A 71560-nucleotide genomic window follows, 5' to 3' on the forward strand; every position below is an offset into this window, starting at 1 on the left:
GTTTGCAAGTGGGGAAACCACTCAGCCCCTTGCTCTCTAGCAGAAGTATGGATGAGCCCTCTGTTGGGGAACTTACTCCCAGTTAAGCATGCAAAGGATTGCAGCCCCAAACAGCGCTGGACGTATAATTTTTGCTATAGGTGGCAAAAGTCTACACTGCCACTCTTCCCTGGCCGTGAATTCCCCCTTTGTGAGCATTTCAGCCTCCAGTCTCCTGATTGTCTACCAAGACACCCCCTGCCCCAGTAATGGGCTTCCTTCCTAACTGGCACATGAAGATGTTTGCCTTCACCATGAGCCCCCCACCAACTTCAGGACAGGTGTTACTGCTTGCTGATCTGGACTGGATTCTCTTAAACAAGGCCAAGCTGATGTGGCAGGAAAGAGGAAATGACACTGTAGGAAATGGGGTCAGGTCGTGATCCCCACCCCTGCAATTTTCCCCAAGCTCTGTTTCCATATGCCGCCTTAAGTGTGGTGCTAGAGACGTTGACATTAGTTAAATACCCACCCACCCAGATGTTATATAGCAGCTGGAGGCTCAACCCCTTCCTGGTCCTGGCAGGTGATTCCATGCACTTCCCTCTTCCTCCTGGGTAACCTCATGGTAGCTAGCTGGGCACCTTGGTGGCATCTCTGAAACTCTAGCCTGGCTTAGCATCTTCACAGCTATTGTGGTCCTGAGAGAGATAGGAGGGTTGTGTGTGAGAGCCCAACAGGAATCCAGGCAGCTGGTATGGGGACCTTCAGTTCTGGTGCAGAGATGTCTAAGTCAGATGATTTTTCAGGATCAGTGGGGATCTGTTGAAGGGACCTTCTGAAGAACCCTTAGGTTCAAAGTCTGGGCAGGGCTATATCCTGATGCAGAGTCAGGAGTCTTCAAGGGTTGGCCATTGTCCTCCTGCAGGGGTGTGGGCCTTGGCAAGTGCCCAAGAAAACCTACCCCTGACACCAGCCCTGCTGTTAAATAATAAATAATCTGAAGGCACGGGGAGAGGAGATCATTTGGAAATCAGCTCACCAAGCTTGAAAAGCATGACAGAACAAGGAAGATGAAACACCAAGAGGGTAATATTTGTTATATCTCTGGGTGGATACAGTGAGGGGATGAGATGAAAAACAGATGCTGGGTGCAGCTGTGAAAAGCAAACACTGGTCAGGCCACGAGCAGAAAGAAGAGATGATAAAGTAATGCCATATGCTTTCTGTCTTCACAGGATTGTTTAAGGTGTTCCCTCAAAGTGAAAATTATGGACAAGGCTATAGCATACTCTTGCTGGGGAAGAGGATGTAAAATAAACACAAACAGAAAAGAATTACACGTTAATTTAATAACTCCGCAACCACATAACCCAAATGGATCAAATTATGCATGAATGAACGCATCTGCTTATGTTGGATAGTTCAGTTTGCATCTGCTTATTATGAGAAAGAGATAAAGAAAAGAACTCATTTTATACTATTTGTCCGTTTCTGACTATAAGAGCTGAGCCTTGATGACAGTATGCAAGCATAGGTTCAGCTTGCAAAAATTTATAGCTTGCAAAAATCTATCATCTGCCCAATAATAAATGTTGGAAATGTAAAGAGACCGAAGGTACATTCTTTCACCTTTGGTGGACGTGCCCAAGGATTAAGACCTTCTGGGAGATGATCTATAATGAAATGAAAAAGGTATTTAAATATACCTTTCTGAAGAAACCAGAGGCCTTTCTCCTGGGCATGGTCAGCCAATTGGTGCCAAAGAAGGACAGAACTTTCTTTATGTATGCTACAAGCAAGAATACTTATTGCAAAGTATTGGAAGACACAAGATCTACCCACCCGGGAAGAATGGCAGATGAAGGTGATGGACTATATGGAATTGGCGGAAATGACTGGCAGAATTTGAGACCAGGGAGAAGAGACGGTGGAGGAAGACTGGAGGAAATTTAAAGACTATCTACAGAAACATTGTAAAATTAATATTTGTTAGAAAGATGTTGGAATAATAATATATGATGTTAGCAGGAATGATATAAAGGATTTGGGAATAACTGACTGTTAATTGGTGAAAGGAGGAAAAGTAAAATTACATTATATTAAGACAATTTACAGGACAAAAATTTTTAAAGAGGGAAAGGATTTGCTGAAATAGATAATCGACCTAGAATACAAAAAAGGGAGGTGTGAGGAGGTCAAGGAAACAAGCTAATGAAAGAATAGAAAGGAGATTTGATGCTTTTTCTTTTTTTCTAATTTTGTTTTGGTTTAATGGGTTTTATTTTTCTGGCCCCCCCCCCCTTTTTCATATTGTGGTGTGTTGCTTGGTTTTTGTTTAACGTGGTATGTTCATTTTTTCTTTTTGTAATTCTTGAAACTTTAATAAATATCATTAAAAAAAAAAAGTATGCAAGCATAGGTTCCTTGCCCCACCCTCTACTCCGCAAACTCTTGATCCCAGGTTTTGGGTATGCATTTCTGAACACTCTGTTCCTGGAGCCACCACTGGATGCTGAAAGACAGACATCTGTAGGTTGAATAGTAAGCCCACTGTGAATCCAAATATGAGCAGGGACAAACCTGCTAACTGAACCTGTCTGCAGAGCAACTCGTTTCTCTTGCCTCCCAGAGAAGTTTGCTATGCAGAGAACTGATTTTCTGGTCCATGTGATGCGTAGTGATTATAAAACTAGGTCCCTCCTACTACCCTATCTGTCTGTTCTGTGCTGGTTAGCTGGCTGTTGTGGCAGCCCCAAAGCCACTCACCCATACCTCACCCAGAGCCATGCTGCAAGTTTATTTTCAAATGAATTGGCTTAAAAAGAGAAGCCACCAAACAGACATTTTAGATGAAAAGGGGCGACAAACTGGAGCATATCTAGAGGAAGATAATGAGAATGGCAGTGGAGTTTGGTAACCGAACCCTGTAAGGATTGACTGAACAAGCTGGGGTATGTTTAGCCTAGAAAAGAGAGGGGGGAGGTGAGATATGATAGTGACTGTCACTATCTAAAGAGATGTCATGGAGATGATGGGGACAAAGTTGTTCTCTGTTGCTCCAGGGGGAGAACTAGAACTGAATTTGTATAAACTGCAAACATGTAGATTTTGGCTAATCCAGGGATAGTCTCTAGCCTAGGAGGTGATTTTGGCCCTCCAAGCCCCTCTATCTGGCTCACGGGGCTCTCCCCACACCCTAACCACAGCCTTGCCAGCTCTACTTTGCACCCCCCAAAATGTTTATTTGCCTAGTTTGAACGTGTCCATGAAATCAACCTCTTGCTTGTCAGGATAGAGGATACACAAGGGCGTTTGAAGATACTAGCATAATGTACAAAAGCTAGACAGGACTGATACAGCCCCAGATTGCTCCAGGTTGGCTAGCACTCCCAGACTGAATCCAGGATTGTCAAAATATGGGGCAGTGTCAGGAAGGAAGGAAGAAGAAGAGGCAGGCAGGCAGGTAGGCAGCTGCCACAGGGCTTACGTCTCCAGTGCCGCTCTACAGAAAATGTGCTGGGGACTGATCTCTCTGCCCATGCTGATGAGCTGATTTTTCAGTCCTGCTTGTTTCCACCTTTCTCTTGCCTCCGCCCTCACTGACATCCTCTTTAGTCTCTAGAGAGGGTCTCTCCAGCTCTCTTCTGCCATTGCCTGATATGATTCTATTTATTTATTTATTTCCTGGCACCATGCATATACACAGTCATGTGCTGGCAGATTGTATGTAATAAACTTTCTTTTGTCTGGCTAAGTGACAAGAACCATATAACGTTTACAGTGACAAGCCGCCACTCAGCCCTGAAGCTCACTGGGTGACCTTGGGCCAGTCACTGCATCTCAGCCTAACTTACCTCACAGAGTAGTTGTGGGGATAAATTGCACCTTGAGCTCCTTGGGGGAGAAGTGGGATATACACATACCACACTCACAACTTATGCACATTTAACTTATGTGATATCAACTTTATGCAGTTGATGGCTGGCTGATTATTTCTACGCAGTGTCTTCCTGGCACAGAAAGAGCTTTTAAGTTCTTTGCCATGCTTACTGGGCTCTGGGAATCTCTCGCAAGATCTCAGGTAGCTCCACAAGATGTCGCGAGAGCCTTCCAGTGCCCATGTGAAAGCCTCCAGAGTTCTTTGCCTTGCAAGTAGAGGTAATATCCATTCAGTGTGCGAGCTTGTGTAGCGGTGGTTCCAATGGGTCATTCTGACAACAGCCAAATCTCCATTTATGTGGGTGTTGTGTTCTGAGCATAGCTGTCAATGTGTCCCCTTTTTTTTAAGGTAAATTCCCTTATTCCGAATAGGATTCCTCACAAGAAAAGGGAAAATTTGACAGCATGCATAAGCCCGCCCTGTTCCACCCCCACCCTGCTTCTTTGCAGTGCAGAAAATGGCATATATGTCAACAGTTGTGTGCCTGCCAATCACATACAAATGGGGAGTTCCCTGTACAGTCATACCTCGGGTTACAGATGCTTCAAGGTGCACGTTTTTGGCTTGTGCACCGCACTGAACCCGGAAGTACTGGAACTGGTTACTTCTGGGTTCCGGCACTCAAGGGAAAACAAATAGAAGGATTAGTGCTTTGCCCCTTCAGACACTAGCACAACCGCAAGTTATTAAAGAGGAATGTATAAATCTGTTACAAAGAATACGAAGCTCTTGCAGAAAAACGAAAACCCAGACATCCATCCTCCCAACCAACCCCCCCCAAATGATAACTTAAAATCGATTGTCACAGTGTTTCTGGAAACAATCCGGCATTTCACTCTGCCACAGATTGGAGACTTGTGGATGGCAGCCATTTGACCTGTAAATGTTGGAGCTTTGACTTAGTGTGCACTTGTGTCTTGCTCATCAATCCTTTCCTCCAGGATATAATGAAGTCTGGCAGCAACAGCTAACAGGTTTTGTTCTGTTGCTCAAGGAGGAGTTCAAGCAGATATGACAACACATCTGGATGCGCTCTGCTTCTAACAGCTCTCTGCGACACAGCACAGCATCCCGAGCAATCTTTGGCTAATGGCTCTGGAAGAGCGCATGGAGACGTCTGTAGATAATTTAATCGGAAATGACAAAGATCTTGAAATATGAGACAGCAGAGGTTAAGTAAAGCACCTTTCTAGGAGGGAGAACAAGGGATATTTCTGTAGCGGCATCAATCAGTTTAAAGGCCGTGACACCACCATGTGAAAACATATTGTCAGAGCTGCCTCTAGGTCCCAGCTCACAGAGGACCAACGCTAGGCTGTAGTAATGTACAAAAGTCTTTATTGAAGTTCAGTTTCCATTTCCAAGCCACAGCGTGTAGCCCTACGTCTTAAACCCTAGATCGGCGAAGTCCTGTCTGAGTCTCCTCCCCTATGACACCAGTTTAAGATCCTAGCCCTGCTCCACCTTTTACGCTGCTCTCTCCTCCTCTGGGTCCTCCTGCCCGCTGGGGCATTGCCCTTTCTGGACTCTTCCGACGCTGAGTCGCTTAGCTCCTCCCCCTCCCTCCGGCGGGCTTTAGGACCCGGTTCCCAATCCTTATTCTCTGCTGTCCCGCGCTCCTGTACATTTGAACTTGCCTCTCGCGCCAGCCCAGTGACCTTTCTCCTAACCGTTACACTACTTCGGTCACTGCTTCCCTCTTCCGGGACACTGGCCGGATCTGACCTCTCCTCCGTTGTCCGACTTTCTGATGGAGGCGTGGTCAGCCCTGCCTTATCTTCTCTCCCTGGTGGGGAATGCACTGGCCCCGATCCTTGGGACTCTTCCCCCCCACTCTGCTCTGGTGGGGAAGCTGGTCCTGATTTCCAGCTACTGCTCTGGGAGTCCCTGCTGCCCCCTTGCTCCTGGGGCGTTCCCCTTGGGAACCCCCTACCCCTGGCCACTGGCGCCCCCTTCTGTGAATCTTCCGATTCGCTGGATAGGCTCATGGAATCCCTCGGTCCACTGTCCTCTTCTCCTACGCTCCCCTCGGATTCTTCCCCTTCGCTCTCCATCTCCTCTCTTCCCTGTGCCTCTGCTCCTGAGCCCCTGACACATATGCAGTGGTAAACACTGAGTCAGACCAAAGGCCCATCTCATTCAGCATATTGATTTGACAAGGGCTGGACAGGAGCTCAGCGGGGTATGAAGGCAAGGCTTTTGGGCAGACGCCTAGAGCCCCATTCAGCAGGATGAGCAGGAAGCCCCCAAGCACAGCAATGCTGATTTATCACAGTTTGAAGCAAGTGACATAATACACATGGCCATAGGAGCCAAGGTCCCTTTGCCCCCCCCATAAAATATGTGAGGGGGCTGCTCCCCACAAAGTTACTGAGCATTGCCACTCAAATGGAGTGTGCGCACTGGTCATGTGATCAATTGTGCAGGGTGGGGCCTCCCTGAAATGTTTTATTTAATTTGGCACCCCTGCACATTGTCATCTAAAGAGGACTCTCCCCCAAAAAATCTGTTAAGTCGAGAGGAGGGCGGTCCAGCTTTTCATATCAATTGGGATGCAAGAGTACTTTGACATGGAATCTGTGGGACGCATACTGTCTTAGTGTATGTTTGTGTGGTGATGCCAAAATTTGACACACACCCCAGCCCTCTTGCTGCCTTCATAATAATAATAATAATAATAATAATAATAATAATAATAATAGTAATAATAAGGCCCGAGTGCTGCATGTTGGACCACCCTGGTCTAGATTCTAAAATCACCTGATTGCACCTGGGGGAGTCTGATCCAGTAGGGCAGAGCTTTCCAAACTGTGTGTCATGATACGTCAGTGTGTTGGCTGCAGTGTGTAGGTGTGTCATGCGAACGCTCCCTGTGCTCCTCCTGGGGCTGGAAACCGGTTAGTTTAACCTCCAGTTTGCTGCTAAAACTGAATTATCATGTGGCGAAATGGTGCATATCTAAAAAGTGTGCCATCAACAGGGAAAGTTTGGAAAGCTCTGCATTAGGGTCTATGGGGCACTGTTCCAGCAAGCTCAGTCTGCCCTCAGCCAGCTTCCCTACCTCCCTTCTTTCTTGGGGCCAGACTAGAGAGTGGCACTGCCTGTCATGTCAGCTTCCTCTTCTTTAGTCTCAGTGTTGAATTTGTAGAACTCAGCAGAGAGGACAGGGAAAAAGCTAGAATTAGCTGACTCTTCCTGTTATTGGTGCTGACACCAGCAACCATCGGTCATTCTGCCTTCCACCCTACCACTCCCGATAGGCATCAGCTATCACAGACTGCACCACAGCAGATGCCATCAGAAAACAGATAAGCTAATAAATTCATGCCCAATTTTTCATCCCCACTATCAGGCGACTCATATTCTATTCTTTTACTTGTATCCATTAAAAAAAAAAAAGATTTCATTTATGTGTAAAAGTTCTGTCTCACCTTTCAGTGTCTAGTGATTTCATGGCAGATTGCAACAAGAAATGCACAAAACAGTAAGAAAGTCTGAAAACAGCAATCTCATACCGTCCAACATTTCTCCAATGAAAATAGGGACATCCCATTCCATAATGATAATTTACTATTTATACCCCACACATCTTGCTGGGTTGCCCCAGCACTCTGGGCAGCTTCCAACATATATAAAAAATAACAAAGCATTAAACATTTTTTAAAATTCCCTATACAGGATTGCCTTCAGATGGCTCAGGGGTCAGATAACTCCATACCCTAAAGAATTTCTCCAATGAAAACAGGGACATCCTAAGGAAATTGGGAAATGGGACACTGGTGGCGCTGTGGGTTAAACCACTGAGCCTAGGGCTTGGCGATCAGAAGGTTGGTGGTTCGAATCCCTGTGACGGGGTGAGCGCCCATTGCTCGGTTCCTGCTCCTGCCAACCTATCAGTTTGAAAGCACATCGAAGTGCAAGTAGATAAATAGGTTCCGCTTCAGCGGGAAGGTAAATGGCGTTTCTGTGCGCTGCTCTGGTTCGCCAGAAGCGGCTTAGTCATGCTGGCCACATGACCCGGAAGCTGTATGCCGGCTCCCTCAGCCAATAAAGCGAGATGAGCACTGCAACCCCAGAGTCGGTCACGACTGGACCTAATGGTCAGGGGTCCCTTTACCTTTACCTTTAAGGAAATTGGGACATTCCAGGATCAAATCAGAAACCAGGATGGCTTCTCTAAATTAGGGACATCCCTGGTAAACAGGAACACTTGGAGGGTCTGCAATCCATATACAATGGTACCTCGGGTTAAGAACTTAATTCGTACTGGTGGTCCATTCTTAACCTGAAACTGTTCTTAACTTGAGGTACCATTTTAGCTAATGTGGCCTCCCGCTGCTGCCACACCACCACTGCGCGATTTCTGTTCTCATCCTGAAGCAAAGTTCTTAACCCGAGGTACTATTTCTGGGTTAGCGGAGTCTGTAACCTGAAGCGTCTGTGACCTGAAGCGTCTGTAACCTGAGGTACCACTGTATCAATTCAAACCTACAATCGCATTCTTCTAACAGCAGGCCGTGTCTCTAGATAACTAAATCCCCCCCCCCCCAAAAAAAAGCTGGCGAAGAGCAGATTTTTCCATTGCTTCTAAGTTTTCTCCAATGTAGTCAATTTTATCTAAGAAATATTAACATGATATTTACTAGAGACTTGGTGAATAACTTTAACATCTCAAGCAGGCATGGCTGGAATGCTGAGCAGGAACAACATTTTATTGTGGGGGCACCTTACAATAAATGACATCACAACTATTCATGAATGTGGCCTAATCCTAGACATATGACCTTCAAGAAAGAAGAAGTAGAAGAAGGTTTTCTGATATTCCCATTGTGCAATCATGTATGCTTCCTCTTCGTTGGGGCAAGTAAAGAAATGTAGCCAGACTGGCAGGGCCCTTAACCATTGTTTGGCATAATCTTTTTATTTCAGGCTGGATGCTGTTTTTAGTAACCCAGAATTTCTTACAGAAGAGATGACAATATGTGTAACATTGAATGTCCTCTTCTGTATTGCCTTTTAAAATGGTTCAGAAACTGCAGCTGGTGTAGAATTCAGAGGCCAAGGTGCCCATTATTGTTAGGCACTGGGCAAAAACTTTCCTTTTTAATCTGGCCTTTGGCTGTTAACTACCTGTGGCCTTTTTACATGGGTGGGATGTTTTAACATAGGTTTTATTTTAATGCTGGTTTTAATGTATGTAATTATGTGTTTGTTTGTTTTTCAAATATTGTAAGTTACGGTACTTTGAGTTGCCATGGCAAAAAAATGTGACTACTACATTTTAATAATAGTAATAGTAATGACAACAACAACAATTTATTTTTGTATCCCACCCATCTGACTGGGTTGCCCCAGCCACTCTGGCATAGTAAAACATTAAACCTTAAAGAGCTTCCCTATACAGGGCTGCCTTCATATGTCTCCTGAAGGTAATATACGGTAGCTGCTCATCTCCTTGATATCTGATGGGGGGGCATTGCACAGGGTGGGCACCACTACTGAGAAGGCCCTGTACCTGGTTTCCTGTAGTTTCACTTCATGCAGTAAGGGAACCGCCCAAAGGCCCTCAGTGCTGGATCTGTGTCCAGGCTGGATGACGATGTATTTGTAACCCTCTTCATAGAATCATAGAATTATAGAGCTGGAAGGGACTGCAAGGGCAATGCAGGAATCCTGTTCATAGCCATCCCTAGTTGGGCTTGAACCACCAACCTTCTGGTTAACAGCAGGATGCATTGACCCATTGCACCACAGAGGGTCCCAGACACATCACCTATTCCCTCTCACATGATTGTAACTCCATGTGGCTGGAGAACAGGTATGTATGATCTGTAGAGATGGATGAATCCATCAATTTCAGCTGCAGTCTGTTTCTCATTCCTCCAGTCTTAAATTCAATTCTCCACATTTCCATATAAGTTTGCATTAAAAAAAAAATCCTCCTGAAAATTAAGCAGAATTTTAGTGCAAATTTCTCCTAATATATGCATTGCTGCATGCAACATTCCTTTGCAAACATGCATCATTGCTTTGCAAACATGCATATCCTAGGCAATTTCCCTTAATTTGCTTAATTTCCCTTAATTTCATTTTTTATATGCTGCTTTCACTAATATATTGCTATGCACACTTTACCCTTGCATATGCATTTTTGTGGACATTATTTGATTGGAGAACCATATTGCAAAACTTGGAAAAGTGCAAATTTCAAAGGGTGGCAGTGTTTCACCTTGTATATTGTTTTGGAAAGTGTCGATTGGGTGAGTTCATCTTGAAAGGCAAACTGAATTGAGTTTTTAATCCATCTCTAGCACTGTTCAGGGGCTCTGCTGCCTCATTCACATTCCTGACAGCCTATCCCTGGAGCTGTCCATAAATGTGAGCAATACTTATGCGACAGGAACCTGCTCTACCTGTGTTGATTCCCCACACAATTAAAATCTTGAGCATGTATACTTCCTTCACCATTAAAGCACAATGCTTTCTTTTATTTTCTTTCTTTCTTTCTTCCTTCCTTCCTTCCTTCCTTCCTTCCTTTGCTCCCTATGCCCTTACAATACTATACCTGTACTGCACCAACATTACCATTCCTCCAACTTCCCCCTTGCATTCTTACAGTGATTACATGCTACTGATACAGTGTGAGAGCTAACACCAAAGAATCACTATGGGGAAATCCCATTGCCCACCCCACCCATGTAATCTTATGCCCGCCGCCTTCCAATGGTCTGTGTAAGCCTTCAGACACTGTTAACTATCTAGACTTTCCTTTCAGTGGAATTTGGGAGGTATATTGTTTATCACAGTAGGCTCAGTTCCACAGGAATTCCCCTAAACCGGTCAGATTGACATGGTCAAAGTAAAAATGAAGTTTTTCACATCTTCAGCCCTTGTGCTTCTTCTTAGAGGTTGCTAGGAATCACATGTGGAGAGAGTGCTGTGGAACTCAGTTTCTCCTTGTGGGGAAAGGCTGTAGCTTTGGACTGGCTGTCCAAACTGAAGCAGGATCTCTCTGGAGCACCCTAAATCAAAGCAGGGACCTTCAAAGTGATTCTGGGCAGCAACCAATCAGTCATGTTAGGTGTTATGTACTGAAGTTCTCACCCTGGGCCAGCAGAGGGATACTGTAGATAGTTATGCAAATAAGGGATTGAAAGTGAAGTTCAGTGATTGGATAGTTTTAGAAAATTGTTACAGTTACATTGTACTGGAGCTCTATATAAGTAGGCTGACTGAACCCTTCAGTTCAGTTCTGTTCTGGCCTGTGAATAAACAAGAGCTGTTCGAAAAATCGCTGTGTCGTCTGATATGTTCACCCACAACTTAACATTAGGAAGCAAGATTTATAGAATGTCTCCTCACATGGAGGGGAGGAGGGGCTCCAGTCAGGTTTTTCTGTAACATAGTGTGAAAATAATGAAGAGCCTTGCAGTGCGTTAGAAAGAGTAACAAATTTTATAATGGCATACATATTTTTGTGGATGAGAGCCCATTTCATCAGATGCAGCAGTGAGATTATAGCAAGACTGGGGGACTTGTGGCCTCCAGATATTGGACTTCAGCATCTGTCAGCTCCAGCTAGCTTGGCCAGTGATCAAGGATGATGGGAAATGTTGTTCAGCCTAATCTGGAAAGCTCCCCCAGCTCTGACTAAACTGAAGAATTAAACTTTAAAAAACAAAAACTAAAAAAACCTACTGATGGAGATCACAGATGCTCAAAAAGTATAGGGGCTTGTTTATTTATTTTCATTGATACCTTTGTTTCAAGTAAATAAGCAGTTTATCTGTTACTTGAAGAAGATGGGGAAACAAAATCAAGAGCAGCTTTAAAGGATCAGTAAGACCTATGCCTTTTCTTTTTCACTTCTTTGCATCTAAAATGACAAACTACCAGACAATAAACTTATCTGGAAGTTTATCAATGGAAGGAAATGAAACAAGAAAAACAAAACTCTTATCTTTCAAAGTTTTGGGACAAAAAGACAGAGAGAAATAAATAAATATAAGTACATTCTCTTGAATTGCTTTGATATCAAAGCATTCTGAGTACCCAAAGTCTTTGGAGCAAGCATGAGGTTTTGCTATCTTCAGATGCAACCCTCCACAAATACCATGACAGAACTGATCACGGTTCCCCTGATGGTTATGAAAACAGTATAATTGAATGAAGTTTTCTTAGGCTGGCAAGTCCACTTATGTAAGAACTGCTGAAGACATTGGCTGCAGTGCTTTTAAAAAGAAGCACATGTTAGAGAGTGCACAAACAACAGGGAATGGCTATGCGCTATTGAGCTAATAGGTTCCATGTGCTTATCATTAGGCTACGGGAGAGTTGGAAGGGACAAAGCTGACCAACCAGAAGACCATGATTGCAATCCTGTGCATGTCTACTCAGGAGCAATTCCTAGAGGTCAATGGGGCTTTATCACAGGTAAGAGGAAGTCCCATCTGAGCCACTGAACAGGGTCACTGTGCAATGGAGACTGGCTCATTAGGGGAAATGGCGTGTTGCCCCATCAAGCTCAGTCTGCCCTCAGCCAGCCCCTACCTGTTTATCCCCTACTTATGGTCAGTCCAGGGGGTGGCTCTGGCTGTCAGCCTCTTCCTTAAGCTCAGTGGTGCCTTTGAAGAACTTGGGAAAGGAGACAGGAGCAAAACGAGAATGAGTTGGTTCTGCCTGATATTGGCTCTGTCTCTGTTGACCTCATTGGTTTCTGCTCTGACAGTCCTAATGGGCAAGAACCTCCATAAGCCATGTCCATATACTCCTCATTGGATTATTTTGGGGTGTTCCCCCCAATAAATAGATATTCCTTTGGGAAAGTTTGGGAATCGCTCAAACATTCTGATACCATCCTCTTGTTTCTTGGTAACCCATTTGGTTCCAGTTCTGTTGGCACTTATCACCTGACTTTGCTATTAGAAAGAGTGCTATAAACTATAAGGATTATTGCTATTGGTTAGGCCAATAGTAATAATTAGACCAAATGGCACACTAGTCCAGCATCCTGTTTGCTAAAGTGGTCAAACAGATAGATGCCTTTGTGAAGTCTACAAGTAAGGCACAAGGGCAATAGCCTTGCTCTCCCTGTGGCCCCCTCAGCAACTGGCAATTCAGAGGAACTAGCAATTCAAAGGAAAATAGTTCCATTCCAGTCTCTGGTCCAAAAGATTGTTATCGATCACAAGCCAGGCAGGAGGTATGCAAGTGTAGCCCTATATATATATAGGGTCCCAGCCACACACAAACATGAATGCAATTAGATTGGATAACAGAAAACATTTTACGGAATTGCTGAAGCTGAGCAGCTCACTCTTTAAAACAGAAAACAGCCCCCCAGAGGTTTTCATATAGATGAAACTCTTCCAGGAATGCAGCTGCATGTTTGGCTACCCACTTCTAACTAAACATTTGTGTTTCCACTCTCCTACAAGAGGATTCTTAGGGATATTGTGAAGATATACATCCCTGCGTTTAAAGAGATAATTTATGGCCCCTCAACAGCTGCAACAGATTTGGACTGTCCAAGGGTAGTAAATCTAGAAATATTTAGAACAAGATGCAAAATATTGCTTCTGTCAACTAAGGCCTTTTCCCTGATAATAGCTTTGGTTTAGTTAATAAAATAAAATAAAAAACACCAGGAGATAAAATGGAGCAACTTTCCTACTACCTCAGACACTCCTGTGTAATTTTTACATTGCAACTACTCTTCACATGGTTAATTAGTAAGTCTTTGGTTTGCTTCACATTAAAATCAGCCAACAGGTAAGCAGAATTATTCCATTTTGTCCTTGATGGGAACTGTTTGAAAACCAGAAACACAAGAAACACCCTAAAGCCAAAACAGAACCATGTGAATAGAAATTTGTGAATGCACCATGTTGGTTCAGTTACTCAACTTCAGCCTCTGGTTGATCTGGAAATAAACACTGCAGTGCTGTACATGTCGATTCAGAAATAAGTCTCAAAAATTAACAAATAAATTTTCATTTCTTATGAAACACATGCACATCTTTTGAGGCTCACTGAATAGCCTAGAGCAGTATATTATGGTTTGCTGTAGGTCTTGGTAGTCATCTTTCTGAGCTGAGGTCTATTGAATTTTGTTGGGTTCTTTTCTCTTTGAGGAAGATTGAATGGGATTGCAGCATGACATTTCCGTGGAGCTGAGGAGAATGAAATGGAATAGTTGGTGTCTAGAGTGCATGTGGCAGAACACTCAGGATGAAAATGACCAAGCACAGGTTAGAGCCAATTTTAGGGCCTACTCTGTGATGGTGGCAAAAGTAATAAGCTTATTTCTCCACCACCATTGTATTTGTCAGTGTTGGCAACAAGATTAAATAAGTGCTCTACATCAGCTTTTCTCAACCATGGGTGATATGGCCCACTGCCCCTCACCAATATTCTAAGGGGGCCACAGGTGAAAATCACGTAAATGGAGGGCCATGGCACTAGACTAGGGAACGCTTCCTCAAACAAAATGGCATCTGTGAGCGACCAGCTATTATTGCTATGCACAAGATTTGGCTGAATACTGAATCTTGAATGGAATCAGGCCAAATAATATCAACCTGGGATTTAGCCATATCAGGTTGAGGCAGCTCTGGATTGCCCTGGATTGGGCTGGGTCCACCTGGAATTATCTGACATTGTCAAAGTGGGGGCAGAAGGAGACATGCAGGTATCCTGTGTATGTCCCTTTTCCTTCCTCAAACACATGTTAATCGGAGGTGTAAATGCACATCTCCCTCTCCCAATAACATGTTTAATTGTGCAAGGCTTCCAGATTGGTTCAGAGCCCAGATGTGAATCGGGTTAGCACCAAATCATCCTGGATCAGGTCAGAAAGAGCCGTGAACTGGTTCAGGGGGCTTGTGCTTTCCTCTAATAGTTGCTGAGGGGAATTATGGACTGCCTAAGTTACACACACACACACACACACACACACACACACACACACTTATGAATGAATACAAATGGAGTAAGGGGGGGGAAATCCCATTCCTACACATTCATTAATGAACATGATACCACTCATTTAGTTCAATTTTCTGGTTGTTATGAAACAAATGAAGCTCATTGAAGGATCTGAACAGCCTAGAGTTGTGGCTTGCTGTAGTTCTCAGTAGGTATCTTCCTGACCTGATGCCTACTGCACTGCATTGTTGTGGTTTTTTCTTCTTCTATTGGGGCATCAGCCAAGTCCAAAGGGATGAATAAAGGAAAGAACAGATGAATTAAGGAATGAATGATTGGTCCAATGAGCCCTAAGAAATGGCTTGTTTTGTGGCTTGTGGTCTTTGCCAATCTGTTTGTGTTCCACAGCAGGGAATGGATGGTTCCCCTCTCCAGGCATTTTGTGACAGCAAGCATGCTTGTCAATAGTCTTGGGAGATATCAAATATTACTTTCCGGGTTTTAAAATTAGCAACAGATGACATGGTGCTATGTTTGTTCCAGTGTTTACATTGAGTTTTACTCTCCAGTTTTCGTTTTTGATTTTAAAAGAATGATAGTGAAAATATGTGAGCTATTCTACAGTAGTAAACATATTGTATACCCTTTTTTGTTATCATTATCAGACTGTAAACGATCCTTGTTTTCCAACAGGCTTCCAATTCTGCAAGGAACACCAAGTTAACCATCTGCTAAATTTATGTGAATTCAGGAACTTATAGTTACAATAAGGGACAAGATTCAGGGATTTACAGTTGGCAAGGGACAAGATGGGGCTCATCCCATTCCACTTATAGAAACGGACCAGTTGAATTGTACTTCCAACACTGGTGATAGAATAGTATTTTCCACTGTAAAATACAGGCTTGCTTAGGATGCACAGGGCAGGCCACTCTGTACACATAGCTGAGTCCTTCCATAGAGTGGGACTCAGAAGAAAGATTGTCACCATTGTCCCAAACACTGTTCAGCAACTACTAGCCCATCTTGCCTAATAGTAGAGCTGGCCCTGAGGTACATATACTTCTCAGACTTATATTTGCAACCTTCAGGCTAGAAATGTCCTCTTTTTCTTCCTTCTCTGAAAGTGGATTGTCACTGGGCTAAATAAGCTGGGATGTTTCTGCACTTTTATATAAGATCTCAGAATCTGCTCACAGACTTGTCTTACCCATTGAGGCTAGTGGCGTGGGGCACCGGGGTGCCAAGTTCTGGAAGGCGCCAGGTGAAAGTCTGGGGAACACCGAACAAGCACGCTGAGTGAGCGAGGGTGCGTGCACTGCTCCTGCCAAGCGTCGGCTCAGTTTTTTCCCTTTTAGCCTGCAGGTGCTGAATTCTGCGAGGCGCCAGAAGGCTAAAAGGGAAAAACCCGAGCCGATGCTTGGCAGGAGCAGCGCACGCACCCTCGCTCACTCGGCACAGGCCCGCTCACTCGGTGTGCTGCCTGCCATGGCCACCGCGGCATGAAGCGGCCAGCTGAGCCAGGAGGCGCAGCTTCCAGCCTCCGCCTCTTCCCTGCCAGAGGCGTTGCCCTCCAGCCACTGCCCGCCTCCTCCAGCCCTAAAAAAGGTCAACTCTGGGAAAGGGGGTGGGGCACTGGAGGGTTATTTGCACCACGGCACAGGATATGCTTAGGACGGCCCTGTCTGCTCATTTAAGCCTTGGTGTGGGGATTTGGGTGGGGGAAGGCAGGAAATGTGCATGTTTTGGGTTTGTGTGCAAGAGAGATCTTCCTGCCCTCTTGACATTTCTCATGGAGTGATTCAGACGTGTAGCCCTGTACACACATTTCCTTAGGAGTAAGTGTCACTTAGAGGGACTTACTTTTAAGTATATATGCAAAGAATTTCACTTCCAATTAAAGAAAGGTAGGCTTGTCCAATTTTTTATTTTTTAAAAGCTCAGAACCAAATCCTTCTGATCTATTACAAATGTTGTTGACTTGCAGCTCAGCTCTTCTGTGGGGTGGGTTGGGGAGATATCTTAAATGCTGTCAGTTTTAAAATGTCCTGCCTAGTTCTCACTGGGCCTAATGGGGGCCTGTTGACATTGGGTATTTATACAGATGTGTGGCCAAACAGGACTCAGTGGAGTCTCAGTTCTGAATATAGCAACCTCCACCTGGAAATCCCTGTGCACCCAAAATAAACTCTATTCAGGAAGAACCTCCCATGTGTATTTCAGAAGGAAAGAACCATAGAAGCGTCCAGGCTACATCACCGACTGCAGAGCAACCCTCATTCGTGTGGCATGGCAGAAGAAGATTCATGTTGTCACTATTTAGGCTGCTGTTTAGGTAGACAGAAACAGCAGTTACTCAGCCTCTAGTATCCTTGGGAAAATACTTTGAAGTACTGAGCTGAAATTTCTCAGAAAAGAGTTTTCTGTCAAATTTCTGAACTTCTTTTTCAAACCCTTCCTAAGCTGTCTGTTATTTTGGAGGCAGGGCAGGGAATAAATCAGATTTTATTTTTTTAAAACTGTTTAAGAATTTCAGTCCTCTGGGGGAATATTTCTCTCAGAGGAGTGATCCTCCTCCTTTAAAAGGGTTTTGGAGTTTGGGGGAGCTGTCCAGGGAAGGGCTTGGGGCACACTGTTAGAAGACCAGGAAGGGATGGGTGAGGTGTAACTGGCAGAGGGTTTAGTTAGGTGCAAAAGGAGGATGTGCTGGCCTGGTATGGGGAGCAAGGTGGTTGGCAAAAGGGCTGGTCAATATAGGGTTGGTGGGTAGGTGGGGCTGGCAAGTGAAGCAAGCAGGGCCATCACCCCCTAGTAATTAAAACAGACATGCAAAGCATCTCACCATAGTAGGAAAGACTGAGACCAGGTGACCAGATCTGCTGTTCAGCTGCTAAATGTTGGCAGGCAATGCCCTGATCTCCCCCCTTTCAGTTCTTTATCTTTAGGCAGGATTTGGACCAGGCCAACTTTCAAATACAGGACTCCTTCAAATAGAGGACTGGCCTCCGACAGTCCTTTGAATTGGAGGGATGTCCTTTGTAAAATAGGACGCATGGCCACCCTGGATGCTTTGCGTGTGAATGGCCCCAAGTCTTGTCCCTGAGATCTCAAGTTCAAAAGGATCAGGTATTGGCTGGTGTGTGGCTAAGTCTTTGGCGGAAGAGCTGCTGCTTGTAAGAGCCAGCAACAGTGTGTTGGATGGATCATTCTATTTCAACCTTCTCTATAGGAACTTGCTATGCTCAGCTGTAGTCTGTAGTCTGGCAAACCTAAGTAAAAACCTAAGTAGAAAGGAGTGAGATTGACTTTCAAATTGGGTGCCTTCTCCATTGATCTGTTAAACATAGTAAGCCTCTGAATACCAGTTGCTGGGAATCGCAAGTATGGAAAGTGCTATGGCTGCTGTGAGGATAGGGTCTGGACTAGATGGGACTTAGACCTGATCCAGCAGGACCCTTCCTGTGTTCTTAGAATATTAGACCAATTCATAGAGGTTAAGGCTGTCAATATCTGTTGGTTACAATACCTATGTTCTACCTCCATTGTTGGAGGTAATATGCCTCTGAATGCTAGTTGAATCACAAGTGATGACAGTGCTCAGGTCATGTTTTTAGGTTTCCCACAGGCATCTGTTTGGCCACTGTGAAAACAGGATGGTGGGTTAGATAGATCATTGGCTTGATCCAGCATGGCTCTTCTGACATTCCTATAACCCATGCTGCCACAATTTCCTGATATAACAGTTTGGCTTGTGTGTGGCCAACACCTTTTCTTATTGGAACAGGCTGCTACATGTCCCAGCAAAGGCCTCAGTTTGGCCAGAGCTCTGTTATTTAGCATACAAAGAATACTGGTTCCTTCAGCCTCATTGATGCACAGGCCTCCTGTTTATCTTGCTCTCTCTGTTCCTCTGTAGGTCTTGGATACTTCCCAGGTCTTTTTGGGATGAATGAGATGGCAGGCAGCATGTGTTTTCCCCAAGGTTCTGGATGAGTCTGTAGTGGTTTAGTAATTTGACAGTAAGATCTTTTCCTCCCTCTGCCCTTGCTGCTAATTTCACCTCATTGTATGCGAAGCTCTCTGCCAACCGTCTGCAGCTGTAATTTTGATATTTTACTAGAGAAAACACTTAACATTCTTTGGTGTAGGGTTTATGGAAAATCCTTGTCTTGGGTTATAAACAGCCCTAATGTTTTCCAGCTGTTGTTCTTCCATATCTCCAAACTCCCAGTGTTGACTACTCACTAGTGTATATTCACCTCCAGGGAAGCCTTAGGCAGTACACCATCAGTCAGGAATCTAGGCAAGAACTTTGATTCATTCTCTTTGTCTCTCCCTGAAACAACAGCAAAGAACAGCAATAGGAAACTCCTGATTCCATCTGGATACAACTAAGTTCAGTGCCACCCAGCGACTAAGCTGTAAAATGACACTACTCTCTCACACACACCAAACACAACTGGTGGATAAGCAAATGCACAGGAAGAGCAATATGTGCTTTTCCCTATCTTAGTATAAAAGGGGTTCAAAAATCCATGTGTGGGTGTAGCCAGACGTGAAATCATTTTAGCTGTAAGCTCACTTTGCAAATGAGCTCACCATATCTTGGTCAGATGTTCTGGTGTTCTTCTCCAGACAGAGCTCCTGTTGGCTGCATTAGCTGGCTCTGCACAGCACTGATTGGCTGGGAACCAACAAGGTCACTAACCCCACTTCCCTCTCCTCTCCAAAACAGTTTCTTAACACACACACACAAACTGGTTCTGAATTTTTCTTTCCTTTTTTAAAGAGAGAGGCCATTAATGTGGATAATAACGCTTAAAAGCTTTTGAAAGACAGACACCACACTTGATGAATAGAGAAAGGAGTGCAGTAGGCTATTAAATGCATGATCAAACTACTGTCTGGTAATCTGTCTAACGGATTGCAAAAGTGGAAACTGCAAAAAAAACTGAGTTTGGGCAAATACTATTACCACCCAAAGAACTCCCATTGTAAAGCCATTCTGTACAGAGTTTAAAATTACATAACTGCACCTCTGCTCTAACTAAGGTTGACTTCACACATTAGGTAGGTGGATATATACTGTACAGGGAATCACCCATCTCATTCCACACTTCCACCCAGAGACTCTTGTGATGAGTGAATTCATGCTTCTTCTCCATAGGTAAAGGATTTTAAGTACAGGATCTCAGATTCCCTGGTCAGGAACCATGACATCACTGGAACTTTATACAACAGCCTTGTGTTAACAGGCGTCATTGCGGTAGTTTCCACAGGAGAAAAGTTATGTGCATGTGTGGGTCCAAACCAAACAATTCAAAAGGGAAAAGGAGACTAAGAAACCCTCTATTGCTTCTTCTCTATAATGTCGCAATCACCCTTATCATAAACTGTTAAGGAAATCCAGGAAGACAGAGTCACCAACAGGAACAAGGTAGAGTTAACATCTCCCTGCCCAGGAACACAGCAGCGGGTTAAACAAGGCAATAATTTCTTAATTACCAAAGAGGAAACATCAATAAACACTGGCAACCAGCAGCTGGAAAACCTATGCCCAGGAAAACAAATATAACCACGGGTTTTGATTGTGAACATTCACAGCAGAGGTTACTTATTTTGGCAGGCACAGATTTAAGCCTTACAACTAGCAACTCTTTTAGCTGGTGCCTAAGCAGAACCATGTGTCCCCTTGAAAACAAGGAGAAATTTAAACCCAACCCCACTTGTGGAAAAGAGGGAGGTAAGAGAGCTGGGGCTAAGGGCAGAACTTGACACTTCATAGAAGCACATGTAAGAAAAGCCATGGGAAAAACAGGTCTGGTGAGGGGGCAGTTTTTGTGGAGAAATGGCAGAAATGCTTCAATCAGGGAGAGAGGGGCCACATGTGGCCATCAGGATTCTTCCCCTGACCACATTCCCTTCGCAGCCCTGCAATGCACCCTCTTTGAGGGTGGCTGGAATGTGGCCTTTGTTGTACAGTTACTGACTCACATTTGCATGCATGAAAGGGTTGACCTGAGTTCATGCTGCAAGTGTGGCTCAGCAGCCTCTGCTCTCCGCTTCTGTTTTCTCTCTTTATGCTTACTGGAAGAAGTAAAAAAGGAGCCATGTGCCTTGGCTCCCAACTCAGCAAATGCCGCAAGTAAACTGAGTCTCCCTAAAATGAGCTGTTAAAGCCTGCATCTTTGCCAACTTGCAAATTGCACTATCCTTTTTGTAAGAAAACCAAGTACTTTTCTTTTTTGAGTTGTTCATAACCTTTCTCATCTTTATTTTATTCCCATCCAATGGAGACTTATTTGGTGTAACTCTGTGAGTAAAATATTCACCTATCTACAAAGCTAAGTGTCTGTGATTTATTCTAGCCAAGGTGTTTTTGTGGGGAATGTTTGCTTAAAGGTGGATGAGGCCAGATGTAAAATCTAACCAGGTTTTAATGTGTGTGGAGCAATCACCACTGTACTTAGCTCTGTTACTAGAGAGTAGGATTTCTCTTCCAAACCCTTTCCTCAACAGTCTTGAACTCCAATAATGGCTCTTGCTTGCCTGGAAGGAGGATAGGGAGGGGTGTGTAAACATGCATAGAAACTGTACAAAAGTAAACTTTACATTCATTTCTCCATCAACTTTTTTCTCTGGCTCTGCCTGCCACTGGTATGTAGCCCCATGAAGCTTACCCATAAGGGCAGGAAAAAGCCCCCCCCCCCCCGTGCTTTAATACTTACTCCATTTATCATCTATTTGCTCCAAACTGCCTCCCTCAATATGGTTTGCCTCCACAAAAAACAGTAGGTGTGTGTGTGTGTTACTCTTGGAAACATGCTTTAATGTGAAATCCTTATGTTCAGATACAGGAGCATGGCCGACCCCCACCACAGCTTTTCAACAGATGTCAATAATTTCTATTTTTATACTTTTCTTCCACTTGATGTGTCCTCTTTATAGTGGATCCCTGTACTCTATAATGGAAAGAAATAGAAAAGTTAACTTAAAATACTGAAAATACATTTGAAATAATATTCACCTGTAAAGATCCCAAAGTACATATCCTCTTCTATTTGTACCCAGTGTAGTCTTCTTCTTTTTTGTATTTTGTTGGAAGGTTTAATTGTGTCTCATCTATTTTTATTCTGTTTTCTTCTGTGTAAGAAATGTAATAAGATTAAAATGATAAAAAGGTAATACCTAAATTTTCTGAAGGTCAATCTGCAAATTGTAATGCTCACTTATTTGTTATTACGCAAGGTCTGAGGCAACTGAGAGATGACCAGGAGAGGTGGCAACTTGAGAAATGGAAAATCAGAAACTGAAATTAACAGATTCATCCAGCCACATTCTCTGCCACCACCTACAATTTTGACAGAGATGGGGAGGGAAGCAGCGGGTTAAGGAAAGCGGTTGCTTAACTCTTTTCACTCCTTTTTCTCTGTTCCTAAGTCCTCTGTTTCCCCAATCTGAAACAGGGCTTCAAACGGGGGTACAGGGTCCTCTGTTTCCCCAATCTGAAACAGGGCTTCTGACAGTTAAGTCCAGTCGGGAATGACTCTGGGGTTGTGGCGCTCATCTCGCTTTACAGGCCGAGGGAGCCGGCGTTTGTCCGCTCCGCAGACAGTTTTCCCGGGTCATGTGGCCAGCATGACTAAGCCGCTTCTGGAGCAACAGAACACCAACACCAGAGCAGTGCACGGAAACGCCGTTTACCTTCCCGCTGGAGCGGTAACTATTAATCTACTTGCACTTTTTGTCGTGCTTTCGAACTACATTTTCAAACCTTGGGGTATGGGGAAGCTTCTAGGGGGTATTTCGGCATGGAGGAATGGAGACTGCTGTTGCAGTTGCTTTGGAAGTCCTTCTGTGTGCTCATGAGGATGGCGTGAGAAGAAGACTGGCAACAGGCTCTCCATGAATAATTGAAAAAGGAGCAAGAGCACCAAAGGAGATGTTTATGTATGGAGAAGGAGGAAAGGAGGGGGGAGGATAGCTGGCTAATATTGCAGTCCAAATCCTTAGTCACATGTTTGTTCTAGAAAACATTCACTTGGATCAAATAACATTTTTAGGAGGGTTTTCTTGTTCCTTTCCAATTGTGTTACTTCTCTCAGAACTCTTTCACAAAAAAACACTGCTTTAAATCCTGCTGTTGTCACTGAAAACACAGCATCTGCTCATAAAGGGGCAGTAGTGTGGCTTAAACTCTTCAATGTGCTAATCACTTATTTGAATATAAGCCCTGGAACCCCATCGCAAGCAAAATTGAAAACTCGGAAAAGGAGTTTAAGGGAAAAGGAACCTAAACTATGCACCAAAATTCTCTCTTGAGAAAAACTGCATTCCAAAGCCTGTCTTTAGATGTCAGTTTGCAAAAATGTGCTTGATTTGCATAATTTATTCTGCTTGTCCCACTTAGGGGGAGTGGCAAGGAGTTGCAGTGCAGTCCCTGACCACTTTCCCCCAATGGTTTCGAAGAAGAGTAATACAGTCTTTGAAAATGGCAATTCTACTTCTAATTACAGTTTCTGATTTAACAAAACAATGTATTTATGGGAAATAAAAGGTCACATAATAAAAAAAATGTATCGCAGGATTTAAATAATATATGTGCTTTGCAATCTTCCTCTGAGTAGCACTAGAGCACCCAAATATAATTTAGGGGGCAATAAATAATTGGAACATTAAAATGTTGCCAACATTGACTGCTATAGGCACATACTGGATTCGTAAACTACAACTAATCCAGAATGCAATAGCTAGACTGGTGACTGGAAGCGGCCCCCAGGACCATATAACACTGGTCTTAAAGGATCTACATTGGCTCCCAGTACATTTCTGAACAGAATTAAAGGTGTTGGTGCTGACCTTTAAAGCCCTAAACAGCCTCGGCCCTGAAGGAGCATCTTCACCCACATTGTTCAACCCAGACACTGAGGTCCAGCTCTGGGGTGGTGGTGCTTCTGACAGTTCCCTTATCGTGAGAAGTAACGTTACAGGGAACCAGGCAGAAGGCCTTCTTGGAAGTGAAAAGCCTGGCGTTTCCATGCGCTCTGGCACTTGTCACAGTGTCCTGTTGCGCCAGAAGTGGTTTTGTCATGCTGGTCACATGTCCCACAAAGCTGTCTGTGAACAAACACTGGCTCCCTCACCCTGAATCAAGATGGGTGCTGCACTACATAGTCAAGTTTGACTGGACTTAACCATCCTGGGGGTCCTTTACCTTTACCTTCATAAATTATCATTATCATCATCAACAACATCTTCTATTTGGAACAGTTTTACTTATTTTCTCATTGGAATGGCTTTATTATAACTGAAACAAAATAATTTTTTTTTTTCCAGTAGCACCTTAAAGACCAACTAGGTTAGTACTTGGTATGAGCTTTCGTGTGCATGCACACTTCTTCAGATACACTGTGTATCTGATATACTTCAGTGTATCTGAAGAAGTGTGCATGCACACGAAAGCTCATACCAAGTACTAACCTAGTTGGTCTTTAAGGTGCTACTGGGAAAAAAAAAAATTATTTTGTTTTGACTATGGCAGACCAACACGGCTACCTATCTGTAACTTTATTATAACTGGATATTCTATTGCTGTAATCTGCCCTGGGACCTTATGGTGAAAGGCAGGTAAGAAATCTTATAAATAAATAAATAAGCAAGCAAGCAAGCAAGCAAGCAAGCAAGCTGCCATATAAAGAATCAATCCATTTAGCTCAGCATTATCTATACTGATTCACAGTGGATCTTCAGCCCAACCCTATGTTTGGTGCTTTGGAAGCACTTAGCACAGGACTTGCAAATCAACTTCGCACAGCGCTTCCCAACCACCTGCAAACCAGCTAGTTCCTGGGCACTTGGGGAGCACAGCACACCTTGAAAGGGGCCATCACCCGACATCATTCTGATGTGCATTGTCCAACTAACCTGTCAAAGTTGGCCTATGGGGGTGAGGTGAGAGAAGGAATGGGTCCGCTGGGCCAAAAAAGGTTCCTAACCTCAGGATTACAGGAAAGAGCTTCCAGTCAGGTAGGCTACCTTCCAAGCAGTATGTTAGTTGCAATATCTCTTAACTTCTTTTATTTAAAGAAAGCACTGTGCAAATCAGTTTACAACTGGCACTCAAATATGAATAAGCTGTGAAGTTCCCAATTTGCAATTGTGTCTTTCTAACTGTAGTCTTTGCATTTTCGCTTTCCCCATCCTTGTGTAATGACCTAATGCATGATGAATGGATTATTGGATGAGTAGTGAATCTCCCTCACATTTTGTACTGAGAGTTAGGAATTCCCAGAAAATTGTTTCAACCTTAGATGGCAAATAAGAAACAGAAAACTCAGGCCAAACAATTTGATTTATCTGATGGGGCCAGTGTCAGCACCTCATATCCTTGAGCAGCTTCCTGTCGTATGACTCTGTTAAGGTTCCTCGTGGATTAAAAGGAGACTCCAGCTATATTAGGAATTGAAAGTAAAGATTGATGCTAAAGATGTTCCAAAACACATTGAATTGCAATACATCTTCTTGGCTAGCATTTTGTAGCACATTTTCTCCTTTTTACATGATTTCTGAGCCTGTTTCCAATGTCCTTGTACTCATATCAAAGTGGACAGTTGAAACCACCAAATAAAGTTCTGTGGGGAGTTGGTAACCATTTGTGTGCTGAAACCTGTCCTCACATTTGCCCCCTCCACAAAAATTCATTCCACTGCAAGAGCAGAATCTGTTTTTCTGTCTCATTTATTTATTTAGATGATATATGCACTACTTAATTGCAATGGTGCTGCAGAAATGTGGGGAACTGATTTTAAGCTCAGAAAAATGAGGAATGGGCATGGCAGAAATTGGCAGTTCCTCCCATCGTTTTTCCAAGGGATGATCCTTGCAATAGATTGTGTTGCTAAACTAAAGTAGTATTTACATATAATAGTGTGGGACACAGAGATAGAAATGCAAATAAGAAAAAAAATTATTGAAAAGGTTTTTTTGGGAGGATCCTAGAACTACTTAGTATTCTATGGGGGAAAGAGGCAGTATTTATCAAATAAATATACATTCTAAACTGATCAATGTTTGTAAATACGATTTCATAAATTCCAAGTCTTGCTCGGAATTAAAAGAAGTGGTTTTGAATAGGCTTGGACATTCTGTAGCCTGTAATGTTTTCTATGGAACAAGTTACTGGCTTAAGTTTTTCCATTGTTTCGTTTCCTATTAATTGTTCAGCTGCTTGGTGTAATTATCTAATAACCTTCAGGAATCTGGCATCACGATTACAGAGTTTGTTCCAATTTCACCTTGTAATTAGCTACTTAATTCAAAGTAAGGGGCATGCTAGTTCATGAAATTCAAGATACTGTCATATTGTAGTCAAATCAGTTTTTGGTTTCTTTCCGCCCCAATTTTTTTCTTTTCACTTTCTTACATTTCCATCCCCCCCCCCTCTTTTTTGTACTTTTTTACTCCTCTTTGTCTTGACATGGAGGCACTGGAACCTTCAGAATTATGACTCTTTTCATAATTATACTGGCTTCATTCTCTTCCTAGAAACTGTAGCCCTGTGGATAGGTGCAGCCAGTAAGTAGCAAAGGCAGGTATCTGAGCAGTCAGGACTGGTCCCAACATTGTTGGCCTTTAAAGCATACATAGCCCTATAGATGCACTCATGAAAGTGGTAGTAGAACAAGCTGCAAGCGTGTATGCAGATGCAAATGAGCCACTCAGTTCCATACACAGCAAGACAACTTAGTGGGGAAGGCAGCAAGGTCAGCAGTGGAACAAGCTGATCGGGCACCTGGGGCGGCGCTCGTACCCTGCACCCACGGGGGCACCACGAGGCCTCTGGAGTCTGCCTGCCTCCTCCCACTCAGCCACCCTACAGCTGAGGAGGAGGTGGTGGGAGGACTGCTTGGGGCCAGTATGGAGCCTGCAGGCACTTAAGCCACTGCGTCACTCCCAGGAGAGACGCGTGGCTTGGGCGTGCTGCAGGCCCGCAGTGAGTGCCGCCCACAATTTTGTCACACCTCCCCCCAGTGGGGACACCTGGGGCAAACTGCACCTACCGCACCCCCCTTGCTACGCTCCTGAGCAAGGTGCCTTCGGTTTCTGGATGCCAGACATCAGAAATAGAATGTTTAGAACACTGAAAGAAGGCTATTCGAAAACAAAACAATCACTGCAGCAAAGGCCATTTTGATTTATTTCTTCGGCTTTTTAGCATGTTTCTCAGATTTCTGATATTGCACACAGAGTTTCTTGGTGACAAAGCAATAAAATTCCAAGATGCTGGACGGAAAAATGCCGAAATTAGCAGCAGCAGCGACCCAGTCAAGTGAGTAGATGCAATTCTTTGTCCATGCAACATGTGTTGTTATCTCATCTCCTTAGCTTTCTGAACAGAAGGGTTAGATGACCCCAGCAGGCAGGACAGAATCCAGACACAGTTGCAAAAGGTGATGGGACAGAGCTTTGTCCTGAACCTCCTGTCCACTGGTGGGTACATGATGGCCAAATATCAGTCCCCGCTCATGCTCTGATTCATCCCTCAACATGTTTCAGAACACATAATTATCCCGTTTACATTAAAAGGCGGAACAAACTAACTCCACAGATGCTTTTTAAAAAAACACATTTTTGGTTCTGAAAGTATGCAAGAGAGGTTTCTGTTGTGAAACTTACTCTCCTCCACCCCCTGAAATTTCTTTGCTTCCCTGCCTCCACACACTTAAACCTGAAATAGTGTTCCTGAATTTGATGGTTACGCTTGCATGTACTAATACCCCAGGCTTCCCAGCTTATTGTGGTTTATTTGAAGGAGCAGCATGCTGAGTCATGCTGCCAGTTCGCTCCTGCTTAGCTCCTCCCTTGGGATGAGCAGGATAAACAGACCAGGAAACCTTGGCTTCCCATTATGTCTGAGCTGGAGATTTCAGCTTGTGAGGGAGCAACAGATCTGGGAACACAGGAAGCTGCTATATACCAAGTCATACCACTGGTTCATCTATGTCAGAATTGTTGATACTGACTGACTCTCCAGGGTTTCAGGCAGGGGAAGTTCCCAGCTCCAGCTGAACATGCTGGGTATTGAATCTGGGACCTTTTCCATGCAAAGCAAGTCCTGTACTGTTCAGCTATGGCCCTTTCCAACTATGGATCCCCGATTTGGGCATAATCGGAAATTAAGGCTTCCTGGTTTGTTTATCCTCACATTATGTGAAGAGAAAAGTGGGAGTAATCATAACAAACCATTATAAAACAAGTAAGCCCATCTTACCATTATGTGCAAACTCAGCCACTGTGTAGTACCTGCAAGTTAGCTAGAAAGATAGGACTAGGACTGTATACAACATTCTGTCTGCTAGCATAAGGGAGAGCTTTAAATGATGTATTTACAGAGGAATCCAGTGCAACAATTGTGCTTGTGGAAAGTCATTGACCAACAGATTATTCTATCTTTTGTGCAGCAAAGGTACCAGCAACCTGCTTATGTATTCTTTTAAGCAACAACAGTGTCCTGGCCCAAAGCATTTCACCAGCAGAACAAGTACACAGCTAAGTGGCTGTAACTTAGCACTACATAGGATGCAACCCATAGATATTAGCCTGAGTATGGACATTGTTATGTGGTGGCTCAGACCCCCTGTCTTTTTGTGCTGGACCCCAGATCTCCTGCCCCCTTCCTTTTAAAAACCTTCTTAAAAATTTGCATATAGGGTGACTAAGCTCACTGCAAACTATAGTCCTGATGAGATCCCAGTCACTGATCATCTTAATTTGCCCAGAGACAGCTATACTTATAAATTAGCACATACAGGTCTTATGCAAATGTGGGTATGAGGCAGTGCCCCAAGTCATTTAAGAAATTAATTACACTCCTGCGCTCCTGAGAATTAATTACATGTAAAATGAAGCAAGGGTATGGGGAAGATTCCTTCCTGCTCCTCTGAAATGGTGCCCCTGAAAATGAAGACCAAGTCATCTGTGAATCGTGCCTGCATTAAATTGAATTGTGAAGCAAGGATCCAGTTGCATTTTCAACAATGGGCAATCTCTCTCAAAATCTCTCTTGTCCTATGTGCTGGGTAACCATTTGAAATCAATACACCTCGAGATTATTCACGGAGCTTATAAGAGACAACAGAGATTGGCCCATATAATACATGATGCAGTGCAATCATATTCATTGCCAGAGAAGAATTAGTGTCCCCTTGTGGGAAGTGAAACACACAATGTCTACTTTGTTGATGAATACCATTCTATTATATCTTGTATTATAAACAAAGATTTCTGGAATCTGCCTATACAATAGTACTCTTGAGGATGGAGAGCCCTTGGGGAGCCACTGTGATCCTCATGATTAGACAGCCATCGTTCATATTATGGGGGTCACGTTCCCTGCTTTGGATTAGCAATTACTCTCTGGAACATATGGCCAATTACTTTGTCTAGCATCTTTTAGCTTACATTGGTACCTTGGGTTAAGAATTTAATTTGTTCTGGAGGTCCTTTCTTAACCTGAAACTGTTCTTAAACTGAGGTACCACTTTAGCTAATGGGGCCTCCTGCTGCCACCGCACCGCTGCCGTGCGATTTCTGTTCTCATCCTGAAGCAAAGTTCTTAACCCGAGGTATTATTTCTGGGTTAGCGGGGTCTGCAACTTGAAGCATCTGTAACCCGAGGTACCACTGTACTCATGTTCTGCTGCTCTCACTACTTCCTGGGGAGGGGGCAGCGGGGGATTATTTCAGCTAAGAAGACGCCTTGTCACAAAAGACTTTTTGAGTCCTTTGCTCCTTGTTTCCCAAATGTGTTTATTTATCTTTGTCTTATTTACCATAGAACTGCATTCTACCAAGCATCAATTTTAACCTCATTCTGCACACTTCATTCTGCACACCACACTAGTGAGCCCCCCTTCTTCCACTGTGCCAGGGTCAGAAAAACAAGTTTTCGTTTCCCAGAATTGTGTGCTTTGTTTTTTAATTGCCACCTATATTATTGTAGTATTTTCATATGCTAGAGTAATTTCTTGAAAAGGTCAACCTGTAGACCCATTTTGCATTTTCATATATAGTTAACATGTTCTAATCATGTTAAGATAATTTCCCTAAGTTTCATTATCTAGCAACAATTTTTCAAAGTGGTATTTTATAATTGCATAAAACAACTAGAAAAAGTGACATGCAAGGTGTATCAGAATTTCCCTATTTTTTTCTGGAGTTCCATTTAGAGACATTTCCAAGAAAATAAAAATAAGTTAGTGATCCTTTATTGCATTGATAGTTTTGCTTTTCCATTTGTTGAACTGGCAAAAAATAATAATAATCAGGAAGGAAGAAGAAGAAGAAGAGTTTGATATCCCACTTTATCACTACCCAAAGGAGTCTCAAAGCAGCTAACATTCTCCTTTCCCTTCCTCCCCCACAACAAACACTCTGTGAGGTGAGTGGGGCTGAGAGACTTCAAAGAAGTGTGACTGGCCCAAGGTCACCCAGCAGCTGCATGTGGAGGAGCAGAGACGCGAACCCGGTTCACCAGATTACGAGACTACAGCTCTTAACCACTTCACTACACTGGTTCTCTCACTGGAAGGAACAAAATTAGATGAGCTTAGTACAATAAAAACTTGGTTGAGCACCTTACATTGATCACAACCAGAGCTTTTTTTCAGCTGGAACTCGCCGGAACTCTGTTCCAGCACCTCTCAAGTGGGCGCCATTCCCATTATAAGAGAGCAAGGGAGGCGTTCATGGTGAGTTCCAGCCCCTCTTTTTATAGAAAAAATAGCCGTGGTCACAACACACTTTTTTCCCCCACCTCAGCAAAGGAAAAGTAAAATTTAAATGTTTTAGATCTATTCTCTTATTTGAGGTTCTTAGTATTTTTTAAAAAATCACAAGATCGTAACTGAAATGTGTTTAACATGCAACATTTCTTGTGACCAATGTAACACCACAATGGTGCAGCTCACATAGCATAAATTGGTTGTCCTGAACCTCGTTTTGGGACTGTTTGGATTTCGATTTGCTATCCCGCCTTATCACTACCCAAAGGAGTCTCAAAGCAGCTAACAATCTCCTTTCCCTTCCTCCCCCACAACAAACACTCTGTGAGGTGAGTGGGGCTGAGAGACTTCAAAGAAGTGTGAATAGCCCAAGGTCACCCAGCAGCTGCATGTGGAGGAGCGGAGATGCAAACCCGGTTCACCAGATTATGAGTCCATCGCTCTTAATCACTACACCACACTGATAATTTAATAATTATTAGGGGAGCAATCCTATGCACAAGAAACTGGTGTAAAGCAAGCCAGTGTAAATTAAGAGTCAAGTTATACCATGCAGATCTAAAAAGAAATTAAAGCCCTACAGGTTCAATATTCGCAGTTAGTAAATCAAGAAATTGAATGGAAGATAAGAAGGATGAGACAAAGAAACTTTGAACCTGCAAATAAATGTGGTAAATTACTAGCCTGGCAACTAAAAAAGAGACAAAAACAAAGTTCTATTACAAACATTGTTACAGAAGGAAAATCGGTAGAGAAACCTGCAGACATTAGAAAATGTTTTTATAAATATTATAAGCAACTGTATAAAAAAGAAAAAGAAGATCTAGGGAAAATCGAGAAATTTATAAAGAACAACGGATTGCAACGGGTTCCGAAACATAAAGAGAATCTACTAAATGGCGTAATTACAAGTCAGGAAGTGGAACATGCAATAAATTCAATGCAACTGATGGTCTATCAGTGAAATATTACAAGACATTGAAAGATTGGCTGATACAACCTCTGCTAGAAATATCTAATTCAATTTTACGGGGGGGGTGGGAAGCACCTGAAACCTGGAAACCAGCTTACATTACTCTGATTCCAGGGTCAGGATAGATTCAGCATTAAAAACTACAGACCAATCTCCCTACTTAATGTGGAGTATAAAATTTTTGCAAATATACTGGGTAATAGGCCAGTGGACACCCTTGGTATTACAGTAGGTTCGAAACAATACAAATTAAAAGCCTTTGCTGATGATTTAGTTCTGACATTACAAGATCCAGACTCCAGTGCAGTTAAAGCACTGGAGCTAATACATGAGTTTGGTCAGGTAGCAGGATTTAAATTAAACAAGAGCAAGACCAAAGTAATAGAGAAAAATCTGGATAATGAAGAAAGGAAAATATTACAAGAAAAAACGGGCCTAGATTTTGTGAAAAAAGTTAAATACTTGGGGGTGAACCTGTCTGGGAAAAATTTGAATTTGTAGAAGGATAACTATGAGAAAATATGGAATGAAATTAAAAGAGATTTAGAGGTGTGGTCTAACTTAAAATTGTCATTAATGGGCCGGATTTCTGTGATTAAGATGAATGTGCTGCCAAAGATGCTTTTTTTGTTTCAAGCCCTCCCAATTATAGACAATGTGAAATGTTTTAAAGAATGGCAAAAAGCTCTTTCTAGATTTATCTGGCAGGGGAGGAAACCCAGAATTAAATACAAATTACTTACGGATTCTAAAGAAAGAGGGGGATTCCCTCTGCCAGATTAAAAAATCTATTTTGAAGCTGCTGCACTTTGTTGAATTAAAGAATGGATGAAATTAGAAGATACAGATTTACTAGATTTGGAAGGATTTGATAATGTGTTTGGTTGGCATGCATATTTGTGGTATGATAAAGTAAAAGCCCATAAAGCACTTAAAAATCATATAATTAGGAAATCATTGTATAATGTTTGGATAAAATACAAAGATCTTTTAGAAAGAAAGACGCCCAGATGGCTTTCACCAATGGAGGCAAAGGCCCAGAAAAAATTAAATATGGATACCAAATGGTTGAGATATTATGACTTATTAATAGAGGAAGAGGAAGGTTATAAATTAAGACCATTTGAGCAAATTAAAGATAAGTTAAATTGGTTACATTACCACCAGATTAACGAACTGTATAAACTGGATAAGAAAAATGGTTTTGCCTGGGGAAAATCCAAGTTGGAGATGGAGTTGTTAGATACTGAAGGTAAAAACTTATCTAAAATGTACAAGCTTTTGCTGGAGTGGCATACGAAAGATGAACAAGTTAAATCGGTGATGATAGATTGGGCAAGAGATTTAGGACATAATATAATGTTTGAGGACTGGGAAAGATTGTGGAAGAAAGGGGTGAAGTTCACCGCATGTACTTTGTTAAAGGAAAATATTATCAAGATGATGTATAGATGGTATTTGACTCCTGTAAAATTAGCAAAGATGTATCATAACTGTGATAATACATGTTGGAAATGCAAAGAAAAGGAAGGAACATTCTTTCATATGTGGTGGACCTGCCCCAAGGTGAAAGACTTCTGGGAAAAGATTTATGAATTGAAAAAAATGTCAAAATATACATTTACAAAGAAACCAGAGGCCTTTCTTCTTGGAATAATAGGTTCGGAATTGCCCAAGAAAGATGTTAATCTATTTTTGTATGCCACAACTGCAGCTCGTATTCTGTTAGCTAAAAAGTGGAAAACTCAAGAATTACCAACAGTAGAAGAATGGCAGATGAAGATGATGGATTTTATGGAGCTAGCCGATCTAACCGGAAGAGTCCGCGACCAGAAGGAGGAGGAACACCATGAAGAATGGAAGAAATTTAATGATTATTTAGCTAAATTTGTTAAGCTAAAATAACTGGAAATAGTGTCCAGATACTCAATGGGCTTAGGATTGTATTTATGTTAACTGACAAAATAATACGTTTAATACAAGAAGGAAAAGATTTAAAGATGTTAACGTTTAATTTAAAGGGTATTAAAATTGGGATTTGGAAAACCGTTATAAGGAAATTCAACTAAGGGGAAACGAGGAAGTCATTTTACAAAGTAAATAACTGCTATTTTCAATAAGGTTAGGATTTATGTTTGTTATGTTTTGTTTGTTTTATGTTTTTGTTTGTTGTTGATATTGTAAAAACTAATAATTTTTTTGCAAAAAAAAAAAGAAAAAAGAGTCAAGTTATACCAGATCCAAACTCTGTTCAGAAGTGAGGCTACTGCTGCTGCTCTTCCTTAGCTTGGCAGGGGGAAAACAAGCCTTAAATAGATGTTCTGTGCTGCGTTGCCAGGTTACATGAGTGAGCTCATGACCTGCCTCTCTGGCCCTAACCCTGCAAGACCTCCAGAATACCCTCAGAAAACAACCCAGGATGAGCAAGTTATGCCAACGTATCTTTGGCTAAGCCAGGCTCTTAATGGGCCACTTCTGGATTGTGGCGATGCCCGTGTGCACAGTCGCACACATATTGGACAAGTGCAAAATGGTCGTTGCCTGTATTCACCCATTCCTACCCACACAACTGTAGTTTGCTATCCTTCAAAGAGACCCCACCATGGAGTTCATCCTCCCCCCCCCCCAATTTTTTTATTAGTTTTCCAATTTTATAATAAACACAAAAGAAAAACATTACAATATTAAATAGACAAACAAACAAACATATATCCTAACTGTTAAAATCCCAGTTTAAATATCATTGTTAAGTGACTTCCTCAAATCCCCCCTAACTGTGTTTCTCTAATACTCATTTTAGCAGTTTTCCAATATCCACTTTCAAATACAATTAACTTATTCCATTAACATCTTTCGTACTGTTCTCAATCCATAATGTTATACAATTCAACCTATTTTACTCCTAGACCAATTTGGTACCATGGAGCTCATCCTGTTTGGCCTCAGGGAAAAGTCTAAGTTATGTCTTGTCATTGCCCCCCAACTTTCCTTCCAGGCTTTGGAAATATGACACAGGAGAGGGGACTAAGGTTGCCTTTTCCTTCCACCCCAAGCCAGCTCCCATTTGCTTGTGTTTCCCTGCCTTAAAAGGAACAGAATGCCATCCAGGATGTTATCTCATTTAGCAGGATATATTAGTAAGCTCAGCAAAAATAAGTAGACACTGGCTTGCTTTGAAATCTCTTCTGAATTGTGCGTGTCTTTTGTAAACAGGCTTCCTTCTCCTCTGCAAAGAACAATGGACAACATTTGAGCATCTCCTAGGTGAATGGAGGACAATGTGTACACAAGCATAGCACAACAGAACCAGTGCCGAGTGTTAGGATCAAGCTACTAGCTTACTTGCCAAGGTTAACAGCAACTCTCAAGCACAGCTTTGCAGGAAAATACCTGCTCTGTTTATCCAAAGAATGGGGCCTCTTTATCATAACCGTGGTATGCGCTACACAGACTTGTTCAAGGATGATTTCGGAAAAGCATGTTATCTTTTTTTATATAAAAAAACCCCACTGCATGGGAAAGGATATCACTGCACGTTACAATGCAAACATGTGCGATAAAACTCTTGGTTATATCTCTTGTTCATTTAAAATTATTCCTGAAATTTTATTTTTAATAATTAGACATGCATGAAAAAGCCTACAACATGTAAGTATATTTACCATATTAAAAACTATCACACACACACGCCTTAGTATCTTTGTACCTGACATTGCTTGTGCATTCTGAGAAATGAAAGTTTTGTTCTATTTTTGAAATAAGTGACTAAAATCTATTTTGAAGCTCCAGCCCACCATGCTTGATTCAAAAAGCAACACAACTGTACTACGACTACTACTACTCTTTATTAAATTTGTATGCTGTATCCAAACATAGTCTTATGAACCATTGTGCAAAATTTGGTTAGTGGTATCTGAAGAAGTATCCAAATGCAGAGCAAAAAGTCAACTTTTCAAAATATATAGTACTTTATGTTCCTTCAGTTTTATACACATACATTTTATGATAAATCTGCAACAAATCACTTTAAACAAATAAATATTGAAAACCCTTTCTAAAACCTATATAAATATAATTTGTATTAATGATGTATTGTCTTAGCAGCTATAATATGTGAATTTCAAATCAAATCTTTTCCTCATATTACCATTCTTTTTTCAGTCTTCTGTCTCTAGGGCCGACCCAAGACATTTTAGCACCGGAGGTGAACTACAAAGTGGGACCTCCTTACCTGAAGGGGAAAGTGAAGACCTACATGAGGATCTGCTGCCCCTGTGGATCTTGTTGCCTGAAGTAGTTGCCTCATCTTGCCTCAAGGGTGGGCCGGCCCTGACAGTCTCCTCTAAGTGTATTAGCTCTGTAAGTTTTGCCATCTTCACAACAAGCAGCAGGTAGGGGGTGTTGAATTGTGGGTTGACATAGCAGACGACACAGCGATTTCTCCAAGCAGCTCTTTATTTTGTAAGCTGGAATAGAACTGAACTGCAAACAGCTCAGCCGGCCTGCTTTTATAGGCAGCTGGCAGTCAACATTGTAGCAAGAACAACCCAGGGTTCCCGCCTAAAATAACTGACGTGGACCTGAGTGAAAACTACATACACAATACTCCTGGTGGCCTGAGTGAGAACTTCAATACATAACACCCCTCCCCACCGAGATAAGGCGTTAGTTACAATCGTAATGGTTTCCTTATATACAGCACTACACATAATGGTTCAATTAGGCACAAAGCATATTGGTTACATTTCACATTACTTCCATTAGACCAACAGTGTTACATGTCCAACAACATAGTCCTTTTAATACGGTCTACTGGCCTTGTGGATTTCCTGGGCGGAGAGTTCAACAGCTTCTGAGGCCACGGCCTCCTCAGTGGCTTTCTGCAGCGTGAGGTCTGGCATGGCGAGGAGATGCCGTTGCAGACCGATGTCCCGGACCCCACAGATGATTTGATCCATCAGGGCATCATCTAAGTCTTGGAACTCGCAGTGCATTGCAGCCTGTCAGAGGGTGGTGGTGTAGTTGTTGATTGACTCCCCCTCTGCCTGGTTCCAGTGGTAGAACGCATGGCGGGCAGCAATCTTGGACGGCTTTGGTGCGTAGTGGTTGCGGAGCTTCTCTTGAATCGTGTCTCAAGGTGCTGCCTGGACTGCTAGAGGCGCAACCAATGCTTGGGCCGTCGCGAACACTTCGGGGCCACAAAGGCTGAGGAGAGGCCCCGCTTCTGCTCTACAGACCCTCTTGTCAGCTCATTTGCTTGGAGGTAGCAGTCAAACCGAGCGAGGTAGGAGTCCCAGGATTCAGAGGCTGGGGCAAACGGCGGTAGAGGCGCGAGTGAAGCCATGGTTCCGATGCCGACGTGGAGGCGATGGATGGTACACTGTGCTCTAGCCAGAACGGTCAGCTCTGAATTGGTTCTGCTCTGTGATTTCGCTCAGTGTTTCAGCTCTGTGATTCAGCACATCTCAGAGGGTGGCCGCGTCTGGCTGTGCTCTGATGTCCATCGATCCCATCCTCGTCGCCAGTGTTGAATTGTGGGTTGACATAGCAGACGACACAGCGATTTCTCCAAGCAGCTCTTTATTTTGTAAGCTGGAATAGAAACTGAACAGCAAACAGCTCAGCCGGCCTGCTTTTATAGGCAGCTGGCTGTCAAACATTGTAGCAAGAACAACCCAGGGTTTCCCGCCTAAAATAACTGACGTGGACCTGAGTGAAAACTACATACACAATACTCCTGGTGGCCTGAGTGAGAACTTCAATACATAACAGGGGGTTTGCTGTTTGACCTTTCTCTGCTGTCGCCCTCACACTCATTCTTTTCACCGAATGTCCTAGGGCCATGGGTCCACATCCATTTGTCATAGAAACACAGCATCTAAGGTCTGGAGCTCAGGAGGTTCAGAGGGTTGCAGCAAAGGAGAGAACCTTTTTGGTGGTACCCCCCACAATCTGTGGAATGCTTTCTTCAGTGAAGTCCACCTGGCAGCATCATTAACTTATTTCTGATCACAGACACTTGACGGCTTATGACAAGCTTCATGAGCCATGCACAGCTTTTTGGCCCAGATCCAGGATGAAAGACTCTGACAGAAGAGAAGGAGGAGTGAGAAGAGGAGGCCAGAACACTGAAGCAGAGTAAGGCAGACGGAGTTGTTGTCCCCCCTCCCCATCCCTGCTATGGGGGAAGAGGGCATTGTTGGAGTCTGAGAAGGGAGGTGATCTGCTGCCTGGGGTGACTGAACAGGCTTTGTAGGGAGAGACAGGGTTAGGGTTAAATAGCTCTCTCCCAAAACAATGCCTTCAACAAAGGGAAGAGATACCCCTTCCTCTCAATGTAGAATATTTTCAGGTGAGATGTTCCCACAAGGCTTGGGATTCTCATGAGTGAAGCTTGGTGGCATGCAAGGGAATTTGCTAGAACAACTTTGCAGCTCTGCTGCAGTCTTGTCCCTGATCCCAGACCCTCCAAGTGTTCCATATTTTCCAGGGACAGTCCCAGAATTGCAGAAGCTGTCCCAGTTTCTTATTTGATCCCAGAATGTTCCACTTTTCTTTAGGACAACACTAATTTCATAGGAGAAATGTTGGAAAGTATGTGATCCTGGATTCTGAACATTGGCCTGGGGAGAGCATTCCATTAAAGACCTGTTCCTATGTTGCCACTCTCTGCTCCTCCCTTTGAGTGAACACACTAAGAACATCACCAATGATGGTCTGGGTTGGTTCATGTGAGGAGAGGTCGTCCTTGAGTTATTGGGGTCCTGAGCCGCAAATAGCTCTATAGGCTTATATTATGCCTTCTTGGCTCTTGATTTTCATGTAAGTTGCTTAGAGACTTTCCCAGATCAAATCTGAAACTGGGATGGTGTAGTGGTTAAGAGCGGTAGACTTGTAATCTGGGGAACCGGGTTCGCGTCTCCGCTCCTCCACATGCAGCTGCTGGGTGACCTTGGGCTAGTCACACTTCTCTGAAGTCTCTCGACCCCGAAAACACTGACCAGATGCTTGGAAGCTGTGGCTGGATGGTTTTGTGGGAGCCGATTGAAACTAAATCCTTCGAAGACAGAGGTCCTATGGCTAGGTCGGGATGGCATGGGGATGAGGGACCAACTCCCTTCTCTTACGGGGGCCCAATTAGTGCCATTGCCTTCCGTTAAGAGTTTGGGTGTAATCCTTGACGCCTCCCTTTCCAGGGAGGCGCAGGTTACAGCAACAGCCAAGGCGACATTTTTCCACCTTCGCCGCATCAAGCAGTTGGTCCCTTACCTTTCCCGCCCTGACTTGGCCACAGTGATCCATGCGACGGTCATCTCCAGGCTTGACTACTGTAATTCGCTCTACGCGGGGCTGCCCTTGAAGCTGTCCTAGAAACTCCAGTGGGTACAGAATGCTGCAGTGAGGCTCCTCACGGGGTCTCTGCCATGGGAGCACATTCACCCAGTGCTTTTCAAGCTGCACTGGCTCCCGGTGGAGTACAGGGTCAGATTTAAGGTGCTGCTTTTGACCTTTAAAGCCCTTCACGGCCTAGGACCCTCGTACCTACGGGACCGCCTCTCCTGGTATGCCCCACGGAGAACCTCAAGGTCCATAAATAACAACACCCTAGTGGTCCCGGGCCCTAAGGAAGTTAGATTGGCTTCGACCAGAGCCAGGGCCTTTTCAACTCTGGCTCCGGCCTGGTGGAACGCTCTGCCTCATGAGACCAGGGCCCTGCAGGATCTGATTTCTTTCCGCAGGGCCTGTAAGACAGAGTTGTTCCACCTGGCCTTTGGCTTGCAGCCAATTTGATTCCCTCCCTCCCTCTCTCTCTCTCTCTTTTTCTTTCTTTCTTTTCCTTCTCCTCCTGCGATGAGGCTACATTTTAATATTTTAATGTTCCATTATTTTAATGTTGTATTTTATTTTTGTTTTTAAGTTTGTAATCATTCATCTTGTTTTTATTATTGCTTGTAAGCCGCCTTGGCTGGGGAGGGCGGGGTATAAATAAAATATTATTATTATTATTATTAAGTCTCCCAGCCTTACTCACCTCAAGGAGTGTTTGTTGTGGGGGAGGAAAGGAAAGGAAAATGTTAGCTGCTTTGAGACTCCTTCAGGTAGTGATAAAGTGGGATATCAAATCCAAACTCTTCTTCTAAATCAGGGACATCCCTGGAAAATAAGGACACTTGGAGGGTCTGTAAGCTGCAGTGATTCTGCTGCCAGGGTGCCAGGTGTGAATAGGTGCCCCTCTTCACTGCCCACTTTTGGCACTTAGGGCAGAGGTAAGCAACGGGGTGCCTTGCAGATTTTGTTGGACTGGAGCTTATGGTAGTTAACAGCTGAGCAATATCTGTAGGGGCAGGCTCCTGCGGCCGGGTCCTCCCCATTTAATGGGCATTGCTATTCAAATGGTGTGCCTGCACAGCATCTTGTGATCAATTATGCAGGGCCGCACTTACCTGGGTCTCCCCAATATTCAAGTTGGCAACCCTTGTAGGGCAGTGTGTTAGCTACCCTAAACTAGACTGTAGCATTGGCAGAGGAGAGTGGCAAGTACCAGTATCTGATTTGAGGTCACCTGATGCAGTCAACTTGTTGAAGCTAAGCAGGTCCAGGTTTGGTCAGTTCCTGGGTGTACATCACCTTGAGTTCCATGATGGATGATGAAGGGTAACATATAAAAGTACCAAACCAACTAATAAATAGGGGTTAGTTCAGTATTTGTTATGACCCGTCCTTTCATCTCACTGGTTCCAGGGCAGGATACCATATTTGCCAATTCCAATATGAACTGACCTGATAGCATGCCTCCTAGACTAATGTGAGATTCAGGAAGTTGCTTGAAAAACCACTGGGTTTTTTTTACTTTTCCGAATGTGGCAATGCAGTTCTTGGCTTTTAAAAGAGCATTAAAATACTTTCAAAATTGAATTAAAATATATTTTAAAAATTTAGATTTTAAGAGAAAATACCTTGTTAAATACATATTTCCATGCAAATTTTTGTGCAGATTTTAAAAAACAATAATAATCACTGATCAGCGTGGAAATGGATTATGAGTGAAAGCATGCAAAAGTGGCACTGATTGGAAATAGTTCTATTCATTCCTAATAATCAACATGGAAAAGGCAAAGCACTTCTTCTGTTTAGTGCTGCTTAGATTGCTGGCTTGAACCAAGTGTGTGGGATCCTAGTCTAAGCACTTTTTCTGTATTGCTATTTCGCAGGCTGTTTCTTCCAGGCAACTACGTGCTTGCTCTTATCTTTGGTTTACTTGATCTGCAGCATCACAGAGTACAGCTTAGAACATAGATTGAATGCTAGCTTTGAAGCAAAAATCTTCACTCTCCTTTGCCAGGCTTTTGAATGTACAAGACTACAAGGTTGTTCTGACCTAAGCCAGGTTCTTACAATCTAAACTTCAGGCGCAACCCAAGATATTTTGCTGCCTGAGATAAATGACCAGATGGTGCCTTTGCTGGTGGCAAGGGATAGGAGAATTACTGAATGCCAAGATCCAGATTTGGGGGAAGTACTCTTTGGTGAGAGAATCCCAGCAGAGATTTGAAATCACAAATTATGAAGCAAAGTACAGTGGTACCTCAGGTTACAGATGCTTCAGGTTACAGACGCTTCAGGTTACACTCCGCTTGAGGAGATTTCACCCCTCCCATATCCAAGAATCTGCTGATGTTCTCTGCTGATTCTCCAGAGGAGGGGGCGGTTTCTGCTCTCTACTTATTCCGCTCCAGCCTCACATCAAAGAGAGAGAGAGACTGAGTGTTAGAGAGAGATCGTGTGTATAGATAAGGTTGCTGCTAAGAGCAGCTGCAGACACTCAGTGCAGTTCAGCATTTTCGCTTAGACCTCATTTAGCTCTGTACATAGTTGTGTATTATAGTTGTAGATAGAATAAAAGAAGATATTCTACAGAGCTGCTCTCCGAGTTGTTTATGCTCTGCTATACTCTGCTGTGCGACGACTGTCTTCTTGTTGGAGTGAATCCGGTGCTCACAACTCTAAGCTGTGAGTCCACAGCACTTTGACCTGTTCCTGTGCAGAAGGTGGTTTCTGGAAGTGCTACCCAGCTCGCCTAGCCCAGTCGGGGCTGAAGTGTATGAGTCCAGTTGGTGGCACTGGCTCAAGGGCGATGCTGACATCCGCTAACCCAGAAATAGTACCTTGGGTTAAGAACTTTACTTCAGGATGAGAACAGAAATAATTCTGCTGACAGTCAGCCAGCCAAGAGGGTGGTGATGTGCATAGCAACCAGTCACAACGGCATTATCCTTGCAGTGGTGTCCTGATTGGCTGTGTAGTTCTGAGGGAGTTTTCTCCTGTACGTTTTGTTGTTGAATATCTTCCTGCTATAAACAAGGCCTTCAAAAAAGGCAAAAACCCTGTTTATTTCTTCTCATATTATATACTGTGTTTACTCATTTTCTCATTAAAGTATTATCAGTTTCTCGCGCCGCCCAGACTCTCATCTGTGGTATTCAAGTCAGTCTGATAAGTCCATTACCTTATTTGGTGGGTTGCATTGCGGCCGGACCCCGGGCCCTGCATGACCCAGCCAAGGGCTGGAGACTGTCCCACTCCCTGCCGTTGCCTCCCTGCGCCTGTTTGAACCCAGAAACCAAAAATTTGCTTGTTCATGTGTTTTATTTATCAATTAGGGGACTGCGGGTCACAGGGCCTTGGCACACAAAACTTCGTACTGGGCACAGTACCTTAGCAAGAAAAGCTTTCTCAGTGTTTTATCTCCATGCCAGCAAACATATCAACAGGGGCTATTCTGTATGTTAAAGTCAGGGCAGAGTCAGGTGTTGTTTGTTTTTTTATATAAAAAAGTGACTAGCCTAACAAAGTTACGTTTCAGTGTGGCAAGATGGTTAAAGTATCCTTGTCCTACATGATGTTCTCCATATGTTTTGAACTCCAACTCCCATCACTCCAGCCAGCATGGGAGCTGTAATCCAAAACATCTGGAAGGTACCAGGTTGGGAAAACTGGCTGAATGTCAGACTAAAACTGAGGAAACCTAGATTCAAATCCACCCCGTGTGTGTGTGTGTGTGTGTGTGTGTTTATCCTCACAACAACCTTGTAGGCTGAAGTGAGGAGGGGAAACATGCGTGCTTCCTTGAGTAACCTGCAAGAAAGGTGGGGTAAAATAAATAAGGCAGGAAAGTGTTGCTTTGCAATTTATTCATTCATTAATTTCACTAGGGCAGATCCACATACCTTCCAACATTTCTCCGATGAAAATACAGACATCCTATTCCATACCCTCCAACATTTCTCCGATGAAACTATGGATGTCCTTTAGTTCCCATTGAAATCAATGGATCTTCAATTAGTTGCAACTACTTTTTTACCTTTACCTTTACCTTACCTTTTTACACTGATTTCAATGAGCAAATAACAGTACTATGCTAATCATGTAGTGTGGTTTACTCCCAGGTAAGTGCAGTTAAGATAGAAGCCTAACTTACTTTGGATCCAATCTGCTATAAAACACTTTCCTGAAACAAATAATTATGTTTAAGTGTTACTACAATGAAAATCATTATCATCATCACCATCACAGTAAAAAACACACAAAAAAGCACAATACCAAAAAAATAATACATTGGTGATATACACAATTAAAACTTAACTGGGAAACTTTCCCGCCCCAGAAAAAAACCTAACACTATTAACGTTATGTTTAAATGCAATTAGATAGTTTGGCAGATCTCTGTGGGGTGGAATATAAATTCCTCATTATAAATTGTTCTGAATTTATGTATGACCACTTTTAATTTTAAAGGTAATCTGTGTTCATTAATTTTGCTGTGTTAGATGTGCATTCTGTAGTTGATCTCCTTCGTAATGTTTTATTTGGAAACCTTTAAGATCGTATTTATGGCTGTGAGCAGATTCCTTCTTAATGTCAAATATGCCAGTCAGTAAAACCTACATGGCTACACAGGCACAGAAAATAATATGGTGCAGACTTTTTAGGACTGCATCGCTTGAAAATGCTGATGAGATGTCAGAAGCCTGAATGTAGAAAAGTACAGTGGTACCTCGGGTTAAGTACTTAATTCGTTCTGGAGGTCTGTTCTTAACCTGAAACTGTTCTTAACCTGAAGCACCACTTTAGCTAATGGGGCCTCCTGCTGCTGCCGCACCGCCGGAGCAAGATTTCTGTTCTTATCCTGAAGCAAAGTTCTTAACCTGAAGCACTATTTCTGGGTTAGCAGAGTCTGTAACCTGAAGCATATGTAACCTGAAGCATATGTAACCCGAGGTACCACTGTAGTAAGAAAGCCATGGAGGTTTGTCCATTAGAGTGAATGGGCTGCTGCCCCACCAACCTCACTGTGCCCTCAGCTAGAGCCCACCTGTTTGGCTCTCATACTTGCAACAACCCAAAGGAATAGTGCTGCCTGTCTGTTTTCTCCTTCGTATTCTTTCATTATTCCCTAGAAGAGCTCAGCAGGGGGGAGAATGGGGACAAAGCTAGAATTATTTCCCCTGGTTATTGGCTCTGGCTCTCTGGCTCCATCTACTGTCAGTCTCCTTGCTTTCTGACCTAGCAGACTCAATAGGCACCAGCCACTACTCACAGGCAAACGAAGAAACTGGAAATGATCTCACCAACATGCCACATTTTAGGTATTTTCAGAAGCCACTTGAGATATGCAACTCCCTTCAAGCAGTCTGGAGTGGTATATCCAATACTTCGCATAGGTGGATTCAGCCTCCTGGGTGTGAATGCAGCTAGTTCACTCAGCCATCTAAAAGGGAAATGGGTCTGGAGAGGTTAAATGCCATGCGGCTCAAATTATTGTCCCTAGCTGTGGCAGTCACAGCAAAGTCGCCATTCATAACTTGCCAGAAAACGTACGCCTCCCCATGCTCATGATGCCATGTGAATAGGCTGTGTTCTTCAGCCATGTATTCAAAATCTCACCAAACCTCCACTATAAATTGGAATGCTCAGGAGAACTTCTTTGCAGGCTATCAATGAATGATTAATAGAGTTTATAGAAAACGATGTTCATTTACGGGATTGAGACACAGGGGACGAGCCAATCTATGTGGAGTTGTTTTTCCTTCCTTCCTTTCTTTCTTTCTTTCTTTCTTTTTACAAGTGAGCTAATGCTGGTGTTCGATTCAGGAAATTGCTTGAGTCCACTGGATAGGAGCCACTGGGCTGCAGCTAGGCGCTGCATGGCAAGGGCACACAGAGCCTCTAGAAGAGAAACAGAAAGGGCTGTTTGTTTGCTTGTGTGGTGCTCCTGCTCCCCCCCCCCTCCTGCCCCCACAGTGGAAGGAACTGAGTAATCTTCAGTGGGTTGTTTACATTCTGGGGTGAGGGGTGACAGCTGTAGGGAGAAGAAAAGCGTTCCTTTTCCTATTACAATTTGGCCCCATTGGCTAAAATTCACCCCTTCTGGATAATGGAAGTTTCAGTTGATTAAACCACAGATTCAGCTGATTATAGCACACAGCCCTCGTTTTTTCATTCATTCTCTGTAGTGTGTGGGTTGACCCATTTGCAAAGGGTTGAAAATGACAAGAGGTGTATAAGTGCACAGTGCACAGTAGCCAGACAGAATGAAGCTTTTCTTTGCCTTTCATAATACTAGAACCTGGTATTATCCAATGAATACCAGTGGGAAGATTCAGGACATGCAAAAGGAAGTATTCCGCACCCCCCCCAGCACAGCACATAGTTAAGCTATGTAACTTGCTGTGACAAGATGCAGTGACTTCAGAATATTAGAAGAGCTTTTCTGAATCAGACCAAAGGCCCATCTAGTCCAGCTATCATGTTATCTTGCAGGGGTCAAGAGAAATCCGAAAGCAGGACCTGAGCGCCACAGGACTCTTCCCCACTCGCAATTCCCCACTGGGAATTGAGCGACCATGATTAGTTGCCACTGATAGGCTTAACCTCCATTAATTTGCCCAAATCCTCTTCTAAACGCTCTTTCATTCTGCTCTTCTGTAAGTTTCCTACAACCCGTTCCTTCCACATTCGAATAATCAAACCCGATGCGACTCTTTTGTTATTCAAGTCTCTAGCAAGGACTCCCCTGCCAGCAGCCCCTCTCTCCGACTGCATCGCCCACCACCCTTTCGCACAGGAAGCGACCCCTCCTCCATTGTCAAAATCGGACCTTTTGAAACTCAACTCGTCCTTGCCTGGGAAAGCAGAACCCCCTCCTTTCTCTGACCAAAAAGGCTTTCCGAAAGAGAGAGCTCCCACCCGCTTGCAGCCATTGGCCACCTCATGGGAACCCAAAGGACGGGGCGGAGTCCTGGGCTGCTTAGAACTGCTCGCCATCCAATCAGAAATGCCTTCTATTGGGAGATTGTTCCCCCCCCCCCGCCCTCCCCCTGCTTCTCCGCGCGCACGACGCTCACAACTCCGGCTCAGGGATTGGAAGCGGGGCGCAAGAGCCCATCTCCAAAGAGGAGGTTTCGCTGCCCGCCGCCAGCCCTTTAAACAAAGGCTTGGAGGGTTTGCTCAGCGAGCGCCTCTGCCTGCTTCTCTGTTTTTGATGATCATCTGTGCGTTTTTGGAAGGCGCAAATAGTTTTGTTTTTGTTTGTTTTGGGCGTCCAGCTCCAAAGCGTTACCGAAACAACATGGAACAGATCTGTGTATTGCAACGCCGGGCGGCAGGAAGCTTCTAACTCGGACCTACAGGCTGACTGGATCTGGAAGTAGTCAGTGGCGCTGATCATCCCACCTTGGGAAGGTGGTCTCTGCTGTGTAAGTTGACTTTTCCGTATGTTTCTTCGAATTCATTGTTAAATTCGCCTTTTAAAAAAATCGTGACCAGATTTCTAGTACGTCGTCTAGAGAGGTGAAGAAGCGCTTATAAATAACAAACGAATAAAATCACCATTGTCCTTTTCCTATGATTTCAAACATTTCCTAGTGAGGCCTGATCCGGTGTGTGTCACACAGCGTGATCCTAGCCCTATCTACTCAGTAGTAAGTTCTGTTGAGTTCAATGGGGTGTGCAACAAGGTATGGTAAGTGCGGCATCAGACGATCATTTCCAGCCACACCTTTCTGGCGATAAGCCCCTCTGATCTCGGCGGTACTTACTTCTGAGTAGACATGCCAAGGATTCTGATCTAAGGCTCCTGAAACCGATAAGACGACTAATTTATTTCGGCAGGGGTCGTGGTGGGTGTAATCTTTCTGTTTTCATGTCTGAGACTTTTAAGCAACAGTTTTTATAGGAGGCCCACGAATCTTCTCACCTTGATGTAGCAAAACAAAACTGCCTTTCTTTTTTCTTTTGAGAGTGCTTTTAGTTCCAAAGTTACTGCAAATCTGTGTTTGCTCGCAATAAAAAGATACCACAGTGCACATTTTCTGATTGTGATCACTGAATGGGGCTTCAGTCATCACACCACACCCCCATAGCCTCCTTCTCTTTAAATCCCATTAAATATTCTTTTTCTGTTTTTTAAAAATGGAAGTTTGGTATTGCCCCCCCCCCACACACTTGTTGACTACTTTACATTTCTGCATTTTTAGCAGAAGTTGGCACAAACACCAACATTTACATAGTGCTTTGGCCATCTCTGCAGCTAAAATGTTAAATCCTTTTAGAAAAGCACAGATTTTAGTTTTAACTCCATGGGTCAACATTAAACAGTAGTTTGGGGTGTCTACGTTTTTACATTTTACATTTCAGCACTCAAAAGACATTCCTGTTATTGTGAAACTTATCGTGTTTTAAATCATATCTTTATTTTTGTGTAAAGTATGATTAAACAGGCAATAGATCTGGACACTTGATTTTTCTTTCATCTGTGTGATTCCACTTAGGTGCATGATAACAGCCACTATCCAGTGAGTTGTTGTCATTCCAATGGTCAGATAAAATCTGAGTATCATAAAGCACAACTGAGGCAAAAACAAGAGAAATAGAAATGTAATAAATGTTTTGAAATGTAATTCTCCTTTATTCCCTAGTAAGTTGCTTAGGACTGCTTAACTGAGGATCCAGCCAGAGTTCTGCCCATTTCTTCATTCATTTCTGGGATTTGTATCTTTCAATGTTTGTATTATCAGTGGATTACAGTATTTTATTGTATTACACTGATAATACGAATATTGATAGATACAAATCCCAGAAATGAATGAATGAATGAATGAATGGCTTTATTGTGAGTAAATGTAGTATATACTAATTATGTATGAAGCCTGAAACTATAATTTACAGAGCTACAGTTCTCAGCACCCTTAACAAACTACAGTTACCAGGATTCTTTGGGGAAAACCATGTGCTTTAAATGTATGGTGTGGGTTCAACCTAAGTGCAAGACTACCTCCATCAGTTCACTGTTAAGCAACGAGGTGCCAAGTATATTAACAGCAAGTTATGTCCAACTAAGTTCTGCTCAGAACGGACCCATTGAAATTAACTGGCCTAAGCTAGTCGTGTCTACTAATTTCAATTTGTCCACCCTATGTCTAACATAGAATACAACCCAGAACCCCAAATCTGTCCAGAGTGCCTGATACAAGGAACAAATATGTGTCCCATCTTGAACTGCTGTGTAGTCTCAAAGCACCTCATCAGATGCACAAAGCCTTGATAGATCAAACCAAAGGTTCATCAGGCCCAGAAGTCATATGGTCACAGAAGCCAACCAGATGTTGATCAGACACCCACAAGGAGGTCATGATGAGAGCAATAGCGCTCTTCCCACTGTTGACCCACAGTACCTGGTATTCGGAAGCATGGATCTTAAAGGCTATATTTAACCATTGTGACTAGTGGTCATTGATAGCCTCATTGCCAAGCTCCCGTCCCAAAACACAATAACATGCACACAGGTTTCCATCTGTTTTTGGGTGCTGTTGGGTGATGAATTTGAATTAAGATGGCAGACTGAACCTTTCAAAACTGCACTGGTTTTTTGGCTTAGAATTCCTGAGCAACACCAGCTGGTTATCTATAATGCTGTCAAACTACTGAGCATCAGAAGGGTTATTTCTGCTCAAAGTATGTTGTGTTTAATATAAATAATTTCTCATTGTATATAAATACAATGGATGGTGGAACTAGAAGGATGGGGAAGTTCAGAGTTCAAAATCTGCTCAGGATATCCTCATGTCTGGGTATTCTTCATTGCTTTTCTCCTTAGTTAGTGAACTGCAGGGAATAAAGCAGGAAACTAACTGGATTGCTCTGGATTGATTTCAGAGCTTGCAGAAATAGCCAAAAACAAGCAAGAAACCCAGATTGATTTCAGAGAATATCTTGGTTTCCTCTTCTGCTTCTAAAGCAGACCTCTTTCCCAGGGGAAGGACCATAGTGCAGTGGTAGATCATCTGGTATGCATGCAGAGGGTCCCAAGTTCAATCCCAGGCATCTCCAGGTAGTTCCTGGTATGTCCCTTGACTGAAGCCTTAGATAACAGCTGTCACTCTGTCTATATAATACTGAGCTAGATGGACTTGGTATAAGGTAGCTTTCCTGTGTTCCTAGCTTGTAAGTCACTTGGTAAACTCAGTTGCTTGCCTTTCAGGTGGAGGAATCAAATGCTTTCTCTCTCCTTTTCCTTTCAGAAAAAGGGGGGGTGTATTACCATTGCAATGGGCATATTGTATTGAATTTCTATGAACATTCAGTTTTGCTAGTGAGTAGTCAAGCAAGGGGAAATGGTGGAAGATGGATAAGGTTACTTGGCTGTTGTAACTGTCTTTAATTCAGAAGGATTTAAGGACATAGAATTGACTATCTGGATGGTTACCAATTCCAGATTACCTTAATCTTCAACACACATAATTCATAGGATAGCTGTGAGTGGCATTTGCTTTGGAATTGTTGGCCTTAATGAATGGTTTTGAGAACTATGATGCAGCTTGTAATGGGCAGACCAGACATGAATTTTATCTTGTATTCTGGTGCTGCATAGTTATTTTCTCCCCTAGCTATCTGGAAATGAGTGGGTGGGGGTGGGGCGATAGAAGCAAGCTGCATCAGAATTGTGGGAAGAAAAGAGATACTTGTTCACTGATTACTGCTGCCTCCACTTGCCTCCCTGTAAGTTCCTTGGGGCAGAGGTCTGCTGTTCTTGTATTCTGTAAAGCACCATGTACATTGATGATGTGTGTGTGTGTTTTATATAGTGTGTGTGTGTGGGGGGGGGAAGGTTTGGGAAATCATCAGCCATCTGAAGGATTAATGGGGTATCAATGTCAATAATGGATTGCATTTTGTTTACCAACTATGTTAAATCGTATTTTTAAAATGTACACATTTTCTATGTGCGCAACAATGCAAATGGCATAATTACTGTAGCAAAGAAAAGAGTCCTTAGTTTAAAGAAATCCCTTTAAAACATAAGAAAAGGCCTGCTGGATCAAACCAAAGAATCATCTAGTACTCCTGCATTATGTTCTCGCAGAAGCCAGCCAGTTAGAAATGGTATAATACTGCTTTAAATGTATAGTGCGGATGTGACCTCTGACTCCCCTTCTGGTGTCACTCAACTACTTGAGTTTGGTATTTGAAGGAGTGATTGGACATTTGGAAATCTCCTGTTTGTGTCTCTGTCCTATCTGAAACTGGGGGTGGGAGATGTGGGCTAGGAGAGTTATGTTTGATTTGGTAGGTCACAAACTGTGCATTTCCAGCTTACCAAATTTGCAGATTTTCCTTGGCAAAAGTTTTCCAATCACTCATTGGAACAACAAGGAAATAAAAACAAGTGCAGGTAAGTACAAAAGTAGTACAAATGGAATAATGGGCCTTTTTCATCAGTGCACTTGCGGGTAAGAGAGTCCAGATGAGAGTTGTGTGTGGCAAATCTTAGGATGATTTGTCAGCAAGTCCTTTGAGAGCCAGCTTTTCAGTGTAATATTTATTTCCTTTTGAATGCACAGCCTGCAGAAACCAAAAAGGTAAGAGCGGTAGGGCAGCTGGGGTTTGTTTTATATAACTAATGCACATATTTATTCAACTGGACATATGCAAATTTATGTTTTTAGTCTGCATAAATGCAAGTACTCATAAAGCTGAGCCCAAATTTAGATGCATAACCAGAAAGATTGGGAATGCCCCCCCCTTTTAAATGAAGCTGTTAAAAAGAAAGAAATAGGCTTATGCATAAAAAGGTTTCTTTTTCTTTTATTAAAAATTGCATTGATCCATTGGGTGATCCATTGGAAATGAGTGAGCATCTTGAGATCATCAGAACACAAGTTTGATTAATCTGAAAAAATGTGATTTTTTTTTTAATCCTAATAAGCTATATTCCTCATAAAGTGTTGCTTTATGGATTTTTGGAGAAATAAAGGCTCCATATGCTGCATGTATTATAACACAGTTACATTAAATGGTAGGTTCAAAGAACTGCAGTTTTTTAAGGGTGAAGAAAGTGGTTAGAGGAGACCCCTATTCCCACCACAGAGCTACAGTTTCAGAGTAGTTTTACCACCCCCCTAAAAAAATGCTTATGGGTACTCTCATTTTCCTACTCATATTGAAATAATGCCCCTCAATGAGGCCAAACTTAGATTCACAAAATGTTTAGGGGTATGCGTCCCCGTGTGTCCCCCCTGAAAAAAGCACTGAGTTTAACAGTCAATCCCTCTTCCCAGGGAAATTTGTGAATTGCAACTCTTTGAGGTGAAGACAGATCTCCTAACAACTCTCAGCACCCTTAAGAAATATAGGTCCCAGGATTTGGTGGGGTGCGGAGGAGCCACGGGTGTTTAAAGGGATATAAAGGTAAAGGGACCCCTGACCATTAGGTCCAGTCGTGACCGACTTCTGGGGTTGCGGCGCTCATCTTGCTTTACTGGCCGAGGGAGCCAGCGTACAGCTTCCGGGTCATTTGGCCAGCATGACTAAGCCGCTTCTGGCAAACCAGAGAAATGCACGGAAACACCATTTACCTTCCCGCCGGAGCGGTACCTATTTATCTACTTGCACTTTGACGTGCTTTTGAACTTCTAGGTTGGCAGGAGCAGGGACTGAGCAACGGGAGCTCACCCCGTCGTGGGGATTCGAACTGCCGACCTTCTGATCGGCAAGCCCTAGGCTCTGGTTTAACCCACAGCGCCACCTGTGTCCCTTAAAGGGATATAATAGTACTTTAAATGTAAACAGCAGATGGGACCACGGTCAACAATGGGGGGGTCTTATGATAGTAGGGAACTTGGATTATATTGAGAGATACATTCAAAGATAGCTTAGTTGGTAGAGCACAAGACTCTCAATCTCAGGGTTGTGGGTCCAAGCCCCACGTTGGGTGAAAGATTCCTGCATTGTAGGGAGGGACTAGATGATCCCTGTGGTTCCTTCCAATTGTGTGATCCTCTGAATTATCTGATCACTCAGCTTATCGGCTAAGATGATTCCCTGAGGTCACCCAGTAAGCTTCATGGCTGGCTTGAGCTTGAACCCAGGTCTTTCTAGGTCTTCTCCAATACTGTAATACTATACCATATTGCTGTTAATATCATTTTTCCTGTATAGAGCTATCACCCCTCCACTGACATGAACAATGAATATTTTACAGGTCTATGGAGCTCAGTGCCTATAACACCTGACAATTTGCCATTCTGACAAGGGCTGATGGGAGTTGTAGTCCAAAACATCTGATAGCCAAAGGTTGGAGGATGCAGATCAGGCATAGGCAAACTCGGCTCTCCAGCTGTTTTGGGACTAGAACTCCCAGCATCCCTGACCACAGTCCTGTTAGCTTGGGATGATGGGAGTTGTAGTCCCAAAACATCTGGAGGGCCGAGTTTGCCTATGCCTGATGCAGATGTACAGTGTGCATGTTATACATACCATTACAGTAATGTGCACTCTGTACGGTTGGCTGGTGTTCTTGATGCAGCGATGGGAAACCTGTGTCTCACCAACATTTCTGACCATTGGGGCCTCTGGAACTTTATGAAGGGTCACCAGTTCCCCAACCCTTAATGACAATGAGGCCGAAGTGAGGAGCAGCTTCATAGTTTACAACCCGTACTCATGCAGTGTGATGCTGCGTATTTTTACACAGAGGTATGTCCCTCTGTGTAAATACAGGGACGGGACGCGGGTGGCGCTGTGGGTTAAACCACAGAGCCTAGGACTTGCCGATCAGAAGGTCGGCGGTTCGAATCTCCGTGACGGGCTGAGCTCCCGTTGCTCGGTCCCTGCTTCTGCCAACCTAGCAGTTCAAAAGCACATCAAAGTTCAAGTAGATAAATAGGTACCGCTCCAGCGGGAAGGTAAACGGCGTTTCCGTGTGTTGCTCTGGTTCGCCAGAAGCGGCTTAGTCATGCTGGCCACATGACCCAGAAGCTGTACGCCAGCTCCCTCGGCCAATAAAGTGAGATGAGCACCGCAACCCCAGAGTCGGCCACGACTGGACCTGATGGTCAGGGGTCCCTTTACCTTATGTCCCTCTGAGTCCATTGGATTGTATCCAACTCTAGCCCTATTTAGAGTAAATCCATTGAAATTAAGGGGCATGGCTAATTGAAGTCTGGGTAGGACTTTGTTAAGGTTTCCTTCCAAATCAGCATGTTTAAGATTGCAGCAATCTTAAGCAAACTGATTAGGAAATAAATTCCATTGGATTTAGTGGGACTTTCTTCTGAGTAAACACATAGAGGACCAAACTGCATGCTGTTATTCTATCAGATTTAGCTTGTTCTTGAATTTTAAAGAGGGGGAAGGACATAAGTGCAAGATAAGTACCGTGGTAGCTTGGTTTTCGGACGTCTCAAAAGTTGAATGTTTCGGCTTTTAAATGCCGAAAACCTGGAAGTAACTGCTTCGGTTTTTGAATGCTTTTCAGAAGCTGAACATGCCACGTGGCTTCCATATTGAGCTTTCCAGACATAAATGCTTCAGTTTTCAAATGTTTTGGAAGTCGAACGGTCTTCCAGAACGGATTGCGTTCAAAAACCAAAGTTTCACTGTGTTTGTTATTTCCTGGTTCCACATATAAGTTTAATACAGATTGTACCTTGAAAACTTGTTGGATCTGAATTACAGAAGCAAAATAAGCTATTGGGCAGAGTGAGATGCAGTGGATGCTGTGAGACAGGGAACAGCAGCAAGGTGTCAGAGGACAGTGCAAGTGTGTACCTTTCCTTTTATATCCCTCCTACCTCAGAACTGAGGGACGCGGGTGGCGCTGTGGGTTAAACCACAGAGCCTAGGACTTGCTGATCAGAAGGTCGGTAGTTCGAATCCCCGCAATGGGGTGAGTTCCCGTTGCTCGGTCCCTGCTCCTGCCAACATAGCAGTTCGAAAGCACGACAAAGTGCAAGTAGATATTTATCTACTTTATAGATTCATCTACTTTATATTTATAGGTACCTCTCCAGCGGGAAGGTAAATGCCGTTGCCCTGCACTGCTCTGGACCTAATGGTCAGGGGTCCCTTTACCTTTACCTTACCTCAGAACTGAAGCAAAACGGTGTGAATTTTTCCAGAGAACTCTTGAAATTGCCTAAGATTTGCTATTTCTGAAGCCATACAAAAAGAGGAGGAATTTGTCATTTGATGTGGTTCCAGGCTCCTGACTAATGGTTCCTTTTGTCAAAAGCATCCTGGGTCAGATGTTAGATCATGTATTACAACAGGACACACGCCGCTGGAATGTCTGCTGTTTCTCCCACTGCAGATGTTTGTCTCCTGTAGCCATTCTGCAGGGGCCCCGAACCACTTCTGCCAGTGATGCCTATTGCGTGCTTTATCTGCATGTGACTTACCTGCCCACCCCAGGGACAAAGATCAAGCTCTGCATCCTTGGATACTTTCGTTTGCCAAAACTGAAGTTTCCATGAGTCCCCTGCTTTCTTTAAGCTGACTCAGACCATTGATCCTTTCAGCGTAATCTTCCCAGCACTGTCAGACAGTGTCAGACAGCTCGACATGGAGATGACTTTGAGGTTTAACCTGCAAAACATGCTCTTTCCGGCTCGCTGTGGTCCTTCCCCAAATAGAACCAAGTAGTATGTCAGACACCAAATATAATAGAACCTAGAAATGTTCTTTGAAATGACAACTGCTATAGAAGGCAAAGAGCACACAGGTGAAACAGGAAATACCTGGATTTTTAAAAAATGCACACATGCTATACAGCACAAGGGCCATATTCCCTTCAGGGCAACTTCCCAGGAGTCAGCAGTGGGCAAGGCCAGAGGGAAAAGTGATTGGAGCTACAAATGCAAATTTCATCTTTCTACAATAGGCTAACTCACATTCCCCTCTCCATTCTCTATGCAGGCAAGCAAGAGGCATTATCAGAGTTCAAGGATACATTCCAGCCAAGAGCATGTGAAAAACAACTTTGAAGGACTGGGTGATTAGGAGTGGTTTGTTGAGGTGATGTGGTTGGAAGACGTCTGAGGGCCAGAGAGAGAGAGACCATAAATGTTGATTAGGTTCCCTGCCCAAGGTTCCCTCCTCCTGGAATACAGCATCATTCCCCACACTGTTGTTCTCCAGATATCGCTGGACCACAACACCTGTTGGCCCCAGCCAGCATGTATGCTTGAATCCAACTCATACACAGAGAAAACCCATTGAAATCAATAGACACGACTAATGTAAGTCCATAAATTTCAGTGGGTCTATTCCGAGTATGACTTAGTTGGATTCAGTCCAGAGAGTCTGGCCCCCATCTGCACAATATCATGCCGCTTTAAACAACCATGTCTTCTTCCTCACAAAGAATCCTGGGAGGTGTTGTTTGCTAAGGGTGCTGTGAGTTGTGAGGAGACCTCTATTCCCCTTACAGAATCAGATCCCAGAGTGGTTTAACAGTCAGTCCCTCTTACCAGGGAACTCTTCGAGGAGGAGGAGAGTCTCCTTAGCACCTGTAACTAACTTCCCACGATTATTTGGGGGATGTTTTATATAAATTGGGAGGTACTTAGACTAAGTATTTGAGAACTGATTGCTTTTTCCTTTCTGGCTTTCCCCAGGAGAATGGCACCCATCACACCTGTGTGGCAACAAGCCTTCAATCAATATCACTGGAATATGCTCCTTAAGGCGAGCAGGGCTTCCTGACTTTCATTGCATGGATTCCACTTAATTTGGCTTTGCAAAGTGCAGAGCTGTAATGGGGAATCACAGCAACAACCACACATGCATGACGGATGATTCCTTCAAGTACAACCTCTATGGAGCTGTCTACAGCATGGTGTTCATCCTTGGCTTGATCACCAACTGTGCTTCCTTGTTCGTATTCTGCTGCCGCATCAATATGCGATCTGAGACCACCATTTTCATGACCAACCTGGTGGTCTCCGACTTACTCTTCGTCTTCACTCTTCCATTCAAGATCTTCTACAACTTCAACAGGCACTGGCCCTTTGGAGACCTTTTGTGCAGGATCTCAGGGACAGCCTTCCTGACCAACATCTACGGGAGTATGCTGTTCCTCACATGCATCAGTGTTGACCGCTTTCTCGCCATTGTATACCCGTTCCGATCTCGCACCATTAGGACAAGGAAGAATACAGCGATCGTGTGCATGGGTGTGTGGATTCTTGTCCTCAGTGGAGGGATCTCAGCATCCTTGTTCTCCACCACCAACACTTACAACACTAGTACAACGTGTTTTGAAGGCTTTTCCAAAAGCATATGGAAGACCTACTTGTCCAAAATTACAATATTTATTGAAGTGGTTGGCTTTCTTATTCCCTTGCTGCTCAACCTCATTTGTTCATCACTGGTCCTGAGGACCCTCCGGAAACCTGCCACGCTTTCCCAGATTGGCACCAACAAAGAGAAAGTGCTGAAGATGATTGTAGTACATTTGGCCATCTTCCTGGTGTGTTTTGTGCCTTACAACTCCATCCTTTTCTTGTATGCCCTTGTGCGTTCTCAGGCCATAGCAAATTGTTTCTTGGAGAGATTTGCGAGGACATTCTATCCAATCACGCTGTGCATCGCCACTCTGAACTGCTGCTTTGACCCTTTCATCTACTACTTCACATCAGAGTCTTTCCAGAAATCTTTCTACATAACCCCCCACCTCAAAACTGACTCTCTTTTCAAAACTGAAACTCCCTTAACAAAGATTGCCCTACCGGTGATGCAGGATGAGATGAGCGACCAAGCCATTACAAAGGGGGGAGAGTTGACATCAGAATCAAATTTCTGAGTCTGAGATTTTTGCACTGACAGGAGGCTGAGAATTGGACTTCAGAGGACACTCTACATAACTCACTGTCTGGGTGAAGGGAATGGGGATGAGAGATGAGAACCACAGGGAAGCGTTTTATATATGTGTGTATACGTATGTACGCAGCCAGTTGGGTGCTCATTCTGCCTTCGGAAACCTTCCCATCATATCTTAACTCAAATAACACTGTCCTTTTGTATGATTTGCTTTTGAAGCTATGAAATAATAAAATATTTCACTTTGCCTTGGGGTTGTTGTTTTTTAAAACTACAGCTGATTATTTATTGTTATTTGGGGTTCATGCAGAATTTCCAAAATTTGGCATTCTAGTAAGTTATTTTTCTTTGTATTTCTTGCCTTCCAAGGAGTCTTGCTTTGAATCTCCACTAATTTCGCCACTAGTGAAAGGGCTCTGAAGCATCCTCTGGTGGCATCAAAGGGCAGTGTGAAATATATGAGGGAAGGTGTCCTTTCAGGTTCTCCCAGCAATGCCAGTTGGTTGGAGGAACTGGTCATTACTCAGCATCGGAATGGTTTAGGAAAGGACCCAAATAGGTTTCTTGGTGGTTTGCAAGTATTAAACACAAGTACACAAGCATTAAAATTAAAGGTACATCTGTATATTATTACCTCCACATTAATTAATATGCTACTATCCTGCCTGTTTTTCAATCTGGGCACAATTTCATGAAGAACAATAAAAGACAACCATATACCAGTTAAAGACATAATTAAACCAGATAATCAAATAACATACCATAAGCAGCAACAACAGTATTTGCTACTCAAAAAATAATTATAGCAGGGTAAGTGCATTTGCACTGCAGGTGCAAGAATATACAGATATCCCCAGAATGGGCATGTCCCAACAGCAATTCTTCCCTCTGCTCACATTACTCAAATTCTTACAATTATCTCTTTGTTTGTTTTACTCAAACCTGAACATTTCACATTCGACCTACAGAGGTTAAATCTGAGGGTGCTTGGGAGGAATGTGAGAATGTATTCCTGTGATTTTTGAAGCCTTACCCCTCTCACTCTCTCTAAGTTTGGTTGGGGACATACTGATCATAAAGTTTTAAATCCCAAAAGTAAATTATTGTGAACTAATTTTGCAATTTAATATACTTTTCTATTTTTTCTAGAAAAAGAGGTGCCAGAACTCACCATGAACACCTCCCTCGTTCTCTTAGAATGGCAATGGCACTCACCAGTGCCAAGGTCTGAGTTCCAGCTGGAAAAAAAGCCCTGAATAACAGTACTAAATTTTGGATGAATTGTGCCTAGTTTCTTCTTTTCTAAGGTGGTAAGGTCAAAGGGAAGGGGCTAGACAAAGAATGATCCAAGAAGTCCTCAATGGCAGAATAGGCAGGTGATAACAAGTGGTATGTTACAACTGCCTAGTTTACAAGAGGAAAGGCCCAAGAAGATTATTTGCACGGAGTTAGGTCAAGGACCCATTTGTCTTTGGTGCTGCCCCTTCTAGAAAGCCAATGCTTCTCCAGAGCCCAGGCTGAGAACTGACTCAGCCCTGCTCCATAGAGCAGTGGGGGTGGGGAACCTGTGGCTTTCCAAATATTCTTGGACTTCAGCTCCCATCAGCCCTAGCCCGTATGGCCAATAGTTAGGGATGGTGTGAATTCCTAGTCCAATGACAATGGGATGGCTGCAGTTTCCCCATTCCTGTCTTAAAGGATACCGGCAGCTTACACAGGAGCTATGTTCCAGGGCCCTGCATGTGTAAGTGGAATTGCATAAAATGGGGAACACCCTCTAAATAGCCTTTAAACACTCTCTATGGTGTGCTCTCTCCAAACCAGACCAAAAATATTGTATCAAAAAATATCCATGACTAGAGTTGAAGCTCTGGGACTGGCAGAAGGCTGGAGGATGTGCAGGAAAGCTGTGGCAGCAGCAGCTGCTATGCTACCTCGCAAATCAGCTGTTAGGCGGGGAGGCTGAGCAGCCTAAAGAAAGCTCCACTGCGCCTCAGGTCTCTTCAGGGCTTCCTCTACCCTTTCTGATGTCCTCTTTGGGCTCCAGGGAGGGCCTCCTTGTGAGCCCCAAGGACTCTCCAGCTCTCTTGACATTTCTGGATTTGAAATGAATTATTTAATTATCTCCCAGTACCACACATATACACAGTCAAAACTGAGTCAACTGTGCATAAGTGGGGGAGGGATGCCTGCATACAGGAAGCGGGGCTGGAGCAGATCTCTGCCTGGGACAACAGAGAACCAAAAATAAAAAATTTAACTGGAGGTATCTGAGACTGTCTTTGGGAGAATTTGTACATGGAAAGCATGTCTTCTCATCACTGAGCCATGCCTATCACCTCAAAGGCAGGGAGCTGGGACTCTGGGTGCACATATGATACCTGTTGTCATTAGTCTTTGAAGTTACAAAGGAATCCTTGCCGGGAGCAAAGAGCTCTGTGTTCACACCGAAGTGTACTACCCTGCCTTGCCAGCACAGCTGGTTTAGTAAGCAGTATAATAATGCCGTTGTTGTTAAATGTTGTGTTTACTTCGTTGCAAACCAACCTGAAAATTATTATAGGGCAGCATGGTAATACTTTTAATTAAAATATGTAAATGAACAAATATAAAGCATACTACCACAGAATTTTATGTTATTTTAAATAGCATGCATTTTATTTTACCCATACCACTGTTTGCCCAGCTGCTTTTCCCTGGGAAAAAGAGACCCTTTCCCACAGCTGGAAAAGCTCTGCATGTTATGTGAATGTGTTCATATGATGATGTATCTTTAGCCATGCTTATGCTTTAAAGAGGACGAGATAGTGGACAGTGTTCTTGAAGCTACAAACATGAGTCTGACCAAACTGCGGGAGACAGTGGAAGACAGAAGTGCCTGGCGTGCTCTAGTCCATGGGGTCACGAAGAGTCGGACACGACTAAACGACTAAACAACAACAACAACAATGCTTTAAATAGGTTCTAAGTCACTTGGAGAGCTTTTGTGTCACAAGTGAGGGACAAGTTCATGCATTAATAATGACCATAGTAGTAGTAGTAAGGCAACTTCTCCCACCCCATCCAGCTGATTGGAATTGTAACCTAAAACAGCTGAAGGGTGTCAGGTTGGAGGAGGATGACAAAACCCTACTGGCTCTCAGGCTACATTTGCACCATACATTTAAAGCATTCTTGTGGCACTTTAAACAATCATGGCTTCCCCCAAAGGATTCTGGGAGTTCCTCGCAACTCTCAGCACCCTTAACAAACTACAGCTCCCAGAATTCTTTGGGGGGAGACATGCCTGTTTAAAGCAGTATTGTAGTGCTTTAAATGTATGCTGTGAATGTCACCTCAGCAAATTTTAAACTCTCATTCCTAGAACTGAACAAGTTCAGCAGCCTGGAAGCAGGAGTCAATTGCTCCCATTCTCAATTGCCTTGAAAGTGTTTGGCAGCAGTGAAGCCTATAGATTTACTGTAGGGAGGAAAAGTTTGAGTATTATCCCTGGTGGTTTTATCACAGGCAAAACCTAAATGGAAACTGCAGTTCAACCCTGAATGGAAGGAAACAAAAAGACTGAGGGTTTCACACAGCTAAGTCTTCCTCAGGGTAGACCAATTTAAATCAGTGGGTCTACTTAATTGCAGTGGGTCTGCTCTGAGTAGGGCTTGGTTGGATGCATCCCTGATGCCACCACTCTCTGTGTATAAATCCCACTGTTAAATAGCCTTTCCACACACACCCCTCCTTTTCATGCATATGTGATTCTTGAGTTACATGCCAAAGCTTGAGCTCTGCTGGTGCCAAAACCCTGTTCTGAGTTAATGAAAGTAGCAAAGCTGCTCTAAATGTACAGAAAAAGCAGAGCGCCTAGTAGGCCAAAGTTGAAAGTAAAGAAGAGGGAGGGAGGGAGGGAGGGGTGTCTGCATTGCACATGATTCCAGAGAGTTTCATGTTCTCCTAGCAGACACCTTGACAGGTTTGGGGGTGTTTTTTGTGTGTGTTTTTAAAAGGGGTGTGTTTCTTTCATGCCCTTGGAACAAACCACAGTCTAGTCTTCTTAATGGAAAGTTGAAAGTAAGGAAGGAAAATTGGTTTGCAACTGGATCGTCTCCAGGATGCTCATACATAAGCTGTCTCTAACCTGAGCATAATGCTTCCTCTTTCTCCCGCTCTCTCTTTTGGAGGGCAACTCACTGCCAAAGCTTACAACCTTTCTGTTTGCAGTTTGGCAAGCCAAGAGCTGTGGTCAGTTTTCTCACGTAAAATGCAAGGCTGTCATTGTTTGCCAAAAGCTGTAAACCTAGATGGTGGGGGTTTTTTTGTTTTTGTTTAAAAAAGGTAATTTAACACCTTTGCTCTATAGATTTATCTAGAGATCATTTGCTAAGATGGAGATTTACAAATGGCAAGACGTGTGTGTGTGTGTGTGTACGCGCTGAGAGGAATGCATATGTATGTTTGCTCTGTGTGTGTTTGTGTGTGTACAAATAACCAATTATGCATTCATAGCATGAGGGGGAAAGCTTAGGAAAATTGATTCACAGTTTGGGCAGCTTACAGAAAACTGGGTCCCCCCACTTTCTCTAACAAAGAACTATTGTTAGCAAAATGGGCAAAAACAGAAACATTAGTTTAAGTGCACAAGTGCACAGTGAGAGTGATGTGTTTATATAGTTCTGCAGTAACTGCTGAGAAGAGAAAATTGAGAGAAAACGCTCAGGGAGATTCGGAACATTCTGTTTGCTTTATACTTTTATTCATTAAGGTTTTACATAATTTTATTCAGATTTGCATAAATTCATTTTATTGCATCCCATTTCACTTTATTTTAATATTTGCTAAAATAGGAACTCCCCCCCCCCTTTTTATAGGGACATGTCTGCCAAGAAAATTGACATCTTAAACTTAAGATGTTTCTGAGATAACTATTGATGCCACCCTGTGTAGCTTTCACACTGTTACAAGCTTTTATTTTATGATGGTCTGATGACTAGATACAAGTTAATGAATCTGTTTCTGTGTAGCTGAATCCTGAAAGAGGCAGGACATCAAGAAAAAACAAGTTCTGATGTGGTCTCCTTGGTTGACCCAAATCAGCCCAGTTTGACTCAGGAGCTGAGATTTAGCTGGATCCAGAACATCCACCCCAGACTATTGTCTATCCAAAATGGAACCGTTTGTGCACAAAAGAGGTGTATCAGCAAGCTCAGGGAAATCTCAAGGTTCACAGGGGTACAGCTGTGCAGTGGGAAGCCTGGCAAGCCAATGCCCTGCTTTGAGGGGTACATTAACAGCGCCCTGCAATCCCAGCACCACTTTGCAAGCCTTGCAAAAGCACTGTGGCGTTGTCAGGGTGCATGTCTGCTGTGTCCTCTCAGCACCAGCTGGAGGGTGGCTGAGAAGGACGCAACAGCTCATGGCACCCTGCCAGCTTTGCAGGGTTGGCAGGCCATTGTGAGGAATGCACCCTCCTAAAAAAAAAATAGCCTCCGGGGCACCGCCCCACAGCCCCCCCCCCACACACTATACCTCTGGCTGGAGGGGAATGACAAACTGAGAAGGTGGGGGTGGGAGGGATGAAGTTCAATGAAGAATTCTGAAAAAGGACATGTCTGGCTGGAACCCTGAACAGGAGCACTCCATACTGCAACATTTTGTTGCAGGTCATACCCATGGAATTTGGTGGCTAAGCAAGGCCAGATTTGTGTTTTGCTGAAGGATATGAAAGGTGGTATGTAGTGATGGAGGAAGTCACCACTCTCGTAATATACGAACTGGGTTTTAGTCATGTATGGCATTTAGCTGTTACTCAGAAGTTACATATACAGTGGTGCCTTGCAAGACAAAATTAATTCGTTCTGCAAGTCTCTTCGTCTTGCAGTTTTTTCGTCTTGCGAAGCACCCCTATTAGCGGCTTAGCGGCTTAGCGCTATTAGCGACTTAGCGGCTAAGCGGCTATTAGCGGCTTAGCGGCTTAGAAAAGGGGGGGGGACTTGCAAGACTCGCAAGACGTTTTCGTCTTGCGAAGCAAGCCCATAGGGAAATTCGTCTTGCGAAGCACCTCAAAAGACAGAAAACTCTTTCGTCTAGCAAGTTTTTCGTCTTGCGAGGCATTCGTCTTGCGGGACACCACTGTATGTATATTATAGAATTGGAACAGAATCTCCGGACAAAGAACTGTGTCAGTATGAATTGAAAGCTTCATTTTAAATTGAATCAAAAGGAGGATGTTAGTCAGAATGGCTGGCCCTGAACTTGTTCTGTTGATAGTTTCCAAAACAGCAGCATAAACAATGTAAGCAAGACACACCACACACAAGCAAACCCCCCCCTCCATTTGCGTGAGTAGCATTTCCTGGAAAGCATGGGTGCAATTTCTTTCTTGTTCCATTTTCTGAAAACACTTCATTAACATCACACCAGAGGTCTCCAGGATCACATAACTCTTTCCTTTGAAGTTGTTCGTATGCAGTAGACCACTTCTGACAGTCTGAGGCATCATAAGACCACAGCAGTCAGATGACTGTTTTGATATTCACCCTGGTCAGGAGGCTGAGAACATGTTCCACACCACCTGGGTCTCCGTTTACTCTCAGTTTGCTTGTTGACAGGGGCAGGAAGACAGAATTTCTTCTGAGTGAGCCTGATTTCAAAGGTACATAGGCAAGGCAAAGTGGTTTAGTCATGCTGGCCACCCAGAAAGCTGTCTGCGGACAAATGCCGGCTCCCTCAACCTGAAAGCGAGATGAGCACCACACCCCTTGGTCAAGTTTGACTGGACTTAACCATCCTGGGGGTCCTTTACCTTTACCTTACCATCTACTTCAGAACTGTCAACACTGACAGGCAGCTGCTCTCTAGGGTTCCAGGGAAGATTATTTCCCAGCCTTTCGTGGAGATGACAGGGATCAATCCTGAAATTTTTATATATTCTGAGTAATACGGTATGTCAGGAGTTAAATACCAATGTCTTTAGAGTGGATTTCTTGAGGCAGGTGCTGCACACTGATGTCAGATGCTGGCCCACAATTTGGTAAAGAGGATGAATTAAGTGTCCTTAGCTGTGCAGGAGTTAGTTCATGGGTAGGCAGACTAAGGCCCGGGGGCTGGATCCGGCCCAATCTCAATTTGGCCTGTGGACAGTCCAGGAATCTGTGTTTTTATATGAGTAGAATGTGTCCCTTTATTTAAGATGCATCTCTGGGTTATTTGTGGGGCCTGCCTGGTGTTTTTACATGAGTAGCATGTGTGCTTTTATTTAAAATGCACCTCTGGGTTATTTGTGGGGCATAGGAATTCATCCCCCCCAATATAATCTGGCCTCCCCACAAGGTCTGAAGGATAGTGGCCCCCTGCTGAAAAAGTTTGCTGACCCCTGAGTTAGTTGATATAAATAGGGGATTCTGAAGTCGACTGACACAGGGTGGGAAATGTGCCTGGATGGAGGACAGAGTGTATGTGAAAGCTAGCCTACTATTCAGTGGTAAAATTAGCATCATTTCCCTGCTAACATTTGCTTCTGGCCCCGCCCACCCCTGGCACGTGGCCCCTAGAAGGTTGCCCAGATGGGCATTAGGTCCATAGGCCTCCATATAAGGTCCCTTACCCCTGTATCAAAGGGAAGTTATTAATTTTAAAGTTTACATTTATGCCCTTCAAAGCCCTGTTTACTTCAAACAGTACCTGCAGAAGCAAATATCAGCCACGGAGGTGGTGCTTTTCAGCAGAAAAACAGCATGGGACTACTATCCAGACTCAGAGAACATTCTAGATTAGGGCACTGTGAATGCTTCTCCTCCAAAATAACATACCCTTCCTTGAAAAAAAAAAATGGATTAACAAAAGTCACATGTAATTCGATTTGCTCTTGGTTTGTCTTTGTTCATGTGAAAGTCACAGCATATCACCCTGTTGCAAAACTGAGAGTTTCATCACAGCAACACATACTTTTTATTTCTGGCTCAGATAAAGCAGAAAATGCAGCTGTAATACACTGTGAAATCCATTCTGAGCATGAGCTAGCCAGTGCTTTAATTGATTAGGACTTGGAGCTGAGGAGAGAATGTATTTACCTCCCTATCCTTTTTTTTAAAAAAAGTATATTTTACAGGAAAAATATGAGCAAGAGTCTGCTGTGCTGTGAGGACCATTTTACCACTTCAAAAGATATGCAAATCCCATTTGGCAGGCAAATATCTCCAACGCCAGACAGTTGCTTTGTTTATCATGAATATGTGCTTGAATGACCCCTGAGATGGTTATGAATATCTTAGCAGACTGATTCATTTTTGCATCAGATTCATAGATGAATTCTCAGTTTGTAATACAGTGGTACCTTGGTTTAAGACCAGCCCTGTTTACGAACTATTCGGTATACGAACTCCGCAAAACCAGAAGTAGTGTTCCAGTTAGAGAACTTTACCTCGGTCTATGAACGGAAGCCAAACAGTGGAAGGGCACCAGTGGCGGGAGGCCTCATTAGGGAAAGCGTGCCTTGGTTTAAGAACGGCTTTGGTTTAAGAACGGACTTTTGGAACCGATTAAGTTCATAAACCGAGGTACCGCTGTACATATATAATTATATTTGCAAAGGAAGACACTACAGCTCAAAACTCTAGCAACCCACCACGGGGGTTATCTGTAAATAGGGGGTTGGCAGAGAATGAAACCACTCCGGGATTCATTAACATGCCAAGCATTAAGGGGAAGGAAGAGGCATAATGTTGTGATAATGCGGGGAGGAAGCTACTGATTAAAACATAGTACAATAATTTAGTACATTGTTTTATGAGAAAATAAGGAACATTTGCTTGCTTTTCATAACCACCCCTGCTCCTTTCATGTCACATCCCTTTAAACTTACACTCCAAGTTTTGCTGTAAAGAAGCTGATGGTTTCTAAAAACAAAGAAGCTGAGAATCTTCAGATGGGACTGAGAAAGATGTGTGTCTGAGACCTTGGAGAGCAGCTGCCAGGCAGAACAGAGCTAGGTGGACCAATGGACTGGTTTGGTTTACGGCAGCAGTGGGCCTAAGGAAGGGCCACGTACTGTAGCTCAGTGGTAGAGCAACTGCTTTGAATGCAGAAGGTCCCAAGTTTAATCAGGGCTGGCTCAAGACATTTTGGCACCTGTGGCAAATCACAAAATGATGCCCCCACCTCCTGCCAGGGAAAAAAGGATGAGTGAAGATCTACATCAAGAACAAAGGTGGGAGAGGAGACCAGCAGTGCCTCTTATTGAGGGTAATGCTGAGGAGATGGCAAATCCAATCTCCAAGGAGTGCATTGCAGCTATCGCTGCCACTATAGCAGCAGCAGGCAGGCAATGCGTTCATTGGAGACCATATCTGCTGCCCCTGTGGATCTTGCAGCCCAAGGCACATTTTGCCTCACCTTTCCTCATGGGTGGGCTGACCCTGATATCTTCAAGTAGGGTTCGGAAAGACTCCCTACCTGAAATCCTGGATAGCTGCTGCCTGTCAGTATTGACAATACTGAACTAGATGGACCAATGGTCTGAGTTTGGTCACATCTGAACCATATATTTAAAGCAGTATGGTATACCACTTTAAACAATCATGTCTTCCCTCAAAGACTTATGGGAGCTGTAGTTTGTTACAAGTGCTGAGTGTTGTTAGGAGATCCCTATTCCTCTAACAGAGCTACAATTTCAAAAGTGGTTTAACAATTTATTATTCTTCAGGGGAAACTCTGGGCACTGTACTTCTGTGAAGGAATAGGGGTCTCCTATCAACTCTCTATCAACTCTCCTATCAACTCTCTGCGGGACGCAGGTGGCGCTGTGGGTTAAAGCCTCAGCGCCTAGGACTTGCCGATCGAAAGGTCGGCGGTTCGAATCCCTGCGGCGGGGTGCGCTCCCGCTGCTCGGTCCCAGCGCCTGCCAACCTAGCAGTTCGAAAGCACCTCTGGGTGCAAGTAGATAAATAGGGACCGCTTACCAGCGGGAAGGTAAACGGCGTTTCCGTGTGCAGCTCTGGCTCGCCAGAGCAGCGATGTCACGCTGGCCACGTGACCCGGAAGTGTCTCCGGACAGCGCTGGCCCCTGGCCTCTTAAGTGAGATGGGCGCACAACCCCAGAGTCTGTCAAGACTGGCCCGTACGGGCAGGGGTACCTTTACCTTTACTATCAACTCTCTAAAGGGACGCAGGTGGCGCTGTGGGTTAAAGCCTCAGCGCCTAGGGCTTGCCGATCGAAAGGTCGGCGGTTCGAATCCCTGCGGCGGGGTGCGCTCCCGCTGCTCGGTCCCAGCGCCTGCCAACTTAGCAGTTCGAAAGCACCTCCGGGTGCAAGTAGATAAATAGGGACCGCTTACCAGCGGGAAGGTAAACGGCGTTTCCGTGTGCGGCTCTGGCCAGAGCAGCGATGTCACGCTGGCCACGTGACCCGGAAGTGTCTCCGGACAGCGCTGGCCCCTGGCCTCTTAAGTGAGATGGGCGCACAACCCCAGAGTCTGTAAAGACTGGCCCGTACGGGCAGGGGTACCTTTACCTTTACCTTTATCAACTCTCTAAGGGACGCAAGTGGCGCTGTGGGTTAAACCACAGAGACTAGGACTTGCCGATCAGAAGGTCAGCGGTTTGAATCCCCGCGACGGGATGAGCTCCCATTGCTTGGTCCCTGCTCCTGCCCACTTAGCAGTTCGAAAGCATGCCAAAGTGCAAGTAGATAAATAGGTACCGCTCCGGCGGGAAGGTAAATGGCGTTTCTGTGCGCTGTTCTGGTTCGCCAGAAGCGGCTTAGTCGTGCTGGCCACATGACCCGGAAGCTGTACGCCGGCTCCCTCGGCCAGTAAAGTGAGATGAGTGCCGCAACCCCAGAGTCGGCCACGACTAGACCTAACGGTCAGGGGTCCCTTTACCTTTACCTTTAACAACTCTCTGCAACTCCCAGAATTCTATGGGCAAAGCTATGACTGTTTAACATGGTATCATAGTGTTTTAAATGTATGGTGCAGATGTGGCCTTGGTAGGAACCAGTTTCCTAGGTTTTATTTGTTTGTTTACATCTTTATCTGCCACTGTATCATAGAGATATATCACATGGTATACTACAATATAAAACCATGAAATCAAACAATAAAATCATAAAGAGTTAAAACAAATTAAAAGCAAAAAGAAATTAAAAAAACATCAAATATTATGTTTTTAATCAGTGAAGTTACTAACTGCAGGTACTGATTATATTTTGGGGTTGTATAAAACCACGATTTTCATAACTTTTGTGGGTTTGTCTGTTTTTGTGTTTAGAGTGAGCTGACTGGGAGAGGTTAAGAGATGCTTTTTTTAAAAAAAAAAATCAATACAGGTTCATGAACTCCCACCACCTGCTTCCTGTATCAAGTGCAGATGTGCAGGTTTGAATGTTCATTGCAGATCTGACACCACAGATTCACAACACTCTCTGGAAGGACTTATTAGGCTAATAAGGCACAACACGCTTGCACTGTCTGATTATGTTTTAGGTTGTACCATGCATGCTTTATTTGGTTGTTGCTACTGAATAATCAAATAAATAAATTTAAATAAGTTTGAAAGAATGAAAAGTGAGAGAGAAGAAGGAAGGGCAGCTGGAAGGAACAAGGACCCAGGGCAGGCATTAGCAGTGAGGCCTTATCGGGACCCTAATTGTGGCATGAAAATGCTGGATGCTGACATTGGCTGTCTGTTGATGTATTCATACTTTACAGACAACTCCTGTTCCTAAACTGTCTGTGATAGTCATAAGACATCTGGGTCCTCTGTTTATGAGTCAACTTGGCATTGCTCAGCAAGGTATAACAAAAGCCATCTGCCAACATTAGACATCTGTGTAGATATGCCAAACACTAAACCAATCTCTCTCTCCCACCCACCCTCTCTCTTTCCATGCACATAGAAATGAATATAGCAGTCTATGTATTCCTAAGTGTTTGCATTTCCACCAGCTGCCCAACTCTAATTTCTTGTCATTTTTCCTGCATAAAACTCACAGTATCTAATTAGTATCTAAAAAAGCAAGAAAATCCTGTTTGAGGAAGCCGCAGACATAAAACAAGATTGGAGGGGGCATAATTTTTATGGCTTTGTGTGGCAGCCTCAAAATAAATGAGTTATGAATAGCACCTTCTTCCTCTGCACAGGAACATAGGAAGCTGCCTTATACTGAGTCAGACCATGGTCCATCTGGGTCAGTATTGTCTACACAGGGTTCCAGGGATGGAACATTTCCAGCCCCACCTGGAGATGCTGGGAGTTCAACCTGGGGCCTGGCAGATGCTCTACATCTGAGCTGTGGCCCCTCCCCTGCATCTGTGTTGTGCTTCCTTTCCGTTGGAAGAACACAATTTCAATGAAGAAACGGTTGTCGGAAATACAGGGTTTGATAGTATGGGCTTCCAAAACCAGCATGAGAGAGAAATGATTGGCAGGAGAACATTGGGATATTCCAGATGCAGTTGGCAACAACATCAGAGTAGCTTTGTTTGCAGGGCTTCATAGGGGGACATGGCAGTAGAGATTAGGGAACATCTGTCAACAGTCCCCAGTGATGTGGGAGGAAAGAAAAGGAAGAGGAGGAGGAGGAGGTAAGTAAGGGGGGGAGCAGGAGAGGAAGAAGAAGAAGAAGAAGAAGAAGAAGAAGAAGAAGAAGAAGAAGAAGAAGAAGAATTAGAGTAGTGGAAAAACATGATCCACATTTGATGGACTCACCAAAGTGCCCCTGCCCCAAGGATTCACTTGGTTATAATCTGCAGGATGGTTCTGTCCCAGTAAATTCTCTCTGTGCATGGGTGAATAAGGCCTCATTCAGACCATACATTTAAAGCACTATGATGCCACTTTAATTATTATTATTATTATTATTATTATTATTATTATTATTATTAATACCCTGCCCATCTGGCTGAGTTTCCCCAGCCACTCTGGGCAGCTCCCAAACAAGTGTTAAAAACAGTACAGCATTAAATATTAAAAACTTCCCTAAACAGGGCTGCCTTCAGATGTCTTTTAAAGATAGGATAGCTGCTTATTTCCTTCACATCCTTCACAATAGTCATGGATTCTCCCAGAGAATTCTGGGAGCTGTAGTTTGATAAGCGTGCTGAGATTAGTTAGAAGACCCCCCCCCCATTCTCTGCACAGAGCTACAGTTCCCTAAGTGACAACAATCCCACTTGCCAGAGACACCAACTTGGGCCCCAAGCTATGGGTGCCAAGCAGTGCACATCATGTCATATTGTGCCTGCGCCTGCTGCTCAGCCTTCACCCCTCCCGCTGCCACTCTCTGGCACCACTGCAGGGCCGGGGCTTCTGCCTCTACCATGGGGCCTCTGTTGGGGCCCGTCACATCTGCAGACGCATCATGGAAGCTTGTCTGCAACTGCAGCAGGCCACAACAGAGGCCCTATGGTAGAGGTAGAGATCCCTGGTTCCGTCACTGCTGCAGTGTTAGAGAGTCAGTGGTAAGATAGCAGATGGTGGTGTTAGAGGCCGGGCACCCTCAGTGGCTCTGTCAGGGGAATGGGGGTGGGTGTCTTTTAACAACTCTCAGCTGCCTTAATAAACTAAAGTTCCTAGGATTCTTGGTGGAAGTCAAGACTGTTGAAAGTGGTATAATGCTTCCTTAACTGTATGGTGCAGATGTGGCTCCAGGTGTGGGTATCTGATCCCAAGCCTGAGACCCCATCCACATTTCCCTCTGCAGTCTTATCTCTCCAAGCCTGGAGCATTAAATCCTTGGGTTTGGTGTGTGTGTGTGCTTGTGTGTGTGTGCATCTAACTCTCCATAGTGGAGAGTCCCCTCCCTGGGGTCGAGTTCCATTTTTATTGCAATTCTATTTACAGCCACTTAAGAAAGGAAGGAAGCAAGCGAGGAAGGAAGAATCCCCTGCCCCAAGTTCATTATCTGGAAAACATTGTTCTGATTGAGGAAATGAGAGGTAAGATACAAAAGGCCTGGACCAATGGATACAGAGGTTGCACTTGTTTGCACTAATCTGTATCTGGTAGCCTAAGCAACAGTTCAGTCTTAGAAAATAGCTGCCTTCCTTGTGAGTTTATAAAGAAAACATACCCACTTTTGCACACATAACATTCTAGGCTGACCACAAGCAGAGGAGTTGGAGTCCCAAACAGATAGCCTGTGTTCGCTTTGAAAACAAGGCTGACTCAAGCTCTTTTGCTACCTAGCTGAGGGCGGGGAATTAAATTTGCATGTGTGTGGGTTCACATTCTTCATGACTTTTCTGATTGCACTCCCTCTTTTCACTGATCCATCAAGGTTTGCTATTAGGAAAACCAATAGTATTTTTTTAAAATTTTTATTTATAAAATTTTCAAATTTAACAATAAAAGAAAAACATTCCTTTTGAATTATATATCCAATTCTAATCTTTGCACTTTCAGACTTCCTTCAGTCTATCTGGAAATTTTCATGTTTTCACAGTTATTCACATTTCTTGCATCTATATTGTTGTTGTTTTTTTAACCAAATTAATCTTAACAATTATTATAAAACAATATTTCTTTCCATTATTATCACAGAGCTTCTTGAAAACCTACAAACGTTAACTGACCTTCACATATATTCTTAATATACTCTGTAAATTTATTCCAGTCCTCGGTAAATCTCTGGTCTTGCCGGTTCCGAATTCTCCCCGTTAGCTTGTCTAATTCTGCGTATTCCATCAACTTCATTCTCCATTCTTCTTTCATCGGGATTTCTTCCTGTTTCCATTTTTGTGCCACCAAAATTCTTGCCGCTGTTACTGCATTTAAAAACAACTTCTCATCCTTCTTTTTTATGTCATTTCT

At 43.6% G+C, this 71560-nt stretch overlaps 1 protein-coding gene and 1 long non-coding RNA gene across 2 annotated transcripts; one reads left to right on the top strand and one right to left on the bottom strand.

Moving 5' to 3' along the window:
• Positions 1–44699: 44699 nt before the first annotated feature.
• LOC307207742 lies at positions 44700–45853 on the bottom strand. The gene is made up of 2 exons (XR_013834818.1): positions 45762–45853; positions 44700–44828 (listed from the first exon to the last, which is right to left on the bottom strand). It is a non-coding gene; the product is annotated as an uncharacterized lncRNA (long non-coding RNA).
• Positions 45854–45989: 136 nt separating this feature from the next.
• Positions 45990–57008, top strand: LPAR4 (lysophosphatidic acid receptor 4). Its single transcript, XM_079961735.1, has 2 exons — positions 45990–46359; positions 55558–57008. The coding sequence occupies exon 2, from the start codon at positions 55698–55700 to the stop codon at positions 56742–56744; it is 1047 nt and encodes a 348-aa protein (XP_079817861.1). The 5' UTR covers positions 45990–46359; positions 55558–55697; the 3' UTR covers positions 56745–57008.
• Positions 57009–71560: the final 14552 nt, after the last annotated feature.

This window comes from Podarcis cretensis (assembly GCF_951804945.1).
Source record: "Podarcis cretensis genome assembly, chromosome: Z".
Lineage (NCBI taxonomy): Eukaryota > Metazoa > Chordata > Lepidosauria > Squamata > Lacertidae > Podarcis > Podarcis cretensis.

What these genes read in the sequence shown, in the direction of transcription:
- LPAR4 (XM_079961735.1), top strand. Translation starts at nt 55,698, where the DNA reads ATGGGGAATCACAGCAACAACCACACATGCATGACGGATGATTCCTTC.